General features: G+C 35.9%; 1 non-coding gene and 1 pseudogene across 1 annotated transcript; both read right to left on the reverse strand.

Moving 5' to 3' along the window:
- Positions 1-6271: 6271 nt before the first annotated feature.
- On the reverse strand, positions 6272-45700 carry LOC141674197 (plasma membrane ATPase 2-like; annotated as a pseudogene).
- On the reverse strand, positions 15044-15150 carry LOC141675523 (small nucleolar RNA R71). Its single transcript, XR_012556171.1, has one exon. It is a non-coding gene; the product is annotated as a small nucleolar RNA R71 (small nucleolar RNA).
- Positions 45701-72089: the final 26389 nt, after the last annotated feature.

Here is a 72089-nt window from a genome sequence, read left to right on the forward strand (position 1 = left end):
AAGTTGAATTACGAAATCGTATGGGTAGAATAGGATAGTGATGTGATGTTAAGCGAAGCGATTATCTGAATTAGGTTATTTTAACCCTGTAGGTCCTGGACGGAAAACCCGAGTATCGACATCGGACTAGGAATGATCTAGTGATTAGACGTCGAGATCAATGAAGTTCCAATTAAAGGGTCTGAGTGTTGGGATCGTATCCAAAAGGGATAGTAGTTTGACGGTAAAGCCGAACGTTCAAGTCGAACCAAAGTGAACCAGTAATAACGGTTAAAGCTTATTGAGGCAAGTATTCCTGATTTTTCTTTTAAAATACTACAATTATTTCTTCGTTTCTATTCTAAGTTCAGAATAGTTAAATGTTTTACATTTCGCTGCAATTACTCTTATTATGCATGTTCTTTTCATTATTGTTCCTATAATTCGATTGATCTCTCTTGAGCAAATACCCATTCTTTCGGGTTATTTGCGAACCCTGAATTGGGATGTTTTGAATTAAAAATGATTTGACATCAAAACACTCTACGGGCTGGATGTTTACTGTGAGGGCCAGTGATGAGCTGGATCCTATGGGTCGGGGATGGACCGGACCCTTGGGCAATAGAGCCTAGGTACCTGAATGGATCTATTCGGTTTGGTATATATCTACACTATATCCTGACTGATCAGCAGGATATAAGTGTGAACTAGTGTCCAGTTTAATATGTTGTTGATCGCCATTAACGGCATTCTCTCTCGAAAGGTTTATGATTCCAAAACCGGATAAAACCCTGATTCAGGAGATGAATCGGGGAATCACTTGTCACTTTTGGGTTTATAGTTAAAGGCTAGTCACAGCCAGCGTTTATTCTCTCAACTCATTCAAATAAATAGAATTGTTTAAAATTATTTTAAGATTTTGTCCGAAAGTTTTTCTTTTGATATTAATGCTTGAAACTCAAATTATATACTTGCTGGGCATTTTTGGCTCACTCTTGTTTTGTAAATTCTTATTTCTTCCAGAAACAGATAAGGTTAAGAGTGAGTAGCTTTGATAGACAGCCGAAGTTAGAGAAATCTCCGCTGCGAGAGGTCGAAGATGTTAGAAGAATATGACAAGAGCATTAGTACAAAGGTATTTCAACTTGTATTTTAGTTATGTTAAGTTGTAGAAGTTTAGATTCTTGTTACATACCATAACATGTAAACGATCCGGACTAAAGGGGTTAATTGAATATTCTTTTATTTTATGTAAAGATTGTTTCATGACACCAAAATCTTGACCCCGGATTTGGGTTGTTACAAGTTGGCATCAGAGTTGCAGGTTATTGGTCACTGAAATAAGAATAGGTGAGAGTAAGATAGGAATGATAGGTCGTACAAGATAGGAAAGACCCTAGGCATACTCAGGCTAAGTTGAGTTGAGTGCAAATTAGGGTTAACAGATCCGATACGGAATGGGTAAGCCAGGATTGTTGAGGGAAGTGTAAGGCTAATGTTGCAACACTATAGGTATATTGAGTTTTCAGATTCTACAATATTGAGGAATCAACGGAGACTGGGTATGTTATCCTACTTTTCATGTGGTTTTGAAGAAAATGCGATTGACTCTTGTGAGGATTTGTGAGTATTAGTACGATTTAACTTAGGTATTAGGACGAGTTCCACGTCGAAGGAAACCAGTTGATGGAAGCTGATGAAGAACTAACGTTGCACATTTCGAAGGCACCACCGTTGCGAGAAGATTAACAAGAAGGTGCGACCCTATCCACAGACAGAACATCAAATCGCATGCGTGATTACAAGCATAACGTCGAGGACAACGACAAGAATGTTAAAGACAGTACTCGATGTCAGCGTTAAGGTGGAATTGCGAATAAAATGATATACAACGGTAAATGAAGTTTTGTCGACTAATAAATGTGAACGAAATCCAAGGAAAAGTGGAAAAGGTACCAAAGTGGAGAGACCCTTATATGGGCATTCTTTTAATTAGACATTTCATTGGTAAATCAGGAAAATAGCAAGTAACTCATATAGTAATGATGACCAAATATTTGATTTTCAAAATTTTAAAATGAGTTTTTGAATAGAATTTTCTTAATAAACTTTCAGAAAATTTTTGCACGAAATAAGTTTTACAATTTTGTTGTCGAATTACTATTTATGTTCTTGATATTAAAAACAGAAAATGACCTAAAAAGATAATGGATTTAGACTCAGTGTTGTTATTTCGGAGGACCAAGTAGACCCATTGGCAGGAATAACGTTTAAAGTTTTTTTTGTGAAAAATGAAAGTAAACTTGTTTATTAAAATCAATAATTGAAGTAACATGTTAAAATATTATTTACCCAATTTATAAAATTATTAAAAATTTAACAAGAGATTCAAATAGACGGAGGATGATTGAAGGAAATGAAAGAATCTTCCAGATGATTGGACAAGAATCGTATTTCTATCGACGAAATTGAGGCGTTACGTGATCGATGGTTATTTTACGCGGCATAAATGAAATCTGAAGCAGTGGTTATAAATTTCGCAAGGACGCAATTATGGTCAAATCATTAAAATATTGGATATGGAGGCATTTTCAGACGACATTACGAAGTTATAACGTGACCTAAACGGTGAATCTCTCATTCAAATGGTTTTTGAAGGCATACGTAAGTAAAGCGTGGAAGGTGATCAGCACTGATATTCTTTCCTCTAATATGATAGCATATGTTCTTCTTGAGTCTTGAGTACATATGAGCTCTTCTGTTGATAAATCATAGGAGATGAAAACGAAAGAAAATTTATTGTATTCCTTCTGAATTGTTTCTCTTCTCAAATTATTAATTCCTGATTGAGACAAACAGTGTTGTGGTATGACGCTTTGTCGAAATGACGAAGAGTCGGGTGGGACGCCACCTAATCATGTACTGTATGCCATATAGTATGAAAGACTTGTAGGATTTTATCTATCACGGAAGCATGGTAAAACAATTTTTACGATATAAAATCCATATAATACGCATATAGATCATGAATTAAATCGAGGGATCGTTTTTAACCTTTAAAAGCGATCCAAGAACCACGAGCGGAGATCCTTAGCAGCTGCTCCTTAAGTGTGAAGCACTCCACCGGTATCCACCAAGAAATCGATGTAATGGAGGAGGAGGAGGAGGTGGAGAGAATTAGGGTTTTGGTAAATTTTAGGTTGAGGAAAAAATAGGGTTTATAATAGTATATTTATAGGCAATTTTTTCAGCCGAAAATTTTCTCATAAAATATTATTATTATTAACCCTTTATTATTCTCACTAATAATTAAAACACCTTTTAATTATTAATCCTTTTTCTAAACACTTTAGAAATAATTCTCTCACTTGATTTAATTTCCAAAAATTAAATTCTTAATTAATAATATTAAAAACTTTTTCTTAATTAATTTATAATCAATTAAATCTCATTTAATCAATTATTAAATTTTCTAATTAATTATTTATTTCATAAATAAATAATTATCAGTCATTATTAATTAATTCCTCCGCCATTAAATCATTCTCTTTTATGGTGTGACCCTGTAGGTTCAATATGAAGCCGGTAGTAGAAATAAATAATAATAAAACTATTTTATCATTATTTATATAAATTCTCCAATTCATTAAATATGATTAATTAATTAATCATATTTATTCTACATCGTGAGGGATACTTCTCAGCATATCGCGACTATCCGGATAATACGAATTCACTGCTTAGAATACCAAGAACCTATTCAGTGAGTAGTTACCGTACAATCAATTCCTTCTACCCTACAATGTCAAGATTAAATACAAGGCATGGAACTTGTGTCAAGCCTATCTTATTTAATCACTTGTTTTCCCATTCACTATGCTTAGTTCTATTTAATGTAAATTAGAAACTCCTTTCTAATTTCATTCACTTTGGCCAGAGATTCCTGAACTAGCATAAGTGGATCAGCATTGAACATTCTCTTCCTTCACTGGAAGGGGTAGATCCTTTATTGATCATACACTATCTTCGTGTACAAATTTCTATACCCAGTAGAGCCCTTATAATTATCCCTGGAGACTACACTACTAGAAAAACGTCAATAGACATCGGCTAAAAACCGATGTCTATGAATGCAAAAAGCCGATGTCTTCGTGGGTAATGTTAAAGACCCCCCATTTAACATCGGTTTTAAACTGATGTTAAATACAACATATAACATCAGTTCTTTTTTTAAAACCGATTTCTATATCTTGATATTAAATTTCTCATGCATATCTAATCTTCATATATCATCAGAATATGATATTTTTATCAATTTAAATATATATGAGTTAAGCAAAATCTTTCAATTTAACCAATAAACTGATGTTACTAGTACCAGTAACAACAGTTTTCATCAAAAACCGATGTTAACAATACCTTTGACATCGGTTCTTAATTGGTAACCGATGTCTATTTGTAACAAACTGATGTCTATAATACTTAATAACATCAGTTTTTTGTTTTAATAATTTTTTTTGTTGTAGTATTTAACATCAGTTTTAATTGATGTTAATGGTCCACTAGAACTGATGTATTAAGCTTTGACAGACATCATTTTCCATTGTAATGATGTTTGTACCTGTTTTATTAATGCATATTTTAAAACTATAGATTCCAAAAACCAATAAAGTACCAAAACCAATTGCTACATAATACCAGTCATCTATAAATCTAACAATCAATATTCAAACATCAGGTACAACAGATTCGTCTAATCCAAATATCAAGTACTACACATATCCATTCATATATTCTACTACTGTCTATACAAAGAATTTGACTTGGTACCAATAATAGCATGTAAAATATCATTTGAGGAACGCCCTCGTTCTTCTGCATCTTCCCACTCCTTAGTAAAGCTCATGTAGCCTCGTCCCGTATGATGACAATAACCATATGTACGGGTCCCAAACACTTGAATGCAGAATCAAACTTAAACTGTAAGGTTTCTGGGTTAATAATACCATTAAACAATTAAGAATATCATACATCACATTCCTCATGCAGTAGCCAAAGATTTTATATATATATGCAAAACTCAAAGCTTCCTCCAACATAATTTCTAGATAAAAGACAAAATACAAACTCACTTGTGTGCACGAGTTGATCTACATTTACACTCTCTAACTCTATGTTACATAGGCTGGTGTGGTACGTCCTTCGAGAGTAAACACCAAGATAATTGCTGATATCACTCTTCTGAGTAATCAATCATCGGTACCAAAGTAATGATCTCCAAACTCCCCCATACCCGATATTACACGAAACTCTTCATTTAATGCTACATCAATCTCTGAAGTAACTATTTTAAGTGTTGAGAACCTCTTGCTGACACAATGTATTCCTTCAGGAGCCTATACGAATCAATGACAAATGAATCAGTGATAAGGGAACTCTAAGGCATAACTGTAAATGCAAATAATTTACTTATAACACTTACAGATATAAGATTAAGAAATATAATATGGGATTCCGATACTCCCTTCTGTATGAGTAATTCAATCGCCTGGTGCAGTAGTGAATCCCTTCCCTGCTGGTATAACATAATATTGGAGTTTCATATATGTTTAAAAGAAGGGAATGCTGAAATATGTAATCAACTCCTTCATAGCATGACTAACAAAACAGAAGTCTTAAACAGAATACTCTTTTGTTTTAAAGATTCCTCAGCGCTCACCTTCGAACAATCTAGACTCCACACAATTTCTTGCAGAAATCAACTCCAGCATATACCGATCCTGAAATTATATTACAGAAAACTGAAATATAAATGAAGCAAACAACTTATGAATACAACAGATAAATTGTATCATTTTCAGATCCTAAAAACTGTAGGTAAATGCCTTTTAAAATGTATGCAAGTGAGTAGCGGATATATCTATCCTACATCGGATTAATATGGTGAAAAAAATACCAACTGTCTGATGACACAGGCAATATTTATATTACACAAGTAGAAAGCTCTATATGAAAAGAAAATATCTTGGCACCCTAAAAAAGTGAAAAACTAAATACTTCAAAGTTCAGAGTTCACATCATCTCTCGTGAAACGCCCTGATACTTTATTATAAACAAGTGATGTCCCAAAAGTCTTAGTTTTGACATTTAAAATGACTCCAAATTGCCTTCCCAACAAAATAACCTCGCCACAAATGATTCTTGAATTAGAACAAGTCCAATGTGAAACAAATAATTAAAGAAATTATAACATAAATTTATGGTTTTCAGATATATCGATTTTATATCACTCTTCTGAGTAATCAATCATCGGTACCAAAGTAACGATCTCCAAACTCCCCCATACCCGGTATTACACGAAACTCTTCATTTAATGCTACATCAATCTCTGAAGTAACTATTTTAAGCATTGGGAACCTTTTGCTGACACAATGTATTCCTTCAGGAGCCTATACGAATCAATGACAAATGAATCAGTGACAAGGGAACTCTAAGGCATAACTGTAAATGCAAACAATTTACTTATAACACTTACAGATATAAGATTAAGAAATATAATATGGGATTCCGGTACTCCCTTCTGTATGAGTAATTCAATCGCCTGGTTGGCTGAGTTGCCTTCAATAAAAGAATGAAGTTTGTTATTTTGTAATAACTTCAGAAAACAAGTGAAAGTAAAAGGAATCCCCCTCCCTCACTCTCTTGATATGCAACAAATATTACCAGTTCCAAGAACTAGATCCAAGACCAAGACATGTCATTCTGAGATATCTTTTGGAAGTTTTTCGTATATAAGCTGTAAATATACAAATAAATGTTATTCAGAAACCAAGGAGCAAAAAATTCAACAGCAAAAAGTGTTAAACACACTCAAAGAAATAAATTTAGAAATTAGAACACTATACCTGTTTACCATTATCACCATCACGATGGATTAGAATTTTCCCAATCTTTATTCCTTTGCAACAAGCACGCATAGCGTTCTCCATGCTTTTACCACTGTATAGATAAGCACATAAAATATTTACTTAAACAAATACGATATCATAGTACCTGATTTTTGAAATTGCAACTACTAATGGAGAATATCACTGACACCAAGTTCCAGAGCTCTTCTAATTGTTTCAGCACTATCATGACGCGGTGGATCAAAGAGAGAAAGAAGTGCAATGAACTCCCAAGGCCCGCCAGAACTGTCTTTGTTGCGCTCAGGCACTTCCTGTAGAAAGAAACCGAAAAAAAATTAAGTACACTAACATAAACATTTGCATCAAAAGTACTTAAGCTATTGTCTATGAGATCTTTATCAGTTACCTGATGAGCAACCCCCAGTGATCGAAGTCCATGTTCTGCAAAATTGTCAATTACTGAATGTACCTTCTTTTCAATTTTGGATTTTGTTGTGTGCCAGGTCAAGAATCTACATAATACCAGACCAAACAAACTTATCAAATGCATTCTCTGAAATTTCTCCGATACCTTTAGACTACAAGAACTAGTTTTACCTGCTCTGGTGCACATTTACTAACTCTATGCATTGTACCAGCTTTGTCAATGTATGTCAGTGCTGCTCTTTTGTCAATTGGATTAAATGGCAGAAAATGGATCTCAGTTATTCCAGCTCGTGCCTTCAGTAAAACATGAATTCAAGTATAATTTAGCTGCTTCGCATCACAAGAGGAACATCTCTATTATCTAAAAACATCTAAAAATACCTGTTTAGGGTCTGCCAACATTGTAACGATAGCAGCATCAATTGCATCTTGATTCTCTAACCTCGATGCTCTTGCAGCCATTAGTACTACGTCGTCCTTGTCCACTCCCTTAACAAACACCTGCAATGACAAAGAAGACATCAATAACAGGAAAGGGATAAGTAAGTACATATTACAAGTAGTGAAGCCTTCTAATACAAACTCAAACATATATGTGTTCTCACTATCATTATATATGGATACTAAAAATCAACCAGTTGCCATTTTGTATAAGTAAGAAAATCAGAAGCATCGTTATGCTCCAACAGGAAAGAACTCGATTAATTGGAAATAGAATATGAATGTTCGGATCAACTATATAAATTAAACTAATTTCGTGATTCCTCAGTATTGTATAAAGGGTGACAGAATAATATAAATACTTATAAATCAAAAATCAAAACAAAAACATATACCCACATATACATCAGAATTGATACCCACATACATAATTCAAGCAATTACTCAACTAAAAGCATAAAAGATTAACATGATCAATTCAAACATTTAACCAATCATTTAAAAAATAGGCTTTTAAAATGAAACCTCTAAGTGAAAAATTAGGGTTAATCTTACCCAATTTATGCTCGACCTCCAAGCTTTAATCTCACATCTTTAACCTTTAAACTCAGACTTGACCTTACCCAATTCAAACTCTGTCCAAAAGAGAGAGGTGAGAGAGCACAGAGAGCACACAAAGCACATAAAAATAGTCTGGAGAGATGACTGAGAGCCAGAGGTGATATTTAGGGTTCTTCATAGAGGGGTGAGTTTCAGTGAGTGAGAAAGAGAAACGAGAGGAAGGTGAAATGAGAGCTGATTGAGGGATAAAATGGGAGATGAGAGAGTGATGAACTGAGAGATGAGAGAGTGATGAAATGATGAATACGTTTTTTGTTTTTGTTTGTTTTTATTTTCAGTTTTTGATTTTGATTTTTATTTTTTTTAATAAAAAAGAGGGGGAAGATGTGGGTGAAAAAAGGGGGAAAATTTTACTAAGTCAAAAAACGAGGGGGGAAACACTTGGAGGGAATGAATAATTTGGTTAAGGGGGGAACGGGGAAGGTGCGTTGATTAATTTTTTTAAAACAGACATATAACATCGGTTGGGCTAAAAAACTGATGTTTATAACAACAAAAGACATCGGTTGCCAAAAACCGATGTAGAAAACACCTTTTACATCGATCAAAAAATCAACTGATGTCTAAGAGGTGATGTCTATTCTACTTTTTCTAGTAGTGCTAAGAACTAAACCAAAGCATAGTTCAGTGTACACAAGATGACTATGATGACCTCAAGTCTAAGGATAATTGTACAACTATCACTATGTGAACAACTGCTGACACGTGAGTGAACTCCATTAGTTGTTCAGCTGTGTGAGTCATGTTCAGTGAACTTATTCTATAATAAGCACCTACATACTAGCTATAGTGTAACCACACAAATGTCTATGAGAACAGACATCCTTCATAATAAAGCAAGCATAGTATGTACTGATCTTTGCAGATTATTAATTAGCAGTTAGTAATCCTACGACCAGGAACTATTTAAGTTTAGAGTTATCATCTTTTAGGTCTCATTATTATGATCTCATCACAATCCATAAAAAGCTTTACTCTAAACTGTGGTATATCTTATTTAAACACTTAAAATAGAGCCCGCAATAAAAACAAAACAAGTCTTTTATTAATATCAATGAAATCAAAACAGATTACATAAAAGTTATTCCTAAATCCTCATACATGATTGGACTTAGGACATATCTCTTTCAAGACTTCCATCTTGAGTACGAATATGGTTGTCTCATTCACATCAAAATCTTCACTCATTCTTTTTCTTCAATTTATTGACTTATAGATTCTTCCAACTTTTTGTTGCATTGTTATTCCTTATCCAGTTCTTTTCATTCAAAATCCTATTCTCACACTCTCCTCTTGCGTAGAGTCTGTTCTCTGACAATTTCAAAAGAAATGAAATAGTGTGGTACGTGGAAGCCTAGAACGAACATAGATACGACTGTAATTCGATAAATTGTGGACATCTGCGAGCAAGGAAAAATGAATACACCAACAAATGTGGACAAGGAGAAGATATCAAGTCAGACAGTTGTTCTTGCTACAGGGATCTCATTAGTACGGTAGATTACGTTAACGCGATGCACTTCGAATTGTAAAATTTCGATTAGAAATGAATTGTTAGTGAACCGTAATAATTAGATTAATAACAAAATGGGTTAAATATCAAATTGGCCACTCAATAAACTTCGATATCTCAAATTCACCACTGAAAAATTCGGGGTCTCATTTAAAAACACATTAAAAGACATAAATATCATCTGTACCACTAGGTCCTGAAACTAACGGACAGTTTACTGACGCCGTTTGCCACGTCAGCATAACGGCTAGTTGAGACAAATCAGCACCCAGCTGGCTCCTACACGTGGCAAACAGCATCATAAAACTGTCCGTTAGTTTCAGGACGTAGTGGTACGGATGATATTTATGTCTTTTAATGTGTTTTAAATGAGATCCCGAATTTTTCAGTGGTGAATTTGATATATCGAAGTTTATTGAGTGGCCAATTTGATATTTAACCCATAACAAAATAAGGAAGTAAAGTTGTGTGCGTCAGATAGAGCAAACGAGTATCGGGACGACGATCAAAGATCAAAGAAATTCTGAATGATGCCTCAGACAGGCGATTAAGACGTGAAGCATCCCTTTGTCGTGGGAAGATATTTATCGTGAAGATTCAAGATATGAGAAATTTTAATTGCAACCCAATTTCGGACGTCTTCTTCAAGGAATTGTGAAGTTCCCTAACTTGAGTAAATAAGTTATGGTGATTTTAATACCCATAACCGGACCCATGACGAAAATTCAATACGGGAACATAAGTGGAGATGAAGGAATGGCTATTCGACTATGAAATCTTTTAAGAAATAATGATCCAGCAATTGAGTTTCCACCAAATGAGGGTGATAATCAAGACCCTGCATGGTTATTAAAAGATAAATAGACTCATTAGTGAAATTGAGTGTGTATCGTCAAAGAAGAAGGATTGGTGTGGTTCGTTAAAGGATGCGGCATAATTTTTAAAAGTAATTGTACACACTTAGTAATGACAAGAAATAAGCTAAAATACTTGCAAAATAAAATTTTGAGAAATAACAAGATAAATTTTAAGTTCACCAATAATATTTTGTAATATTCTGAAAGAATTGAGAAATGTATGATTATATTATTCATTGTTGGTGTAAGACCCAATTCGAATTAAAGAGATGCTGATCAAAAAGATAAAAATGTGAATTATGGAAAATTGATGATTTTGGTTGATGGAAGTGGGTGAATATGATGGTGGATGATTTGGTTGATTGATGGTGTCGGCTTGAGTCCGACGGGTAGTCAATGGTGTAGGGGAAGTGCTGCCCAAATTTTCAGGAATTACCCTACATTCAAGAATAAAGAAGTAAATGGTCGTTTTCATTAATACTCCAAATGATTGCGATCTCGGTTCTTGAGATAGAATGTTATGATCAAATCGACTTTGTGAAATTGGTCTTTGGTTCCAGTTAGCTAGTCTTCACTTGGTTTAATTGATCAGTTAAAAGAGTTAATTAATCAATTTTACCAACTAATGGTTAGTTAAATGGAGATCGATTCCAATTAGATTGAGTAAAGTTCTGACATGATTTTCAGAACCGAAATCAAAGCAAATAGCAATTTGGAGAAAGTAATGGCATTAACATAAATTGGAAGTTTAGTACAGTTGGCGAGATGTTACTACAAACAGGTGTGATATTTTATCCAGAAGAATACGCCCTTATCGATAAAGAAGAGGAACAGAAAGTAATTGGTACATGCGAATGAGAAGAATATTTCCAAAAACTGAAGGCGTAAGATGAAACAAAGAGATGTTATCATTCGTTATGACGTTCCAAGAAGGACTGGAATGAAAGTTGCTGTAAAATAACGGAAAACTCGCAAATCTAAGCATCCGATGTAAGATAGAGACTGACGAAGTCTGCATGTGAACTCAGGAAAAAGCAATGTTGATCAATGGGGGAAAAATCAAATACGCGAACCGTAACGATTGAAGCAAGGCTCAGAAAATAGCTATTGATAACTTTTAATAATTCTGTTAGTAAGAATTTAAATATTATAAATAAAAGCCTTTATTCCAGTGTGAACTCCAGAAATAACCTATCCAATAATAAACAGAGTAATATTACTAAGAAAAAGAAATTTGTTACGTTTGAAACAGATAATGAATAATGAGAATGAAGAACTAATCAAGACAAAAAGTGGAATCAAAAGGATGATAAAGAAATTTTATAAAATAATCTAGGGTATATGCAAGGTATGAACGTCAGTGGTGCTAGAACTAATTGAAGAGTGAAGTGAAATATCGATAATTGAAAATGGGAATTTCATTCAAGGAAATGCTTGTAAACATGAATGATTAAACAAAGGTATTAATGGCAAACTACTGGAGAAGAACGTTGCAATGAATCTCATGTCAGATTTTTTTTAAAATTAAAGTGAAGTCCCGGAGGTTCGAACAAATGATTTACCAAGGGTACCTCAAGGAATGAGGTAAGAATTTTTCGTCGGTTACTGCACAGAGTCAAGCTGGTGTCAAAAGCCCTGTATCGTCTAACTCAATAGGGATAAAATAATAAGTGAAGGAAAACTTCAGAAATGTGGAATGAAAGAATAATGAAATAAAAAGTATTTTGCACCGTGCACAAAAGCGGTCATAGAAAAGAAAATGGAGATATGAGGTTACGCGTCGATTATCAGAAATTGTAAGTTTGAAGATTAAGTGACACAATGTACCAGGAGTATTGGGATAGTGTGATTGTATTTATTGATAACATCCTCGTTAATTCAAGGACTAAGGAAGACCAAGTTGGATTTCTGAAGATATGCTTGCGAAGAGTTGAAAATTAACAACTGCAGTTACAGCTCCAAAGATATGAATTCTGGTTATAATGGATCATGAGCTATGATTGCTTGGTTAACTACCAACCAGGAAAGGTCCATTTAGGGACAAATGTTTTGAATAGAAAAAAAAAATGGATACCATTAAAATAGTTGGGAAACGGTTAAAAGAATTGGAAAAGTCAGAAATTGAAGAATAGGTTTTGATCCATCTTCTGGGTTATGCTGATACTTACTTTGTTGTTGGATATCAAAGGTGGTATTGATAAGTGGCATTTTATACCACTTAGAACGTCTTATAATAGCTTAAATTGGTGTTTTAAAATCAAGTATTTTGTGTATTTGATGCGTTTTTCTAGTGTTTATGCATTTCAGGGTATTAGTTACATTTCGGGGGAGAATTCATCAATAATAGGCCTTGGCATGTGTCTAGCACTGTAAGTGGGAAGAGAGGAGCAGATTACAGCGAAGAAACGGAGCAAACAGACCAATTCTCCAGAAGGGGTCTGAGCGCCCGCTCAGCTATGCTCAGCGGCCACGTAGGAAGCTGAGCGCCATAGCTGAGCGGCCGCGCAGGGTCGTAATTTCAGATTTAATATTTTAGACTTCTAACTCTGTTTGGCTTCCAACTTCTGAGTAATCTGGGTTTTATAGGACTCCTATATAAGTAGATTTCAGAGATGTTTCACGTGTGTTGGATCGTTGTATTAATCAAGGAGCGAAGGAGATAAGTAAGAAGACCGTTTTAGCACACCGCAACGAAGAGAAAGCATATTTTCTTGTGATTCTTTATTTCGTTGTAACGTTGGATGGTAGTTTTCTTTGCTTTGAACCTATTTACTCTTGTGACGTACTCTGGTTTAATATAATTAATTTAGTTATTATTCTTTTATGTTTATTTATCATATTTTCATATGAACCCATGATGACGATGAGTGCTAACATGGGCTAATCGTGATCATGGGGTCGTAACGGATTTACTATGTACTTCTTTAGTTAGTTGTTTAATACCTTAGTGTGTGATGATTGTATGATATCTAGTATTGGTTGTGCGTATTCGTCTTATGTGCATCGCGAACATATAAGATAGGGTGTTAATCTCTTGTGAAGCGACGGTGGATCTCGAGATTTAGAACTTGCCATGCTAGCATAGGTTCATGTACGAGTCTGCATGATTAGTGGGTAACTCTAACCGTTTTATTCGCCCGGTGTAATCAAAAGAAATAACTTGTTCTTAAATCATTATGTTGTCAATTTCTGTAGACATATAGGGACTCAACATAATTGATGCCTATTCAACTTCTATCTTAATTGTGGATGTTTGGTAGAATGGTATTAGTACAATAAAAGTTGGCTTTTATCAGTTTCGTGTTATTCGATTAATATCATCGCTGTTACATGCTAAGGGTAATAACAATGACTACTGAAGGAAGTAGTAATGAAGTTGTGATCTCATGAGTGTTTTAATATTGTTAATTCTAAGTGTTAATTAAATGTTTAATTCTAGTAGTTAATTCTAGTTCATAATTAGTTAATCAAATCTAAGTGTTATTGTCTTAACATTGAGAAGTAATCATACATTGGTGAGTGAGTTTAATTGAACATAATTAGTCTGAGTCTCTGTGGGAACGAACTAGAAAGTATTATATATTACTTGTGAACGCGTATACTTGCGTGAATATTAGCGCGTGTTTTCGCCCTAACAAGTTTTTGGCGCCGCTTTCGGGGACTCGGCGTATTTGTTTAGTTTATGTACTTACCATCATTGGTCGTTAGGATCAGTGATTAAGACGTGTTACTTATTGTTTCCGGTTGTGTTTCAGGTACTTTAGCGAGCGTTTATGCAAACTCGTTCTCGTACTCACAAGAGGACTTTAGATACAGCTGAGGAGACAGACGAAGTTCTTGATATTTCGGAGAAGATAGACTTTGAAGATTCGGATTCGGGAAGTGAGCAGAAAGAGCCAGTAATCATGGGTGATCGTATTGTTCCGGCAGATCCAGCTCTTATGGAATTTTCTCGGCCTAAAATTGATGACATTCAGTCAAGCATTCTTCATCCGGCTATCCAAGCTAACACCTTTGAAATCAAGTCGGGCACTATTCAGATGGTGCAGAACTCTGTTTCTTTCGGAGGAGCTGCGACTGAAGACCCCAACATGCACATAAGGAATTTTGTCGAGATCTACAGTACTTTCAAATATAATGGTGTGACTGATGAGGCTATCAAGCTGAGGCTTTTCCCATTCTCACTGAGGGATAAAGCTAAGGACTGGTTACATTCTGAACCAGCTGGGTCCATCACTACTTGGCAAGATCTTACGCAAAAGTTTCTGGTGAAGTTTTATCCAATGGCCAAGACTGCCGCTATGAGGAGTGCTCTTACTCAGTTTACGTAGCAACCTACAGAATCTATGTGCGAAGCTTGGGAGCGCTACAAGGAAATGTTGAGAAAGTGTCCACATCATGGAATGCCCGATTGGATGGTGATCAGTGGTTTCTATAATGGTTTAAGGGCCCAATCTCGGCCCATGCTCGATGCAGCAGCTGGAGGCGCCTTGTGGGCCAAAAGCTATACTGAGGCTTATAATCTTATTGAGACTATGGCTACAAATGAGCATCAAAACCCAACTCAAAGGATGATGCCTGGGAAGGTAGCAGGTATTCTGGAAGTCGATGCAGTCACCGCTATTGCAGTGCAGCTCCAAGCATTGTCTATGAAGGTTGATTCTCTAGCTACCTATGGAGTCAATCAAATAGCTATGGTCTGTGAGCTTTGTGCAGGTTCTCATGCTACAGATTAGTGTTCTCTTGTTAACGAATCTGTTCAGTATGTGAACAATTATCAGTGACAATAGCAGCCTGTGCCAGCTACTTATCATCCTAACAACAGAAATTATCCAAATTTCAGCTGGGGTAATAATCAGAATGCTATTCAGCCACCATATCAGCAAGGTGTAAGTAAACAGTTCAATCCACCTGGATTCCAGCAACCACAGCAGTATGCTCAAAGGCAATCATATCCTCAACAGGGAGGTGCAGCTGCACCCACTAGTGCTGATTTTGAGGAACTTAAGCTGTTACGCAAGAGTCAGGCGGTGTCGATCAAGACCTTGGAAAATCAAATCGGTCAAATAGCCAATGCAGTTCTCAATCGCCAACCTGGCACACTTCCCAGTGACACGGAAGTGCCAGGCAGGAAGGAAGCTAAAGAGCAAGTCAAGGCTATTACCTTAAGGTCTGGGAAAGTTGCTGATGCTGAAAAGGCAAAAGATGGAGAAGCTGAAGTTGGAGATGAAGAAGTTAAGAAAAAGGAGAAAGCGGCGGAACCAAGGAAGACTACTGTTGAACACACTCTGCCTGAGGGTAATACAGGGGAGAAACAGCTCTATCCTCCACCACCTTTCCCTAAGAGATTGCAATAACAAAAGCTGGATAAGCAGTTCGGTAAGTTTCTGGAGGTGTTCAAGAAACTTCACATCAATATACCTTTCGCTGAGGCTCTGGAGCAAATGCCTAGTTATGCGAAGTTTATGAAGAGTATTCTTTCAAGGAAAGTGAAACTGGATGACCTTGAGACCGTTGCTCTAACGGAAGAATGTAGTGCTGTGCTGCAGCAAAAGTTACCTCCAAAGCTTAAAGATCCAGGTAGCTTCACCATTCCTTGCACCATTGGCAAGTTCTCTTTTGACAAATGCCTTTGCCATTTGGGAGAAAGCATCAATCTGATGCCGTTGTCGATCTTTAAAAAGTTGGATTTGCCTGATCCAAAGCCCACCTACATGTCTCTACAATTGGCTGATCGTTCTATTACTTACCCAAGAGGCATAGTGGAGGATGTGCTAGTCAAGGTGGATAAGCTCTTCTTTCCTGCAAACTTTGTTATTCTGGATTTCGAGGAAGATAAGAAGATTTCCATAATCTTGGGAAGACCTTTCTTGGCTACTGGTCGTACCTTGATAGATGTGCAGAAAGGTGAACTTACAATGAGGGTGCAGGATCAGGATGTGACCTTCAATGTATTCAAAGCAATGAAATTCCCTACAGAAGATGAGGAGTGCTTAAAAGTGGATTTGATTGATTCTGCGGTTACTTCAGAACTCGATCATATGCTAATGTCTGATGCATTAGAAAAGGCCTTAGTGGGGGATTTTGACAGTGATGATGAGGATGGCAATGAGCAATTACAATATCTTAATGCTTCTCCCTGGAGGCGAAAGCTGGACATGCCGTTTGAATCTCTTGGTACTTCTGACCTCAAAAATGCTGAAGGAAAGCTCAAACCATCAATTGAGGAAGCACCCACCTTGGAGCTTAAGTCATTGCCTGAACACTTGAGGTATGCTTTTTTAGGTGATGCATCTACATTACCTGTTATTATTGTATCTGACCTTTCAGGTAGTGAGGAGGACAAACTCTTAAGGATTTTGAGAGAATTTAAATCGGCTATTGGATGGACCATAGCAGACATCAAGGGGATCAGCCCCTCATATTGCATGCATAAGATTCTGCTCGAGGAGGGTAGTAAGCCAACTGTTGAGCAACAACGCAGACTTAATCCTATCATGAAAGAGGTGGTGAAGAAAGAAATTCTGAAGTGGCTGGATGCAGGAATCATTTATCGTATTTCTGACAGTTCTTGGGTGAGCCCCGTGCAATGTGTTCCTAAGAAAGGAGGTATTACTGTGGTAGCAAATGAGAAGAACGAGCTCATCCCCACTCAAACAGTCATAGGATGGAGAGTATGTATGGACTACCGAAAGTTGAACAAGGCCACGAGGAAGGATCACTTCCCTCTTCCGTTTATTGATCAGATGCTTGACAGGTTGGCTGGTCATAAGTATTATTGTCTTCTGGATGGCTACTCGGGGTATAATCAGATTTGTATTGCACCAGAGGATCAAGAAAAGACTACCTTCACTTGTCCATTTAGCACGTTTGCTTTTCGCAGAGTTTCGTTTGGGTTATGTGGCGCACCGGCCACTTTTCAGAGATGTATGATGGCTATATTCTCTGACATGATTGGCAATAATGTCGAGGTGTTCATGGACGACTTCTCCGTCTTTGGACATTCGTATGATGAATGTTTGAATAATCTTCGTGTCGTGCTCAAAAGGTGTGTGGAAACTAATTTGGTTCTCAATTGGGAAAAATGTCATTTTATGGTGCGTGAAGGCATTATTCTTGGGCATAAGGTCTCTAGCAAAGGTCTTGAGGTGGACAAAGCCAAGGTGGGAGTCACTGAAAATCTTCCACCACCTATTTCTGTGAAAGGAATCCGTAGTTTTCTTAGTCATGCGGGTTTTTATCGGTGTTTCATCAAGGACTTTTCGAAGATATCTAAGCCGATGTGCAACTTGCTTGAGAAGGATGTGTCTTTCAAATTTGATGATGAATGTTTGACGACATTCGAGACTCTTAAGAAGAGTTTGATCACTGCACCAGTTATTACAGCACCGGATTGGACAGAGCCTTTTGAGATGATGTGTGATGCGAGTGATTATGCGGTAGGCGCAGTTCTTGGGCAACGCAAGAATAATCTTTTTCCTGTGGTCTACTATGCTAGCAAGACCTTAAATGGGGCCCAAATGAACTACACCACTACTGAGAAGGAGCTCTTGGCTATAGTCTTTGGTTTTGAAAAATTTCAATCTTATCTGCTTGGGACAAAAGTGACAGTATTCACTGATCATGCGGCCATTCGCTATTTGGTTTCCAAGAAGGATCGAAGTGGAGACTCATTCGTTGGGTGCTCTTACTACAAGAATTTGAGTTAGAGATCAAGGATCAAAAAGGTACTGAGAATCAAGTAGTTGACCATCTCTCTAGATTGGAGAATCCCGAGTCTACTTCACATGATAAGACATTGATCAACGAATCTTTTCCGGATGAGCAGTTGTTCGCAGTTCAGGAGGAAGAGCCATGGTTTGCAGATATTGTGAATTATCTTGTCAGCAATATAATGCCTCCTAATTTGACCACAGCTCAAAAGAAGAAGTTTCTGCATAAGGTATAGTGGTATATGTGGGATGAACCGTATTTGTTTAGACAGGGAGCTGACCAGATCATCAGGAGATGTATCCCATTCTGTGAGACGGAGGGGATATTACGAGACTGCCACTCCACAGTTTATGGAGGACACTATGGTGGTGAGAAGACGGCAGCTCGTATTCTGCAAGCAGGTTTTTTCTGGCCTACCTTGTTTAAAGATGCTCATCAATTTATTTTAAGGTGTGATTATTGCCAAAGAGTGGGAAATTTGACGAGAAAGGATGAGATGCCGTTAAATGTGATGCTTGAAGTCGAGGTCTTTGATGTTTGGGGAATCGATTTCATGGGGCCTTTTGTCTCGTCCTGCAACAATCAGTACATCTTGCTGGCAGTTGATTATGTCTCAAAATGGGTAAAAGTCAAAGCTCTACCGACAAATGATGCAAAGGCAGTGTTGAATTTTCTTCATAAGCAGATTTTCACAAGGTTTGGAACGCCTCGAGTAATCATAAGTGATGAAAGGTCGCATTTCTGCAACCGTAAGTTCACTTCTATGATGCAGCGTTATAACATGAATCATCGAGTTGCTACTGCCTATCATCCGCAAACAAATGGTCAAGCGGAAGTATCTAACAGAGAGATCAAGCACATTCTAGAGAAGGTTGTTTGTCCGTCAAGGAAGGATTGGTCTTTAAAGCTCGATGAAGCTGTTTGGGCTTACAGAACAGCATACAAAACTCCACTTGGTATGTCCCCATTTCAACTGGTGTATGTTAAGGGATGTCATTTACCTGTGGAGCTTGAGCATAAGGCCTATTGGGCGTTGAAAAAGTTGAACATGGATCTAGATGCAGCTGGAAAGAAGCGAATGCTTCAGCTTAATGAACTTGATGAATTTCGACTCCAAGCGTACGAGAACAACAAAATGTACAAGGAAAAGGTGAAAAGGTGGCATGATTGAAAGCTATATCCTAAGTTATTCGTGTCGGGGCAACAAGTTCTCTTATTCAACTCTCGTCTCCGACTTTTTCCTGGGAAGTTGAAATCAAGGTGGTCTGGACCTTTTATTGTCAAAACTGTGTTTCCACATGGAGCGGTGGAGATTTTTGAGAATGATCCGGACCAAGCATTCAAGGTTAATGGTCAGCATTTGAAGCACTACTATGGGGACACGGCAAACCGAGAAGTGGTTAGTGCCGTTTTATTGTCAACTTGAGGAAGGTACGCAACGTCAAGCTAATGACGAAAAAGAAGCGCTTTGTGGGAGACAACCCATGATTTATTGTTATAGGAACCCTTAGAAGTTAATAACCTATCCAAAACCTTAATTCCAACTTATATGTGGTTTATATGTTACCAGACTCATCCCAGGACTTTTACCACCCCCAGTCGCTCAGGCAAGTTTTCTACCCTTTATACTGTTGTTGTGATGTATATATGTATATGCATTATCTTGTGATAGATGCATGATGGTTAATTAGCGAATCTTGTGATATATTGGAGCATGCTGATATGGTATATATGCATGTTTGTTTCGTAATCTTGATATGTAATTGTTGATTCAATTGCTTATAAGTTGCATAATACCTATGCTAGAGATAAGCAGTAGTTGCGTATACCCTTAGTATAGGGGACCCAAAGGCGAATATTTTCTAAAACCGGGAGTCGATGTTCCCGAGTATATTATATATATTTATAAATATATATAGATATAGTTTTCAAAACTATTAATCGAATAAGGTTTATTCGATAACTTTATTTTATTAATTAATATTACTTTGAATATTCATTCGAGGACATATGACTCTATTTATTCTATTTAATGAATATTATCTTGAATATTCATTCGAGGACTCATGACTCCGCTTAATTAGTAAATAATATTCTTTATTTTATTAAAGAATAATATTTTGATAATCAAACTTATTTTCGATTATTCAAATAAAGATCGTACTTCGTATAAGTATACCTTTGGTTATTTATTATTCATTTCAAGTATGAGTTTTAAAACTTCTACTTCAAATTAGTTATATAGAGATTATCCTTATGGGAATATTATTTAAATAATAATATTCAGATATTTTCTAATATATCGGGACTGATTTATTTCATTAAATCAGCATTACTCCAAACATTCTTAAAAAATTTCGAGTCTTCAAAATGATTTTAAAAGTTAGAGCGGATCCCAAAACTCATTTTTATATTAAAGATCTTCCTTTCAAAGGGGATTTAAATACTCGCTCAAAACCTGAGGGATCCGGCTATGTGGTGTATTTTATATTCGCAACGAGGTTGCTATTTTGATAAATGAATTGATTATTTACCCAATATTTGGGAAGTAAGTCCATCTATTGAGTCGGCATAAGCAACATGGGCTCAGTGGGCATCCATGAAAGTGTAAGTGGCTCAGTGGGAGTCCATCAAATGCATAAGTGGCTGAGTGGCAGTCCAGCATAAGGTCCTATTGCGGCCAGGGTGATGACCAGTGGGGAATTCGTCCATCTACTAGTAGAAAAGGTTACTTATTGGTATCTTTTCCTGATCAGCAAGATATCGGGTTTATGCCAAAATTCTTTTCTTTCCAAATTCATTGGATATTACAACTCTGTTCATACTTTACATGACAGAGGTTTCCAGGAAATGTATAAGAAATATATATATATATATATGTGGATATATATATATATATATCGGGACTAAATAAAGTATCTCGTAACTTCATTTCATTCAATAATATTTCAAAGATTGAATCTATTCAAGTCTTAACTTGTGGTCTCATCTATGGGATGAACTTTTGAAACCTATTATACTTTGAACAGTGGTAGTTCAAGTAGTTTTCTAGAATGGTATAAGTATAGTGAAGTAATTGGTAACTTCATCTTCCTTTAAGCTTATATCCAGTAAGTAATTACCTTACACTTGATAAAGGGTTCTAGTAAGTTATCCATTTAGATACTTGCATTATTGTTTACACTATATATAATCTTGCGAGCTATAATGCTCACTCTTGCTTCATTTCTTCATCACACAACAACAGTTAGGAAAGATGGCCAGACTCAAGCAGACCCAGCGCAAGCGCGTGGGAAGCGTCCCGCGTCTTCCCGTTGATATCGTAGCTGCTATAGCTACAGAGGTAGATCTATTTGTAGATCAGGAATTCTACTTTTGGGAATCAATTATATATAATTATAACTTGTGGCAGATAATGGCAATTAACTGTAAACTTATCAAGTAATCATTTTGGGTTGTAATAACTTTTAAATTGTGGATTCAAGGACTTGTACTTATTTCAATTTCATCTCTGAGACTATAACGTGTTGTGGTGTGTGTTAGTGTGGGGTCACATCATGAGGTTATTTATTATTAATTAAGTTAAGTGATATTATGGAAAGAAAGCCCGTGACGACCCGGATCCCCGACCCCGGATCTGGGGGTGTTACAGAAATGGTATCAGAGCCAAGCGTTATAAACCTGAGAGATGATGTGACGTTAAAATAATAAGTTCACTAAGATAATAAGAACTCTTACCAAGTTCATAGTCGGACTACCTAACGTAGTACTGACAGTTAAAACCCTTATGGGAACCCTTATCAATATCGTGATAGAAGCGTAGTTCGTTATCGTATATGGTAGCGGGACTCCGAACCCTGAAGTTGAGGAGCAACAACGCGATGATAATTTACTACATATTGGGGATCAGATTGTGGATCCGATAGAGCGTCCTAACGAGGGACCGTATATAACACCCTCCAAATATGGGGTATAGATTTGGGGCATTATTAACAACAACTACAAACTAAACCTGCACAAGCGGAATATAAAAATAATAATTACCCCGAACTATTACTACTTAGGATCTTTTAAGGTTTGAGTTAAAAACAAGAACCACATACTAAACTTTATTACAAACCCAAATAAAATAATCTGTCTTAAGAACTCTCTTTGTTACAAAACTTTATTCTATCTACATTCTCACCACACAACTTTTATTCAAACTACACAAAACTTTTATTCAACCCAACATTACTACTTATCCTGCTACACCTGATCTGGTAATTTAAAGCTCTCTTCGGGAATAGGAAGGAACACTCTTGGTATAAGAGGGTCCCAATGCTTGATTCGCTTCTTCACTACGCGGGTCCTGATGGGTTTCATTCTCTACCTTAACTATAAAATAATAGGAATAACAATAAAAAGGGAAGAGCCAAAATTGCTCAACAAGCCTGCAACAATATATATATATAGTATAAAGAGAGAGAAATAAGTGAACCGATAAGCTGCTGGTTTGAACAACCATATGAATCTGTATAGGATAATAATTTGCCAACACTGGCGAGTGCCAAATGAACAAGACTGGAAACAAGAACCAACATATGCACTATAACCCGCTGATCAGTCATGATACAGTGCGGATCTATACCCAACTGCATAGACCCAACCAACATAAAGAGTACTCAGGCAACTATGGCCTATTAAATAATGGTCTGGGTAAAACCCAACCCGTATAGTAACCATCCAGTCCAAGGTATAGCATCCGGAATAATCGGAATACTTTTGATATATCCCAACACCAGGATATACCAGAGTATATGTAACAAGGGTAAAAGTATTGGAATATGAATAGAGAATTCAATAAATTGGGAGAAATTAAGAATCGAAATGAAATTGAAACAAGCATTAATAAATGGGTAACAGTGTATATGAACAATGATTATCAAAGGTAACTGATATGATAAAAGGAAATATAATTCACCATTCTGAATTTAGAATAGGGGAAAAACTTGCCTTGCGCATACTTAACCTGGTTCAACTCACCGCCTTCTGTCCCTAGCTTGCTCTGCCTTGCTAACACTGAACCAATCATAGAAAGATAGTCGTTTAGATAACTTACTATATACGTGTATCTCGAATTGATATCACGTAACCTTATCAGTCTACCCATGTGTTTCTATCTGACTCGCATATACACACATATAATGATATAGCACGTAAGTTTCACATAATCACGTAAAGCACATAGCGCATAAAGCACATAATTAATTTTTAGACTTATAATCATTTTTAGAATCGATTCTAGACTCATATTTATAATAATTAACTCTATCTAATTTTATTACAATTTTTCGGAATTTATTCGACTCGATTCTACCCCTAATAGAGCCTATGAATAGTTAATTATTACAAAACCACTCTCTTCCGGAATAAATTATAACTTACAACTATTTTTATTGGATTCGTTTCATTTTTCTGAGTCTAGGGGTCTTCGTTTTGCTCAAATCGGACTAATGGTTTAATTATTATGAATTAAACAAGATTTAATTAATTAATAATTAATTATAATTAAATAATCCTTAATTACATTTTTAAGTAATTTCTTAATAATTATTGTATTTTAAAATAATTAATCCCTAATTATTAGGATTTATTACTATTTATAACACTTATTTATAAATTAATAATACTTACTCGATTAAATCAATTATTTACAAATAATCACTCGATACTATTAACGGATACGCTATTTATCGAATAACTACTAACTGCTCGAATTATAATCTACTCAACGATTAACTACTCGTATAAATACGAGCTACTCGCAATCCTCACATAATTATCGAACCATTACATTATTATTATTATACTTATACGATTCGTTAATCAATTAATTATCGGTATTTAATTATATGATACAAATAATTACTGCAATATTATTCAAATAACAATCGCTCGAACGATAACTCTAATTATCGAATCACTACTCGTATGACTACGAGTTACTCGTAATATTAACTAATTATTAGATTATTAATCATATTATTTAATTATTTTTAATCCTTATTTATTAATTAATTACTTAATTATTAATTAATTACCTAATTATTAATTAATTAGATAACTAATAAATAATTAGATAAATAATTAATTAAATAATTAAATTTGAATTTATAATTTAATAAAATAATTCATAAATTAATAATACTATTTTTTCCAGAATTTAAAACTAATTTTTATTTAATTATTAGAATTATTGAAACTAATTTCTGATTTTTAGAAAATAAAATAAATATATAAAAATACAGAAACACAAAGCAGAGTTCAGGGTTTGGGTTTTTAGGATCAAACCCAGAATCCGGCGCCGGCGTCTTTTCCGGTGAGTCCAAAAACGAGCCTCCTGATCATCGTTTCTTCTCCTTTTTGACTCCGTTCGATTCCCTAGAGTTTCAGCCGTCGCCCCACAGCATCACCACCATCAGAACATCCCCCCTCCGCCATCTCCGACCACAAGTCGAAGTTCTCCGATGAACTTCGTCGGAAAATCGATTTCCTCCAAAACGTTAACCAAATTTGATGAAACCGGTGCCGTTCGACTCTAAAATCGACGATCTATACGCTCGTAATCATCAAAACATCAAACAACAACTAGATATTCAAACCCGAATTCAAGAATTAAACCCGAAAATATAAAGTTAAAATCAAGTAATCCAACAACAAAAATATTTACATAATCAGAAACTACAGATCATAAGCTTCAAAACGAGTACTCACACGTTCGATTTGGACTCCGGAATCACGATCAAACTTAGCTTTGATTCTGCTGCCCTGTTCTTCACTCAAACCCTAATCCCCTTTTCTTTTTATTTTTTTCTGATTTTTAATATTAATTAACTGAAATATTAATGACAAATCTGATATTTATATTTATGCAAATAATACCCCTAAATAAAATTAAGGGTCTAATTACACTCCTAATAAAAATATTTGGCCCCAATTTTTATAATTTTTGGGTATTAATATTGAATTTTTAAATATCCAATAAATACAAAATTAATGTCAAAAATTCCCAAAAATTGTGAATATTACAAAAATACAAAGAAAAATGATATATGATAATTTCATGATCATATAAAAATAAAAATGTGATTTTTGTGGGGTTTTTGGTACCCGAAGGGGTCCGGAAAAGTCATTTTTCGCGAAAAAGGTAAATTTGTAAAACGTCTAGGGGTTCAGAATAGCGATATGGTATAGGGCATTTTTAACAAAATAGGGCCAATGATTTTGTTTGAAATACGGGCTTTTAAAACATAGTTTTGAGCTGTACGGGTTTTGATATAAAATATATATCTTACGATAAAACACTCAATAAATATCCAAAACACGTTTGGATCAAAACAGACAACACGTAACACATAGCAGTTGGGGTTTAATGACTCAACACATTTAATCACATAATAATACACATAATTTATCTTTATTATGATATAATACAAGCGTAATTTCTCGGTCGTTACATTCTCCCCCCCTTATAAGGATTCTGTCCTCAGAATCATACTATGCAAATAACTGAGGATACTTTTATAACAATTCACTATCGAGCTCCCAGGTTGATTCTTCAACCACTGGGTTTCTCCACAAGACTTTCACTAATGACATAGACTTATTTCTTAATACCCTCTGAAGTTCTACTGGTTCATACTCTATTACATGCCTTGTATCAGTATTGTACTTCTTAAGCATAGATACATGAAATACGTTGTGAATATGCTGCATATGGGGTGGTAAAGCTAACTCGTACGCAACCTTCCCAATTTTCTTCAAAATTTCAAATGGTCCGACGTAGCGAGGTTTCAATTTGCCTTTATTTCCAAACCTAGTTAATCATTTCCATGGTGATACCTTTAGCAATACATGCTCTCCTTCCTGGTAGTCCATATCCTTTCTAGATAGATCTGCATATTTACGATGTCGATTCTGCGCCGCTTCAAGTCGCTTGCGAATCAGTTCTACTTTTTCCTTGGTCTGCTGAATCAGTTCTGGACCTAGAATTTTACGTAATCCCACTTCATCCCAACATGTAAGATCTGCATTTTCTTCCATATAGAGCTTCATAAGGTGGCATCCCAATGCTTGCTTGATAACTGTTATTGTAAGAAAATTCCACTAGTGGTAAGTGTTCGTCCCAATTGCCTTCAAAATCTATTGCACATACACGTAGCATATCTTCGATTGTTTGAATTGTCCTTTCGCTTTGACCGTCCGTTTTTGAATGATACGCTGTACTCATGTTTAACTTCGTTCCTAGAAATTCTTGGAATTATCTCCAAAATCTGGAATTGAAACGAGGATTTCGATCCGATACAATCGATACTGGTACTCCATGACGCATCACAATTTCCTTGAGATATAAGTGCACTAACTTGTCCAGTGTAAATCTTTCGTTAATCAGAAGAAAATGTGCTGATTTCGTCAATCGATCAATAATAACCCAAATTGCATCGTGATTTGCTTTCGTCCTTGGAAGTCCCACTACGAAATCCATAGCTAAGTGCTCCCATTTCCATTCGGGAATGTCTAGTGGCTGTAGTAGTCCGCTCGGGCGTTGATGTTCAGCTTTCACTCTTTGGCACGTATAACATTTGCTGACCCATTCCGCTATTTCTTTCTTAATATTCGGCCACCAAAAATTTTCCTTCAGGTCTCTGTACATCTTTGTGCTTCCGGGATGGATTGAATATCTTGAACTATGAGCATCTTGCAAAATTTTCGCTTTCAGTTCCGGTACGTTAGGTATCCAAATCCTTGAAGCAACACGGAAAATTCCTTTAGCATCCTTTTGACTGGTAATCTCTTCCCCTGATAAATTGTCAATATCCTGGTCCATTACTTCTTCCAGACATCTTCTTATTTTCTCCAATAGTTCTGGCTGAAAAGTTATAGCGTAAATCATTTCGGTAGAATTTTCTGGTACACGAACTTCAATCTCCAATTTATCGAATTCCTTGATTAAGTCCTCTGAAGACGTTAATAGGTTCAATCGTTCCTTTCGACTTAACGCATCTGCTACTACATTTGCCTTGCCTGGATGATAATTGATTGAAACGTCGTAATCCTTGATTAATTCTAGCCAACATTGCTGTCGCATGTTAAGTTCCTTCTGGGTAAACATATACTTCAAGCTTTTATGGTCTGTGTAAATCTCACATCTTTCACCGTACAGATAATGTCTCCAAAGCTTCAGTGCGAACATAATTGTTGCTAGTTCAAGATCGTGCGTCGGATATTTTTGTTCATGTGGCTTTAGCTGTCTAGAAGCATATGCGATCATATTTCCATGTTGCATCAAAACGCATCCTAGCCCTCGATACGAAGCATCGCTGTATATGACAAAGTCTCTTTGATCATCAGGTAACACAAGCACAGGTGCAGTTATGAGTCGATTCTTCAATTCTTGGAAACTGGATTCACATTTTTCATTCCATTCAAACTTTTCATTCTTTCGCGTCAACTTCGTCAATGGTGTGGCTATCTTTGCAAAATCTTTAACGAATCTTCTGTAATAACCAGTTAATCCCAAGAAACTTCTGACTTCTGTCGGCGTCTTTGGTCTTTCCCAATTTAACACAGCTTCAATCTTTGCTGGATCGACTTGGATGCCTTGTCTACTAATGATATGCCCTAGAAACTACAATTCCTTCAACCAAAATTCACATTTTGAAAATTTTGCATAAAGCTGCTCTTTTCATAATATCTCCAATGTCGTTCTTAAGTGCGCTGCATGTTCTTCTTCTTTCTTTGAATAAATCAAGATATCATCAATAAATACAATGATAAACTTATCCAGATACTTCTTGAATACTCGATTCATCAAGTCCATAAACGCTGCAGGTGCATTCGTCAATCCAAAAGCCATTACAAGAAATTCATAGTGTCCGTACCTCGTTCTGAACGCCGTCTTTGGAATATCTTCTTTCTTGATCTTTAACTGATGATAGCCTGATCGTAAGTCGATTTTCGAAAACCATGCTGCTCCTTTTAGTTGATCAAATAAGTCATCGATGCGAGGTAAATGATATTTATTCTTGATAGTTAAATTGTTCAGCTCACGATAATCAATACACAGTCGCATACTACCGTCCTTCTTTTTCACGAACAATACTGGTGCGCCCCATGGGGATACACTTGGCCTTATGATTCCTTTGTCAAGAAGTTCTTGCAATTGCTTTGCTAATTCCTTCATTTCAACAGGTGCCATTCGATATGGAGCTTTCGAAATTGGTTCAGTCCCTGGCGTCAAGTCAATAGTGAACTCGATTTCTCGATCCGGTGGAAGTCCTGGAAGTTCATCTGGAAAAATATCAAGAAACTCACAAACTACAGGAATGTCTTCAATTTTTGGATTATCCTTATCAGTATCCAATATATATGCTAAGTAAGCTTGACATCCTTGGCGTAGCAATCTTCTCGTCTGCATCATTGTCAGGAATTTCTGCTTTTGCTTCTCACCTTTAAATATTACCGTTTTATTTTCTTCAGTTTGCAATTTCACTTTCTTATTCGCACAATCAATCTGAGCATTATTACTAGCTAGCCAATCCATTCCTAAAATAACATCAAACTCTCCTAGCCTGAAAGGTATCAAATTAACTGAGAAATGACATCTCCCTATCTCAATATCACAACTTGGGCATACTCGATCTACCGTAACCTGATCATCATTTGCTAATTTTATGACTAACACTTCATCTAACCACTGAACCTCACAGTCTATCTTAGAGATAAAATCTTCAGAAATAAAAGATCTAGTAGCTCCTGAATCAATCAATACTAGAGCATTTACGCAATTTAGAGGAAGTGTACCTGTAACCACATTCGGACTTTGTACTGCTTCCTTCATTGACATGTTGAAAGTCCTTGCCTTGGGCTGATTTTGTAGTGGTAGTGGAGGTGGAGGTAATGCTAAAACTCTTGGAATACTAGCGGCCATTGCAACTCCTCTACAGTCTTTGGCAATATGTCATTTTCTTCCACACTGGAAACAAGTGACTTCTGCTCTTCCCATCAGACATTCTCCAGAGTAGTGTCCCCTTTGTTTGCACTTGAAACACCTGACATTTGGCTTGTTGCAAATTCCTGTATGCTTTTTACCACACGTTCTGCAATTAGGTATAGGCGGTCGAATAAGTCTTTACTGAGTTGGGGCAGGAAGTCGATTACCCATCCTCTGGTTGTTTTGTTCTGGTCTCCTGAAGTTTGCTTTTCCCCGAGCTTGAAATCCCTGCCTTTTGTTGAAATGATTCTGAAAATTTCCTGGTCCTTTCTCTTTCTGAGCTGCTTCACTTTCACCTTCAATAATCATGGCCTTCTGAACAAAAGCCGTATAAGTCGTCAGTTCAAACACAGCTACTCTGCTACGAATCCATGGTTCCAGTCCCTGCTGGAATCTCTTGGCCCGCTTCTCCTCAGTATCCACTTGCTTAGGAACAAATCTGGCAAATTCAGTGAACTTGGTCTCGTAATCCGCAACTGATAAGTTATCTTGCTTCAGCTCCAGGAACTTGATCCCCATCTGGTTCTTCATAAAGCGAGGAAAATATTTCTCCAAGAAAAGATCAGTGAATCTATCCCAGTTCACCACACCTTCTTCTTCCAAAGCTTTCTTCGATTCCCACCAGTAATTGGCTTCGCCTTTTAGAAAGTACCTTGCAAAATCCGTCTTATGTTCTTCCTCAACTTTCACCAACGAAAAAGCTTTTTCTATCTCTTTCAGCCAAGCTCTCTCCTTTGTAGGATCTGTTGTAACACCCCCAGATCCGGGGTCGGGGATCCGGGTTGTCACGAGTTCCATTTCCCTTAGTAACACCCAACCTTAATAATTAATCAACTACTCTGTACTGTGACCCCACAATAAACACACACACCACACGTTATAGTCTCAGAGATGAACATCCAAAAATAATCACAAGTCATTTTATTCCACAATTATCTACACCTTAGAAGGTTTTCTGAATAAATTTACATTTTCTTTGCCATTATTACAATTCGTAAATATACATAATCTGGTACATCAAAAGTTGAAGCCTAGTCTATTGGTATTTCCCTACCTCAGCTACAGTGACTTCAACACCTATAGGAAACTGCGGAATGCTTCCTATCCGCTCGCGAATTGGGAGCTTGGTCCTGTTCATCTTGTCTATCTGATGTTGTGTGATGAAAGAAGAAAGCAAGGGTGAGCAGGAAGCCCACCAAAATAATATGTATAATGATTAACAATATATGAGCCTTCTCATAGTACTCATGAAAGTCTTGGTCAAAAGAAATGAACCAAGTTTGATATTTTAATGCGATGAAGTCGCAAAATATTCAGTATATATATATACATATATACTTTTCAAAATATTGGAAGTCCTCTTCCATGCATAATATACACAAAGTCCCAGTGTATAACTGTATAAAAAAATATCGTTGCAAGGTGATCTCATATATCTAACCTTGTCTCAACGTTTTTCTGAAAATCTTTGTCATACATAAGATAATCATTTACTAGATATAAGTTTAAAAGATGAAGTTACAAGATACTCCAATATACTTATATCTTTTTCCAAATACTACTTGAACTACCACCATTCAAGTTATAACTAATTTCAAAAGTTCATCCCACTGATGAGACCACAAGATAAGACTTGAATAGATTCAATCTTTGAAATATTATTAAAGGAAATGAAGTTAGGATATACTTCATTAACTTCTGATATATATATATCCACATATACATCTTCTTTATACATTTCCTGAAAACCTCTGTCATGTAAAGTATGAACAGAGTTGCAATATCCAATAAATTTGGAAAGGAAAAGAATTTTTGGCATAAACCAGGTATCTTGCTGATCAGGCAAAGATACCCATAAGTAACCTTTTCTACTAGTAGATGGACGAATTCCCCACTGGTCATCACCCTGGTCGTAATAGGACCTTATGCTGGACTGCCACTCAGCCACTTATGCATTTGATGGACTCCCACTGAGCCACTTACACTATCATGGACGCCCACTGAGCCCATGTTGCTTATGCCGACTCAATAGATGGACTTACTTCCCGAACGTTGGGTAAGTAATCAATTCATTTACCAAAACTGCAACCTTGTTGCGAATAGAAAATACACCACAGAGCCGGATCCCTCAGGTTTTGAGCGGGTATTTAAATCCCCTTAAAAAGGAAGATCTTAAATATAAAAATGAGTTTTGGGATCCGCTCTAACTTTTAAAAATCATTTTGAAGACTCGAAAACACTTTAAAGAGTGTTTGGAGTAAAGCTGATTTAATGAAGTAAATCAGTCCCCAGAAGATTTAGAAAATGTCTGAATATTATTATTTAAATAATATTCCCATAAAGAATAATCTTTATAAAAATAATTGAAGTAGAAGTATTAAAACTTATACTTGAAACGAGTATTAAATAACCAAAGATATACTTATATGAAAGTACTATCTTTATTTGAATAATCGAAAATAAGTTTGATTATTGACACCTTATTCTTTAATAAAATAAAGAATATATCTCAGCAAATAATCGGAGTCATAGATCCTCAAATGAATATTCAAATAATATTCATTAAATAATATAAACTGAGTCATAAGCCCTCGAATGAATATTCAAATAATATTCAAATAATAAAATAAAAGGAGTCATAAGTCCTCGAATGAATATTCAAAATAATATTCATTTAATAAAATAAAGTTAAAGTTATCGAATAAACCTTATTCGATTAATAGTTTTGAAAACTATGACCATATATATATATATAAGTATATATATATATTTATATCCATATATACAAAATCTACTCGGGATCCTCGACTCCCGGTTTTAGAAAATATTTTCACCTTTGGGTCCCTATACTAAGGGTATATGCAAATTATCGCTATCCTCTAGCATAGGTATTATCAACTGAATCAACATATATATATGGAAAGAATATGAAACAGGCATGCATATATATATACCATAGCAGCATGCTTCAATATATTGCAACATTTGCTAATTAACCAACATGCATCTATCGCAAGATAATGCAAATACATATATACATCACAACAACAGTTATAACTGGTAGAAAACTTGCCTGAGCAACTTGGGGTGAAAAAGGCTCGGGACGAGTCTGGTAACCTATAAACAACAAGTAAGTTGGAATTAAACCAAAGTCACTTGTAAATCTATACTCTAACCAACTCAGACTCTAACGCTCATTTTGTGCTTACTGATTCTCTTAAGTCACTCGAGTACCCTCAACTCCACCATTTTTTAATAATTTAACCTTTACGAGTTTTAAGGCGATTCCTTCGCGAGTGTCTTACCAACTGCCTAACACACTTACCATAAATGTTTCATACATTAATTAACCCTTTTTGGACTTTAACCTATGTTTCAAAGTAAGGCGAGGGGAAATGTTTCGTTCGCGAAACGTCGTTACTTAAAACGGTCGTTTCTCCTAAACCGTGCATCGGAATCGAACGAACCACATATCAAAATGAAGCTCGTAACACGAGCTATCTAGACATGGCAATGGTCATAATCTAGCAGGGGGTTCTCGGGTCCTAATGTTATGCACAAAAACAGTCTAAAGAAAATCGGACGTTACGACGGCTATGTTTACGTGATTTCCCAAATTTAAACCATTCAAAACCAACCACAATTCAACCCCAAATCAATCATACAACCAACATCCATCCAAAACACACTCCAACAGCCCCATCAAATCAATGTTACCAATTCATACTTATTTCTCAATTATGAACTAAGAGTTTTACTTAAGTTCATTGACTAATTAACCAAGATTTCCAACTCCAAAAATATCACAAAATCAACCAATCTCTAAACACACAATAATCATGCCTCTCACCAACTAAAATACTCATAAAAAGCTTTAACATGATTACACACCCATTACCCTAACTCTTCATCTAAACATTAGGAAATCTAAATAACAAAACTTAAAGCTAAGATCATGAAGAGTTATACCTTCCTTGAAGCTTTTAATCCATGAAAGATCCTTGGAATGCCCATGGAAGCCTTAATCTAACCTCCTACAAGCTTGTTCTTTCAAAGAAATCAAGAACACAAAAATTAATTTCAAGAAAGTACTATTCACCATCTTCTTTCTTGATTTATAGAAAAAGTTTGGCTTGGAATTAGAAGCTTAAACTTATAGGAAGTATGTAACTTAACTAGGAGAAGCTAGGATAATTACCTTGCTAAATAGTAAGTGGAGGAGCTTGGACTTTCATTTTTTAAGAAAAGAGGCCGAGATCTTGAAGAAGAAAATGGGGTTTTGTGTTTTTTTGATGAAAATGAAATGTTTTGGCTTGGTTGGTTGCTTTTTGTCTTGTTTTTGGTTAATTACTTTTCTAGCCTTGACTTTGTGTGGTTTTAAATCAACCACATCTCCTTCCCCTTATGTCATGCTTATGTCACATTGCTATGTCATCATCCCTTCTAATCTCTTTGATTAGCTTCTAATTGTTTGCCTAATGACCGCTGATCTGTTATACGGTTCGCTTAACTTTCGTTTTCGTTTATCGTTTGAGGGATCATACCCGGGATCTTATTACTTAGGTTCCCTTAACCTTTCTCAATACATTATATTCCTTTTTATGATCCTCTATTATAATCCTTTAATTTAAATCCTTTTTATCTTGTTACCTTATACTCAATTCTCTCCGTATCTAGTGTATTTCCGGGAAAAATCAAAGTGTTCGGAATTGGATTCTGACGATCTTTGCATACACTTATATACCATATAGAGTACTAATAAAATCTCAGAATATCCATATCAGAATCCCTACATAGTGTGGCATGAAAAGTTTTCTCATTCAGCAAAAGCACTATTCATAAGGGTTTCAAAAATTTCCAAAAATTGGGGTTATTAGAGTCTCCCCTCCTTAAAAGGATTCCGTCCCGGAATCAGATAGAAATGAATAGGGATACTTTCTTAACATTGCACTTTCTAGCTCTCGAGTAAATTTTCCCACATTGTGGTCCTACCACCAAACTCTGCCTAGTTGATAATCCTTCTCCTAAGCACTTGTTCCTTTTCACTCTATAACCCTTCTTGGTTGCTCCATATAGGTTACGTCTGGTTGCATGTCTATGCGCTCATATGCCCCTATTTGTCTGGCATCCGAATTACACTTCCTTAACATTGATACGTGGAACACGTTATGAACTTGCTACAGGTTCGGGGGTAGGGCTAGCTCATATGCTAACTTCCCAAACGTCTTAATATATCCAAGGGTCCAACAATTTGTAGACTTAGCTTTCCTTTCTTCCCGAACCTCATTAATTCTTTTCAAGGGAATACTTTTAACAATACAAGGTTCCCTCCTTCCTATTCTTTGTCCTTTCGTGTCAAATCGACATACTTCTTATGTCCTTCCTGGCTACTACCAGTCGTTCTCTGATTAGATCTATTATATCCCTGGTCCTTTGGACTACTGCGGGTCCGAGCATCTTGTGCTCTACAACTTCATCCTAACATAAGGGAGATCGACATTGTCTTCCCTCAAGGATCTCCTAAGGCGATATCTCAATACTGACATATGATCTATTATCGTAAGATAACTCAATCCGCATTAAGTGATCATTCCAAATTCTTTCAAGTCTATTGTACAGACTCTCATCATAGCTTCTAACATTATAGCTTTTGCTTCTCAATACCCATTCGTTTCCAGTTCGTAATCGCTATCACCTTCCGTTCCTAATATTATACTAGTTATACTTTTGCTCGTTAGCGTTCTATAACCTTTTAATAACCACGTCAACCTTAGTATCACGAATGTGTTTCCATTCCGAATACTACCACAACTTTATTACTCCTTTTTCAGCTGTTTCTATTTCCCAAAGTTTGATCAATCATATAGAAGTAAAGGAATTTGTTGAGAGATCACTATGATCATGAACACTTGTTATATCGCATAGTTAGTACAGAAGGTGGCCAACCTTTAGTACTTGACAAGCAATTAAACAATAGATGGTATCCTACTAGGCTTCTATCACACAGATAGATAGTCATTCGGCAATACCTCCCCTTCTGGAAGGGTTGTTCTTCTCAGCTTACATGAAATGAAAAGAAGAGAAAAGAACGAATTGAAGAGAATTGTATATATGAAAAAAAAATATACTGCCACAAAATACCTGGCTTGGAACCTACCTCTGAACTATAGAGGTTTGTCATAGGAGAACAAAACATATGTATTTATATCAACATCAAGTATTATAGCATCGTATTTCACATGCCTAAATATTTGCTAATCCGTCCATCATTCTCTGGACCCATGCTCTTCCTCGAGCTTATATACAATCACCTTTGAAACTCCCTCGATTTCGAAAATCGAACCTGGGATCTCATTCTAGACATCATCGTTACTAGAGTTCTATGCTTGCACCGCAACCTTCCTTGTATAATAATACGACTCTCTATTGATAAGAAAGAATAAATATTCACTAGGTAGACACTCTACTTAATTAGTCTATCAATGATAACTTATACACTACCACGACCCGATTAGTGGTACTCAATCTCAACAACCATTCCAATACAACTCTCACGGTTGTAATCAGCTCATTACTCGCAGAATCATTGCTGCCTTACTATGGTCCACCACTGACCTACTGTAGTCATTCATTTTCCTTGAAGTCTTAATAGCTAACCATACGGAGTCCATACATATCGTATCGAATTCTTCTAAGGAGGTAACATAATCACCATTCATGATTCATGAAGAACACTCCTGATCCTGACATACATACATGACATGAAGCAAATAAAATTGCAGAAGAGTTTCCATCAAAGCAACGATAGCAGGTTAATACCATTCTTAATCATATGCCTTAAATAGAAGACTTAACTCAAAGGTTCGTCTAGTCCTTTTTGAAACATGGTCCTGGCTTATCTCAAGATAGTATCTTCTGAGATAGATAGCCTGCCATGGCGATTACACGAATTAAACCTTTACCAACTACTATTAGGGTTGGGTATTTGCACAGTCATCAGAAGGAATGTCAATCTCTCCAACCATAAAACAACCTTTACGGCTTCAACCATTATTATTGTATTCCTCTGGCACGAGCGCCTGTAATTGTCCTCATACATTTAAAGTGTCGGCCACCTCTTTGGCCTTTCCTGATAGTAATATTACCTTACAATCAATGTCGTCTTAACCACTTTCACTAATTTTCTACCCTATTTCCGATCACTGCTTGAGTGAAGATGTTTTCCTTAAAATCAGATGAGTAAAAAAAATCACCATTTTTCCATAAGTTATTGCCTCAGTCTTTAGAGGCTAATCACTGTCAAGACCGACTCTCAATCATACTTAGAACATCTTTTATACAGGGCCCTAATTGCCCTGAACAATTTCGACCTTTACTGGTTCGATTCATACGTTCTCGTGGTTTAACACGTGCCCCACTTGGCATCATTATAATTACGTCATATTTCCTTTATCCACATTTCTATTCTTGAGAATTTTGAATATTACCTTTTTCCTTGTAAAACCTCTAAGATTATCCTTCAATCGTTCCTCCTGTATTCCCTAGATACAGGGCATATCAAAATACCATTTACTAATACTAGAACCATTGTCTATATATTTCTGAAAAATTTCTCCACTGATTCTTAAAGGTTGTTGTTACCTTAACCCTTTCCCAATCATACTGTCAAAACTCATACTGTCCCTATTAAGGGTGAAATGCCAACCTTTATGCATTCCCCTATGATTCATTTTAAGTTACCGATGTTCTATCCTTAATTCCACCTTTAAAAGGTACCTGCATCCTTCTATGGATAAATCAAGTCATATATCCCTGATAAGGGTGTCTTATTCAATCATTCCCACCTCGATAGTACATGTCTAATTTCACAATAACATTTGTATTCAAAATGGGGTCAATCAATATGGCCTCCAAAAGATAACAACGGTTATCCGCTTGTCTTGCCTAATTTGGTAACGATAACAAGGATGTTCTGGAAGATATTGGTCATGTTCAACGTGAACTTCTTCTTAATAATTCCTCATTTACTTTTGTTATTTATCTCAACAGTCACCTCAATGCTGGGATATCTTTCATACCTGGCGTTTCCCTTTCTGGGTAACAAGCCACCGGTCTTACACTTCACATTCTTGAAGGTCACTTCCTTCATCCAATTTTCTTAATTTCTTACTTCCTTGTCTCCTTAGTCTATCCGCGTCTCATTATTTACCCTTCGAATTATCTCAAGGTTTCATTGAATTCTCCCAACTTACAGGGGATAATTATATATGTATCTCTTATGCCTTCCACCATCAATTTAACTCATGGTGAATCACCCTCATCCTGACGATTACATACTTTTCTATTTCTATTGCTACGAGTCTTTAGGGTTTCCTCATACCCAACTCCCTTATCATTCCTCAAACTCTATTGCCATTATATTCCTTTCCACTTCAATTTCTTTTAATTTTCCTTTCTCTTATCATTATTTCATGAACCAACACAACATAAGCATTGATTTCAAACATCCCGTCATTCTGGATTCGTGTCCTTAGAACGAATCTTGACAACTTTTTACAACTTAGATTCACAATTCATCATACTCGTCCACCTTTGTTCTGGCTCTAAAGCTTTTGCACTCTCTCCATAACCTTGGGAAGTACTTTCCTGAAAACAATTGACTGAACTTAAATCAGTTTATTATAATCTCTTGCTCCGTGCCTTCCTTGGCCTTTCACCGGCGGGTGGCCTCTCTCTTAGGAGGGTAAGTGACAAAAACAGTCTTTTGTGATTCGTCAATCATTTAGAATCTCAATTGATTCCTCTATTTCCTTTAGCCAGGCTCTTTCCTCGACTAGGTCAACCTGTTCCTTGGAACTCTGAGAGCTTAGAGACTTAAAGGTCCTAAAAGAATTTCCTACTACATTGTTTCCTCAAGGTGGTGGTTGGGGATAATAGTCTAAGTTCTTTTTAGACAGGTCCATGAATTGCCGTATAGGAGTACCGTCTTGGGTCTCCTTTCCTTACTCGACTTTCTGTTTCCTTAGTATGAAATATTTCATCCTTCTCCCATACTTGGGGTTATCTTATACGTTAAAATCCTCATTTTCCACTTCATTATGTTATGGGTTCCTTCTATCTTGATGGCGTCCTCCCTGACTATCACATTCAGGGTTTGCCCTTAATCTTATTCCTTGAACTATGACTTTCATCTAAGATCTCATCTTTAAGCTCTTGAACATTTGGAACCCAAATTCTATAGGAATACCTCATTATTCCCTTATCATTTTTCTCGGTATTAATTTCATATCTATTTGTTGGCTCTCTGCCTTCATTCTTCACTTTTTCTCGCACAATATGTTCTTTTCCGATAATTCGGACTGTATTGCAATCTCAAATAGCTTTTCGGTACCGGCTCCGGTTACCTTTACTACTATTTCCAAAATCTCTTATAAACTCTCCTAAAGACATTATCATCTTGAGTCTCTCCTTTTTACTAAGGGCATCAGCCACCACATTGGCTTTCCCCGAATGATAAAGAATCTCCCAATCATTATTCTTGATTAGCTCTAACTGCCTCCTCTGGCATATGTTGAGCTCTTTCTACGTGAAAATGTACTAGAGCACTTATGGATTAGGTAATTCTCGCACTTCTCTCCATACAAGTAGTGCCTCCAATCTTTAGGGTAAAACTATTGCCACGAGCCTAAGCTCATGGGCGGGGATATCGAATTTTATATTCCCTTAATTGTCTTAACGCGTACGCGATTACCTTACCGTACTGCATAAGCACGCACCCTAAGCCCTTGTGCGAAGCGTCACTATACTTCACAAAATCTCCTTTTCCATCCGGCAACGCCAGCATAGGGGTCGTCACCAACCTTTGCTTCAGTTCTTGAAAGCTGTTCTCACATTTCTCTGTCCATTCAAACTTCTCAGTCTTACGAGTAAGCCGCGTTAAAGGGGGCTACTATCTTTATAAACTTGAACGAACCTCCGGTAGTGATCGACCAATCCTACCTCTGGTAGTCGACCTAACCATGGTCATCAATTCATCAGTGGTCCTTTATTCATTCTTGTCAGGATCCTCCATGGGATCCTCCTCAGCAACTATCCCTTCTAGGACAACATCCTCAATATCAACATCATCCGGTCCTGCGTTAGGACGCTCTATCGGATCCACAATCCGATCTCCAATTAGTAATAAAACATCATCGCGCTGTTGCTCCTCAACCTCAGGGTTCGGATTCCCGCTACCATATACGATAACGAACTACGCTTCTATCACGATATTTATAAGGGTTCCCATAAGGGTTTTAACTATCAGTACTACGTTAGGTAGCCTGACTATGAACTTGTCAAGAGTTCTTATCATCTTAGTGAACTTATTATCTTAATGTCACATCATCTCTGAGGTTTATAACGAAGTGCTCTGATACCACTTCTGTAACACCCCCAGATCCGGGGTCGGAGATCCGGGTTGTCACGAGTTCCATTTCCCTTAGTAACACCCAACCTTAATAATTAATCAACTACTCTGTACTGTGACCCCACAATAAACGCACACACCACACGTTATAGTCTCAGAGATGAACATCCAAAAATAATCACAAGTCATTTTATTCCACAATTATCTGCCAATACACCTTAGAAGGTTTTCTGAATAAATTTACATTTTCTTTGCCATTATTACAATTCGTAAATATACATAATCTGGTACATCAAAAGTTGAAGCCTAGTCTATTGGTATTTCTCTACCTCAGCTACAGTGACTTCAACACCTATAGGAAACTGCGGAATGCTTCCTATCCGCTCGCGAATCGGGAGCTTGGTCCTGTTCATCTTGTCTATCTGATGTTGTGTGATGAAAGAAGAAAGCAAGGGTGAGCAGCAAGCCCACCAAAATAATATGTATAATGATTAACAATATATGAGCCTTCTCATAGTACTCATGAAAGTCTTGGTCAAAAGAAATGAACCAAGTTTGATATTTTAATGCGATGAAGTCGCAAAATATTCAGTATATATATATATATATATATACATATATACTTTTCAAAATATTGGAAGTCCTCTTCCATGCATAATATACACAAAGTCCCAGTGTATAACTGTATAAAAAAATATCGTTGCAAGGTGATCTCATATATCTAACCTTGTCTCAACGTTTTTCTGAAAATCTTTGTCATACATAAGATAATCATTTACTAGATATAAGTTTAAAAGATGAAGTTACAAGATACTCCAATATACTTATATCTTTTTCCAAATACTACTTGAACTACCACCATTCAAGTTATAATTAATTTCAAAAGTTCATCCCACTGATGAGACCACAAGATAAGACTTGAATAGATTCAATCTTTGAAATATTATTAAAGGAAATGAAGTTAGGATATACTTCATTAAGTTCTGATATATATATATATATATATATATATATATATATATATATATATATATATCCACATATACATCTTCTTTATACATTTCCTGAAAACCTCTGTCATGTAAAGTATGAACAGAGTTGCAATATCCAATAAATTTGGAAAGGAAAAGAATTTTTGGCATAAACCAGGTATCTTGCTGATCAGGCAAAGATACCCATAAGTAACCTTTTCTACTAGTAGATGGACGAATTCCCCACTAGTCATCACCCTGGTCGTAATAGGACCTTATGCTGGACTGCCACTCAGCCACTTATGCATTTGATGGACTCCCACTGAGCCACTTACACTATCATGGACGCCCACTGAGCCCATGTTGCTTATGCCGACTCAATAGATGGACTTACTTCCCGAACGTTGGGTAAGTAATCAATTCATTTACCAAAACTGCAACCTTGTTGCGAATATAAAATACACCACAGAGCCGGATCCCTCAGGTTTTGAACGAGTATTTAAATCCCCTTAAAAAGGAAGATCTTAAATATAAAAATGAGTTTTGGGATCCGCTCTAACTTTTAAAAATCATTTTGAAGACTCCAAAACACTTTAAAGAGTGTTTGGAGTAAAGCTGATTTAATGAAGTAAATCAGTCCCCAGAAGATTTAGAAAATGTCTGAATATTATTATTTAAATAATATTCTCATAAAGAATAATCTTTATAAAAATAATTGAAGTAGAAGTATTAAAACTTATACTTGAAACGAGTATTAAATAACCAAAGATATACTTATATGAAAGTACTATCTTTATTTGAATAATCGAAAATAAGTTTGATTATTGACACCTTATTCTTTAATAAAATAAAGAATATATCTCAGCAAATAATCGGAGTCATAGATCCTCAAATGAATATTCAAATAATATTCATTAAATAATATAAACTGAGTCATAAGCCCTCGAATGAATATTCAAATAATATTCAAATAATAAAATAAAAGGAGTCATAAGTCTTCGACTGAATATTCAAAATAATATTCATTTAATAAAATAAAGTTAAAGTTATCGAATAAACCTTATTCGATTAATAGTTTTGAAAACTATGACCATATATATATAAGTATATATATATATATATTTATATCCATATATACAAAATCTACTCGGGATCCTCGACTCCCGGTTTTAGAAAATATTTTCACCTTTGGGTCCCTATACTAAGGGTATATGCAAAATACCGCTATCCTCTAGCATAGGTATTATCAACTGAATCAACATATATATATGGAAAGAATACGAAACAGGCATGCATATATATATACCATAGCAGCATGCTTCAATATATTGCAACATTTGCTAATTAACCAACATGCATCTATCGCAAGATAATGCAAATACATATATACATCACAACAACAGTTATAACTGGTAGAAAACTTGCATGAGCAACTTGGGGTAAAAAAGGCTCGGGACGAGTCTGGTAACCTATAAACAACAAGTAAGTTGGAATTAAACCAAAGTCACTTGTAAATCTATACTCTAACCAACTCAGACTCTAACGCTCATTTTGTGCTTACTGATTCTCTTAAGTCACTCGAGTACCCTCGGCTCCACCATTTTTTAATAATTTAACCTTTACGAGTTTTAAGGCGATTCCTTCGTGAGTGTCTTACCAACTGCCTAACACACTTACCATAAATGTTTCATACATTAATTAACCCTTTTTGGACTTTAACCTATGTTTCAAAGTAAGGCGAGGGGAAATGTTTCGTTCACAAAACGCCGTTCCTTAAAACGGTCGTTTCTCCTAAACCGTGCATCGGAATCGAACGAACTACATATCAAAACGAAGCTCGTAACACGAGCTATCTAGACATGGCAATGGTAATAATCTAGCAGGAGGTTCTCGGGTCCTAATGTTATGCACAAAAACAGTCTAAAGAAAATCGGACGTTACGATGGCTATGTTTACGTGATTTCCCAAATTTAAACCATTCAAAACCAACCACAATTCAACCCCAAATCAATCATACAACCAACATCCATCCAAAACACACTCCAACAGCCCCATCAAATCAATGTTACCAATTCATACTTATTTCTCAATTATGAACTAAGAGTTTTACTTAAGTTCATTAACTAATTAACCAAGATTTCCAACTCCAAAAATATCACAAAATCAACCAATCTCTAAACACACAATAATCATGCCTCTCACCAACTAAAATACTCATAACAAGCTTTAACATGATTACACACCCATTACCCTAACCCTTCATCTAAACATTAGGAAATCTAAACAACAAAACTTAAAGCTAAGATCATGAAGAGTTATACCTTCCTTGAAGCTTTTAATCCATGAAAGATCCTTGGAATGCCCATGGAAGCCTTAATCTAACCTCCTACAAGCTTGTTCTTTCAAAGAAATCAAGAACACAAAAATTAATTTCAAGAAAGTACTATTCACCATCTTCTTTCTTGATTTATAGAAAAAGATTGGCTTGGAATTAGAAGCTTAAACTTATAGGAAGTATGTAACTTAACTAGGAGAAGCTAGGATAATTACCTTGCTAAATAGTAAGTGGAGGAGCTTGGACTTTCATTTTTTAAGAAAAGAGGCCGAGAGCTTGAAGAAGAAAATGGGGTTTTGTGTTTTTTTGATGAAAATGAAATGTTTTGGCTTGGTTGGTTGCTTTTTGTGTTGTTTTTGGTTAATTACTTTTCTAGCCTTGACTTTGTGTGGTTTTAAATCAACCACATCTCCTTCCCCTTATGTCATGCTTATGTCACATTGCTATGTCATCATCTCTTCTAATCTCTTTGATTAGCTTCTAATTGTTTGCCTAATGACCGCTGATCTGTTATACGGTTCGCTTAACTTTCGTTTTCGTTTATCGTTTGAGGGATCATACCCGGGATCTTATTACTTAGGTTCCCTTAACCTTTCTCAATACATTATATTCCTTTTTATGATCCTCTATTATAATCTTTTAATTTAAATCCTTTTTATCCTGTTACCTTATACTCAATTCTCTCCGTATCTAGTGTATTTCCGGGAAAAATCAAAGTGTTCGGAATTGGATTCTGACTAATCTTTGCATACACTTATATACCATATAGAGTACTAATAAAATCTCAGAATATCCATATCAGAACCCCTACATAGTGTGGCATGAAAAGTTTTCTCATTCAGCAAAAGCACTATTCATAAGGGTTTCAAAAATTTCCAAAAATTGGGGTTATTACATCTGTGGAACCAGTAAATTCTGAAGGCTTTACCGACTGAAATTGCTTGAAAGTGACCGTAGGTGTTGCTGCTAGTACTTGATGTCCTGGATGAGCGGTTTGCTGTAACATCTGTTGTTGGAACTGCTGCTGTTGCTGCTGCATTTGTTGTTGCATCATCAACATCTGCTGTTGCATGAGATTAAACATCTGATCCATCTGGTTATTATTATTTTGGCCCTCGGTATTTCCATTTGATGAGTCGGGTCGTGCTTTTGTTTTAGGTGCCATCTTTCTGGTAATAAAACAATGGGTTCTTTTTAATAACAGTATATTAAACAAGTGTTATGGAATGAAAATAATCTTTATAATATTAAAACAGTGTTAAAACAGTTGATATGGGAAAATAAAACAATTTAGTAAATATTCAAATAAATAAAACACTATAATATGTAAATAAATCCCTTTTTAAAATGCTTTAAAAATCTTTTTGAAAACATAAAGGGTACAACATGATCGTAAATAAAACAACATTTGTAAATATGCAACGGTAAAATAATGAAGTTAAATGTAAATGCTTAAATGACTGGAAATAAAATATAGAAAACGTGCAAAAGACCATCTCTTATATATATAGGTAGAACACCAGCTGCAGGTGTCAGTGCTTGATATAAAAAAAACCTATGATATATCAGTCGTATTGCTACTACTATCAGTCAAAGTTAGTAGTTACACTCATACAAACTAGTCATACAATACTATGCTGCCTCTATCTACAAAAATGTAAATGATACAACACTCCTCTATCTGCTAGTCTCAGAATCCTGGTGGCACGTGACTCAACTCCTCCTGCAACGCCTCTAGCACTGCCTCGGTAAGTCTCAATGCTCTATGATATGCTGTCTCTGCACTAATATCCTGTTGTCTCAGATCCATAAGCTGCTGAGAACTAACTCGGTAAATCTGACGTAACCTCTCCCTTAATATGTAATCTGATCGTAATGCTCGGACGGGACCATCTGCCTGCGTCTCAAACAATCCAAGGATCTCTCTGCACTGGTTCTGCCATCGAATCCTCTCCTCTCTCTCTCCGCCTGAAAATGCTGGTAAGTCACTGTATGATGCTCACGAAGATCTGTGCTAGACCCTCGAGAAGGTAACGACCCATCTACTACTATCTCATTCATGAACTCCGGCGGTGGAAACTGATATACTCCGGGAACAGGGGCATAAATAGCTAATGGGGCAGGAAATAAGACAGGCTGCTCCATAGGTGCATACACTGGTGGCTCTGCCTCTGGCTCCATTTATGGAATATCTGGAATCTCAGGCTGCGGTACTGGAATCTGCGGCTCTAGGTCATCCCATTATGGAAGATCAATCATATCAGGAACATCAAACATCGGTAACTCCAAAGGTGGAAAGTCAGGCATCTCCGGCTCAAAATAAGGAAAATAATCAACAAAGTCTGGTACCTCTGGTGGAGGTGGTATCTCTGGCACTGGTCCAGGTGGTAATGGTGGAGGTGGTGGCAATGGAGGAAAAATCCGCACTGATGCTGGGGCTAGAACTGGTGCTGCCACTGGGTCTGACTCAGTCCGCTCCGACGAAGAAGCCATATAATATACATAACAATAATAATACAAAAACAAATCGAACCACATTCCTAAAACTCATAACTTCTAATCACATAAACAGACAATCCTAACACTCTTACTTCTACCCTATCTAATTTTCCTATCTTATCTTAATCCTAACGTTCTTGTTTTCAAGGGTCAATCCTAAGCTCTGATGCCAACTATAACACCCTCCAAATCCGGGGTATAGATTTGGGGCATTATTAACAACAACTACAAACTAAACCTGCACAAGCGGAATATAAAAATAATAATTACCCCGAACTATTACTACTCAAGATCTTTTAAGGTTTGAGTTGAAAACAAGAACCACATACTACACTTTATTACAAACCCAAATAAAATAATATGTCTTAAGAACTCTCTTTGTTACAAAACTTTATTCTACCTACATTCTCACCACATAACTTTTATTCAAACTACACAAAACTTTTATTCAACCCAACATTACTACTTATCCTGCTACACCTGATCTGGTAATTCAAAGCTCTCTTTGGGAATAGGAAGAAATACTCTTGGTATAAGAGGGTCCCGCTGTTTGACTCGCTTCTTGACTACGCGGGTCCTGATGGGTTTCATTCTCTACCTTAACTGTAAAACAATAGGAATAACAATAAAAAGGGATGAGCCAAAATTGCTCAACAAGCCTGCAACAATATATATAGTATAAAGAGAGAGAAATAAGTGAACCGATAAGCTGCTGGTTTGAACAACCATCTGAATATGTATAGGATAATAATTTTCCAACACTGGCGAGTGCCAAATGAACAAGACTGGAAACAAGAACCAACATATGCACTATAACCCGCTGATCAGTCAGGATACAGTGCGGATCTATACCCAACTGCATAGACCCAACCAACATAAAGAGTACTCAGGCAACTATGGCCTATTAAATAATGGTCTGGGTAAAACCCAGCCCGTATAGTAACCATCCAGTCCAAGGTATAGCACCCGGAACAATCAGAATGCTTTTGATATATCCCAACACCAGGATATACCAGAGTATATGTAACAAGGGTAAAAGTATTGGAATATGAATAGAGAATTCAATAAATTAGGAGAAATCAAGAATCGAAATAAAATTGAAACAAGCATTAATAAATGGGTAACAGTGTATATGAACAATGATTATCAAAGGTAACTGATATGATAAAGGAAATATAATTCACTATTCTGAATTTAGAATAGGGGAAAAACTTGCCTTGCGCGTACTTATCCTGGTTCAACTCACCGCCTTCTGTCCCTAGCTTGTTCTGCCTTGCTAACACTGAACCAATCATAGAAAGATAGTCGTTTAGATAACTTACTATATACGTGTATCTCGAATTGATATCATGTAACCTTATCAGTCTACCCATACGTTTCTATCTGACTCGCATATACACACATATAATGATATAGCACATAAGGTTCACATAATCACGTAAAGCACATAGCACATAAAGCACATAATTAATTTTTAGACTTATAATCATTTTTAGAATCGATTCTAGACTCATATTTATAAAAATTAACCCTATCTGATTTTATTACAACTTTTCGAAATTTATTCGACTCGATTCTACCCCTAATAGAGCCTATGAATAGTTAATTATCACAAAACCACTCTCTTCCGGAATAAATTATAACTTACAACTATTTTTATTGGATTCGTTTAATTTTTCTGAGTCTAGGGGTCTTCGTTTTGCTCAAATCGGACTAACGGTTTAATTATTATGAATTAAACAAGATTTAATTAATTAATAATTAATTATAAGTAATTAATTATAATTAAATAATCCTTAATTACATTTTTAAGTAATTTCTTAATAATTATTGAATTTTAAAATAATTAATCCCTAATTATTAGGATTTATTACTATTTATTACACTTATTTATAAATTAATAATACTTACTCGATTAAATCAATTATTTACAAATAATCACTCGATACTATTAACGGATACGCTATTTATCGAATAACTACTAACTGCTCGAATTATAATCTACTCAACGATTAACTACTCGTATAAATACGAGCTACTCGCAATCCTCACATAATTATCGAACCATTACATTATTATTATTGTACTTATACGATTCGTTAATCAATTAATTATCGGTATTTAATTATACGATACAAATAATTACTGCAATATTATTCGAATAACTATCGCTTGAACGATAACTCTAATTATCGAATCACTACTCGTATGACTACGAGTTACTCGTAATATTAACTAATTATTAGATTATTAATCATATTATTTAATTATTTTTAATCCTTATTTATTAATTAATTACCTAATTATTAATTAATTAACTAATTATTAATTAATTAGATAACTAATAAATAATTAGATAAATAATTAAATAATTAATTAAATAATTTAATTCGAATTTATAATTTAATAAAATAATTCAGAAATTAATAATACTATTTTTTTTCAGAATTTAAAACTAATTTTTATTTAATTATTAGAATTATTAAAACTAATTTCTGATTTTTAGAAAATAAAATAAATATATAAAAATACAGAAACACAAAACAGAGTTCAGGGTTTGGGTTTTTAGGATCAAACTCGGCTCTGAAATAAAACAAACGGGTCGGGTCCGGGTCGCTCAAGAACACCAGCGGCCAAACCCAGAATCCGGCGCCGGCGTCTTTTCCGGTGAGTCCAAAAACGAGCCTACTGATCATCGTTTCTTCTCCTTTTTGACTCCGTTCGATTCACTAGAGTTTCAGCCGTCGCCCCACAGCGTCACCACCATCAGAACATCCCCTCTCCGCCATCTCAGACCACAAGTCGAAGTTCTCCAATGAACTTCATCGGAAAATCGATTTCCTCCAAAACGTTAACCAAATTTGACGAAACCGGTGTCGTTCGACTCCAAAATCGACGATCTATACGCTCGTAATCATCAAAACATCAAACAACAACTAAAAATTCAAACCTGAATTCAAGAATTAAACCCGAAAATATAAAGTTAAAATCAAGTAATCCAACAACAAAAATATTTACATAATCAGAAACTACAGATCATAAGCTTCAAAACAAGTACTCACACGTTCGATTTGGACTCCGGAATCACGATCAAACTTAGCTTTTATTCTGCTGCCCTGTTCTTCACTCAAATCCTAATCCCCTTTTCTTTTTATTTTTTTCTGATTTTTAATATTAATTAACTGAAAAATTAATGACAAATCTGATATTTATATTTATGCAAATAATACCCCTAAATAAAATTAAGGGTCTAATTACACTCCTAATAAAAATATTTGACCCCAATTTTTATAATTTTTGGGTATTAATATTAAATTTTTAAATATCCAATAAATACAAAATTAATGTCAAAAATTTCCAAAAATTGTGAATATTACAAAAATATAAAGAAAAATAATATATGATAATTTCATGATCATATAAAAATAAAAATGTGATTTTTGTGGGGTTTTTGGTACCCGGAGGGGTCCGGAAAAGTCGTTTTTCGCGAAAAAGGTAAATTTGTAAAACGTCTAGGGGTTCAGAATAGCGATATGGTATAGGGCATTTTTAACAAAATAGGGCCAATGATTTTGTTTGAAATACGGGCTTTTAAAACATGGTTTTGAGTTGTACGGGTTTTGATATAAAATATATATCTTACGATAAAACACTCAATAAATATCCAAAACACGTTTGGATCAAAACAGACAACACGTAACACATAGCAGTTAGGGTTTAATGACTCAACACATTTAATCACATAATAATACACATAATTTATCTTTATTATGATATAGTACAAGCGTAATTTCTCGGTCGTTACATTCTCCTCCTTATAAGGATTCTGTCCTCAGAATCATACTATGCAAATAACTGAGGAGACTTTTATAACATTTCACTCTCGAGCTCCCAGGTTGATTCTTCAACCACTGGGTTTCTCCACAAGACTTTCACTAATGACACAGACTTATTTCTTAATACCCTCTCTTGTCGATCTAGAATTCTTATCGGCTGTTCTACATATGACAAATCTGCCTGAAGTTCTACTGGTTTATACTCTATTACATGCCTTGTATCAGTATTGTACTTCTTAAGCATAGATACATGAAGTACATTGTGAATATGCTGCATATGGAGTGGTAAAGCTAACTCGTACGCAACCTTCCCAATTTTCTTCAAAATTTCAAATGGTCCGACGTAGCGAGGTTTCAATTTGCCTCTATTTCCAAACCTAGTTAATCCTTTCCATGGTGATACCTTTAGCAATACATGCTCTCCTTCCTAGTAGTCCATATCCTTTCTAGATAGATCTGCATATTTACGCTATCGATTCTGCGCCGCTTTAAGTCGCTTGCGAATCAGTTCTACTTTTTCCTTGGTCTGCTGAATCAGTTCTGGACCTAGAATTTTACGTTCTCCTACTTCATCCCAACAGGTAGGTGATCTGCATTTTCTTCCATATAGAGCTTCATAAGGTGGCATCCAAATGCTTGCTTGATAACTGTTATTGTAAGAAAATTCCACTAGCGGTAAGTGTTCGTCCCAATTGCATTCAAAATCTATTGCACATACACGTAGCATATCTTCGATTGTTTGAATTTTCCTTTCACTTTGACCGTCCGTTTGTGGATGATAGGTTGTACTCATGTTTAACTTCGTTCATAGACATTCTTGGAATTATCTCCAAAATCTGGAATTGAAACGAGGATCTCGATCCGATACAATCGATACTGGTACTCCATGACGCATCACAATTTTCTTGAGATATAAGTGCACTAACTTGTCTAGTGTAAATCTTTCGTTAATCGGAAGAAAATGTGCTGATTTCGTCAATCGATCAACAATAACCCAAATTGCATCGTGATTTGTTTTCGTCCTTGGAAGTCCCACTACGAAATCCATAGCTAAGTGCTCCCATTTCCATTCGGGAATGTCTAGTGGCTGTAGTAGTCCGCTCGGGCGTTGATGTTCAACTTTCACTCTTTGGCACGTATAACATTTGCTGACCCATTCCGCTATTTCTTTCTTCATATTCGGCCACCAAAAATTTTCCTTCAGGTCTCTGTACATCTTTGTGCTTCCGGGATGGATTGAATATCTTGAAATATGAGCATCTTGCAAAATTTCCGCTTTCAGTTCCGGTACGTTAGGTATCCAAATCCTTGAAGCAACACGAAAAATTCCTTTAGCATCCTTCTGACTGGTAATCTCTTCCCCTGATAAATTGTCAATATCCTGGTCCATTACTTCTTCCTGACACCTTCTTATTTTCTCCAATAGTTCTGGCTGAAAAGTCATAGCGTAAATCATTTCGGTAGAATTTTCTGGTACACGAACTTCAATCTCCAATTTATCGAATTCCTTGATTAAGTCCTCTGAAGACGTTAACAGGTTTAATCGTTCCTTTCGACTTAACGCATCTGTTACTACATTGTCCTTGCCTGGATGATAATTGATTGAATCGTCGTAATCCTTGAATAACTCTAGCCAACGTCGCTGTCGCATGTTAAGTTCCTTCTGGGTAAAAATATACTTCAAGCTTTTATGGTCCGTGTAAATCTCACATCTTTCACCGTACAGATAATGTATCCAAAGCTTCAGTGCGAACACAATTGCTGCTAGTTCAAGATCGTGCGTCGGATATTTTTGTTCATGTGGCTTTAGCTGTCTAGAAGCATATGCGATCATATTTCCATGTTGCATCAAAACGCATCCTAGCCCTCGATACGAAGCGTCGCTGTATATGACAAAGTCTCTTTGATCATCAAGTAACACAAGCACAGGTGCAGTTACGAGTCGATTCTTCAATTCTTGGAAACTGGCTTCACATTTTTCATTTCATTCAAACTTTTCATTCTTTCGCGTCAACTTCGTCAATGGTGTGGCTATCTTTGCAAAATCTTTAACGAATCTTCTGTAATAACTAGCTAATCCCAAGAAACTTCTGACTTCTGTCGGCGTCTTTGGTCTTTCCCAATTTAACACAGCTTCAACCTTTGCTGGATCGACTTGGATGCCTTCTCTACTGATGATATGCCCTAGAAACTGCACTTCCTTCAACCAAAATTCACATTTTGAAAATTTTGCATAAAGCTGCTCTTTTCGTAATATCTCCAGTGTCGTTCTTAAGTGCGCTTCATGTTCTTCTTCCGTCTTTGAATAAATCAAGATGTCATCAATAAATACAATGATAAACTTATGCAGATACTTCTTGAATACTCGATTCATCAAGTCCATAAACGCTGTAGGTGCATTCGTCAATCCAAAAGCCATTACAAGAAATTCATAGTGTCCATACCTCGTTCTGAACGCCGTCTTTGGAATATCTTCTGCCTTGATCTTTAACTGATGATAGCCTGATCGTAAGTCGATTTTCGAAAACCATGCTGCTCCTTTTAGTTGATCAAATAAGTCATCGATGCGAGGTAAAGGATATTTATTCTTGATAGTTAACTTGTTCAGCTCACGATAATCAATACACAGTCGCATACTACCGTCCTTCTTTTTCACGAACAATACTGGTGCGCCCCGTAGGGATACACTAGGCCTTATGATTCCTTTGTCGAGAAGTTCTTGCAACTGCTTTGCTAATTCCTTCATTTCAACAGGTGCCATTCGATATGGAGCTTTCGAAATTGGTTCAGTCCCTGGCGTCAAGTCAATAGTGAACTCGATTTCTCGATCCGGTGGAAGTCCTGGAAGTTCATCTGGAAAAATATCAAGAAACTCAAAAACTACAGGAATGTCTTCAATTTTTGGATTATCCTTGTCAGTATCCAATATATATGCTAAGTAAGCTTGACATCCTTGGCGTAGCAATCTTCTCGTCTGCATCATTTTTAGGAATTTCTGCTTTTGCTTCTCACCTTTAAATATTACCGTTTTATTTTCTTCAGTTTGCAATTTCACTTTCTTATTCGCACAATCAATCTGAGCATTATTACTAGCTAGCCAATCCATTCCTAAAATAACATCAAACTCTCCTAGCCTGAAAGGTATCAAATCAACTGAGAAATGACATCTCCCTATCTCAATATTACAACTTGGGCATACTCGATCTACCGTAACCTGATCATCATTTGCTAATTTTATGACTAACACTTCATCTAACCACTGAACCTCACAGTCTATCTTAGAGATAAAATCTTCAGAAATAAAAGATCTAGTAGCTCCTGAATCAATCAATACTAGAGCATTTACGGAATTTAGAGGAAGTGTACCTGCAACCACATTCGGACTCTGTACTGCTTCCTTCATTGACATGTTGAAAGTCCTTGCCCTGGGCTAATTTTGTAGTGGTAGTGGAGGTGGAGGTAATGCTAAAACTCTTGGAATACTAGCGGCCATTGCAACTCCTCTGCAGTCTTTGGCAATATGTCATTTTCTTCCACACTGCAAACAAGTGACTTCTGCTCTTCCCATCGGACATTCTCCAGAGTAGTGTCCCCTTTGCTTGCACTTGAAACACGTGACATTTGGCTTGTTGCAAATTCCCGTATACTTTTTACCACACGTTCTGTAATTAGGTAGAGGCAGTCGAATAAGTCTTTGCTGAGTTGGGGCAGGAAGTCGATTACCCATCCTCTGGTTGTTTTGTTCTGGTCTCCTGAAGTTTGCTTTTCCCCGAGCTTGAAATCCCGGCCTTTTGTTGTAACAATTCTGAAAATTTCCTGGTCCTTTCTCTTTCTGAGCTGCTTCACTTTCACCTTCAATAATCATGGCCTTCTGAACAACAGCCGTATAAGTCGTCAGTTCAAACACAGCTACTCTGCTACGAATCCATGGTTCCAGTCCCTGCTGGAATCTCTTGGCCCGCTTCTCCTCAGTATCCACTTGCTCAGGAACAAATCTGGCCAATTCAGTGAACTTGGTCTCGTAATCCGCAACTGATAAGTTATCTTGCTTCAGCTCCAGGAACTTGATCCCCATCTGGTTCTTCATAAAGCGAGGAAAATATTTCTCCAAGAAAAGATCAGTGAATCTATCCCAGTTCACCACACCTTCTTCTTCCAAAGCTTTCTTCGATTCCCACCAGTAATTGGCTTCGCCTTTTAGAAAGTACCTTGCAAAATCCGTCTTCTGTTCTTCCTCAACTTTCACCAACGAAAAAGCTTTTTCTATCTCTTTCAGCCAAGCTCTCGCCTTTGTAGGATCTGTGGAACCAGTAAATTCCGAAGGCTTTACCGACTGAAATTGCTTGAAAGTGACCGTAGGTGCTGCTGCTGGTACTTGATGTCCTGGATGAGCGGCTTGCTGTAACATCTGTTGTTGGAACTGCTGCTGTTGCTGTTGCATTTGTTGTTGCATCATCAACATCTGCTGTTGCATGAGATTAAACATCTGATCCATCTGGTTATTATTATTTTACCCCTCGGTATTTCCATTTGATGAGTCGGGTCGTGCTTTTCTTTTAGGTGCCATCTTTCTGGTAATAAAACAATGGGTTCTCTTTAATAACAGTATATTAAACAGGGTATATGGAATGAAAATAATCTTTATAATATTAAAACAGTGTTAAAACAGTGTTAAAACAGTTGATATGGGAAAATAAAACAATTTAGTAAATATTCAAATAAATAAAATAGTATAATGTGTAAATAAATCCCTTTTTAAAATTCTTTAAAAATCTTTTTGAAAACATAAAGGGTACAACATGATCGTAAATAAAACAACATTTGTAAATATGCAACGGTAAAATAATGAAGATAAATGTAAATGCTTAAATTACTGGAAATAAAATAAAGAAAATGTGCAAAAGACCATCTCATATATATATAGGTAGAACACCAGTTGCAGGTGTCAGTGCTTGATACAAGAAAACCTATGATATATCAGTCGTACTGCTACTACTATCAGTCAAAGTTAGTAGCTACACTCATACAAACTAGTCATACAATACTATGCTGCCTCTATCTACAAAAATGTACATGATACAACACCCCCTATCTGCTAGTCTCAGAATCTTGGTGGCACGTGACTCAACTCCTCCTGCAACGCCTCTAGCACTGCCTCGGTAAGTCTCAATGCTCTACGATATGTTGTCTCTACACTAATATCATGCTGTCTCAGATCCATAAGCTGCTGAGAACTAACTCGGTAAATCTGTCGTAACCTCTCCCTCGATATGTAATCTGATCGTAATGCTCGGACGGGACCATCTGCCTGCGTCTCAAACAATCCAAGGATCTCTCTGCACTGGTTCTGCCATCGAATCATATCCTCTATCTCTCCGCCTGAAAACGCTGGTAAGTCACTGTATGATGCTCACGAAAATCCGTGCTAGACCCTCGAGAAGGTAACGGCCCATCTACTACTATCTCATCCATGAACTCCGGCTGTGGAAACTGATATACTCCGGGAACAGGGGCATAAATAGCTAATGGGGCAGGAAATAAGACAGGCTGCTCCATAGATGCATACACTGGTGGCTCTGCCTCTGGCTCCATTTATGGAATATCTGGAATCTCAGGCTGCGGTACTGGAATCTGCGGCTATAAGTCATCCCACTGTAGAAGATCAATCATATCAGGAACATCAAACATCGGTAACTCCAAAGGTGGAAAGTCAGGCATCTCCGGCTCAAAATAAGGAAAATAATCAACAAAGTCTGGTACCTCTGGTGGAGGTGGTATCTCTGGCACTAGTCCAGGTGGTAATGGTGGAGGTGGTGGCAATGGAGGAAAAATCTGCACTGATGCTGGGGCTAGAACTGGTGCTGCCACTAGGTCTGACTCAGTCTGCTCCGACGAAGAAGCCATCTAATATACATAACAATAATAATACAAAAACAAATCAAACCACATTCCCAAAACTCATAACTTCTAATCACATAAACAGACAATCCTAACACTCTTACTTCTATCCTATCTAATTTTCCTATCTTATCTTAATCCTAACGTTCTTGTTTTCAAGGGTCAATCCTAAGCTCTGATGCCAACTATAACATCCTCCAAATCCGGGGTATAGATTTGGGGCATTATTAACAACAACTACAAATTAAACCTGCACAAGCGGAATATAAAAATAATAATTACCCCGGACTATTACTACTCAGGATCTTTTAAGGTTTGAGTTGAAAACAAGAACCACATACTACACTTTATTACAAACCCAAATAAAATAATATGTCTTAAGAACTCTATTTGTTACAAAACTTTATTCTATCTATATTCTCACCACACAACTTTTATTCAAACTACACAAAACTTTTATTCAACCCAACATTACTACTTATCCTGCTACACCTGATCTGGTAATTCAAAGCTCTCTTCGGGAATAGGAAGGAACACTCTTGGTATAAGAGGGTCCCGCTGCTTGACTCGCTTCTTGACTACGCGGGTCCTGATGGGTTTCATTCTCTACCTTAACTGTAAAACAATAGGAATAACAATAAAAAGGGATGAGCCAAAATTGCTCAACAAGCCTGCAACAATATATATATATATATAGTATAAAGTAAGAGAAATAAGTGAACCGATAAGCTGCTGGTTTGAACAACCATCTGAATCTGTATTGGATAATAATTTGCCAACACTGGCGAGTGCCAAATGAAAAAGACTGGAAACAAGAACCAACATATGCACTATAACCCGCATTTTCGAATCACTACTCGTATGACTACGAGTTATTCATAATATTAACTAATTATTAGATTATTAATCATATTATTTAATTATTTTTAATCCTTATTTATTAATTAATTACCTAATTATTAATTAATTAGATAACTAATAAATAATTAGATAAATAATTAAATAATTAAATTCAAATTTATAATTTAATAAAATAATTCAGAAATTAATAGTACTATTTTTTTAGAATTTAAAACTAATTTTTATTTAATTATTAGAATTATTAAAACTAATTTCTGATTTTTAGAAAATAAAATAAATATATAAAAATACAGAAACACAAAACAGAGTTTAGGGTTTGGGTTTTTAGGATCAAACTCGGGTCTGAAATAAAACAAACGGGTCGGGTCCGGGTCGCTCAAGAACACCGGTGGCCAAACCTAGAATCCGGCGCCGACGTCTTTTCCGGTGAGTCCAAAAACGAGCCTCCTGATCATCGTTTCTTCTCCTTTTTGACTCCGTTCGATTCACTAGAGTTTCAGCCGTCGCCCCACAGCGTCACCACCATCAGAACATCCCCCCTCCGCCATCTCAGACCACAAGTTGAAGTTCTCCGATGAACTTCATCGGAAAATCGATTTCCTCCAAAACGTTAACCAAATTTGACGAAACCGGTGCTGTTCGACTCCAAAATCGACGATCTATACCCTCGTAATCATCAAAAAATCAAACAACAACTAGAATTCGAACCCGAATTCAAGAATTAAACCCGAAAATATAAAGTTAAAATCAAGTAATCCAACAACAACAATATTTACATAATCAAAAACTACAGATCATAAGCTTCAAAACGAGTACTCACACGTTCGATTTGGACTCCGGAATCACGATCAAACTTAGCTTTGATTCTGCTGCCATGTTCTTCACTCAAACCCTAATCCCCTTTTCTTTTTATTTTTTTTCTGATTTTTAAAAGTAATTAACTGAAAATTTAATGACAAATCTGATATTTATATTTATGCAAATAATACCCCTAAATAAAATTAAGGGTCTAATTATACTCCTAATAAAAATATTTGGCCCCAATTTTTATAATTTTTGGGTATTAATATTGAATTTTTAAATATCCAATAAATACAAAATTAATGTCAAAAATTCCCAAAAATTGTGAATATTACAAAAATACAAAGAAAAATGATATATGATAATTTCGTGATCATATAAAAATAAAAATGTGATTTTTGTGGGGTTTTTGGTACCCGAAGGGATCCGAAAAAGTCGTTTTTCGCGAAAAAGTTAAATTTGTAAAACGTCTAGTGGTTCAGAATAGCAATATGGTATAGGGCATTTTTTACAAAATAGGGCCAATGATTTTGTTTGAAATATGGGCTTTCAAAACATGGTTTTGAGTTGTACAGGTTTGGATATAAAATATATATCTTACGATAAACACTCAATAAATATCCAAAACACGTTTGGATCAAAACAGACAACATGTAACACATAGCAGTTAGGGTTTAATGACTCAACACATTTAATCACATAATAATACACATAATTTATATTTATTATGATATAATACAAGCGTAATTTCTCGGTCGTTACACCGGATGATGTTCATATTGACCATGTAGCGATTGAGGATGTTTTCCTAGAAGGGATTGTTGCTGTGGAGGATCCTGACAAGAATGAATAAAGGACCACTGAGGAACTGATAACCATGGTTAGAGCGACTACCAGTGGTAGGATTGGCCGGTCACTACCGGAGGTTCGTTCAAGTTGTAAAGGTATTAGCCCCTTTAACGTGGCTTACTCGTAAGACTGAGAAGTTCGAATGGACAGAGAAATGCGAGAACAGCTTTTAAGAACTGAAGCGAAGGTTGGTGACGACCCCTATGTTGGCGTTGCCGGATGGAAAAAGGAGATTTTGTGATTTGTAGTGACGCTTCGTATAAGGAATTAGGGTGCTTCTTATACAGCACACCAAGGTAATCGCATACGCGTCAAAATAATTAAGGGAATATAAAATTCGATATCCCCACCCATGAGCTTGGGCTCGTGGCAATAGTTTTACCCTAAAGATTAGAGGCACTACTTTTATGGAGAGAAGTGTGAGATTTACATAAGCCATAAGTGCTCTAGTGCATTTTCACGCAGAAAGAGCTCAACATGCGCCAGAGGAGGTGGTTAGAGCTAATTAAGGATTACGATTATGAGATTCTTTATCATTCAGGGAAAGCCAATATGGTGGCTAATTCCTTAGTAGAAAGGAGAGACTCAAGATGATAATGTCTTTGGGAGAGTTGATAAGAGATTTCGATAAAATGGAAATAGATGTGAAGGTAACCGGAGCCGGTACTGAAAAGCTGTTTGAGATTGTAATGCAGCCCGAGTTATTGGAAAAGATTAGATTGTGCCAAGAAAAAGTAATGAATGAAGGCCGAGAGTCAATGACTGGAGAAGAGATCCATACCGAGAAAAATGATAAGGGAATAATGAGGTGTTCTTACAGAATTTTGGTTTCAAACGTTCAAGAGCTTAAGGACGGGATCTTAGATGAAAGTCATAGTTCGAGGAATAAGATTTAGGGCAAACCCTGAATGTGATAGTCAGGGAGGTCGCCATCAAGATAGAAGGAACCCATAACATAATGAAGTTGAAAATGAGGATTTAAAATATGTAGGATGATCCCGATTATGGGGAGGAGGAGGAAACATTTCATACTGAGAAAATAGAAGTCGAGCAAGATAGGGAGAACCAGGACGGTACTCCTATGGGGTAATTCATGGGCCTGCCTAAACAAAACTTATACTTTTATTCCCAACCATCACCTTGAGGAAACAATGCGGTAGGAAATTCTTTCATCACCTTTAAGTCGCTAAGCTCTCAGAGTTCCAAGGAACAAGCTGACCTAGCCGAGGCAAGAGCCTGGCTAAAGGAAATAGAGGAATGATTTTATATTCTAAATGATTGATGAAGCGCAAAAGACTGTTTTTGTCACTTACCTTCCTAAGAGAGAGGCCACCCGCTGGTGAAAGGCGAAGAAAGACATGGGGCCAGAGGTTATAATAAAATGATTACAGTTCAGTCAATTGTTTTCGGGAAAGTACTTCCCAAGGTTATAGAGATAGTGTAAAAGCTTTAGATCCAGAACAAAGGTGGACAAGTATGATGAATCATGAATCTAGGTTGTGAAAGTCGTCAAGGTTCGTCTGAAGGACACGAATCCAGAATGACGGGATGTTTGAAATCAATGCTTATGTGGTGTTGGTTCATGAAATAGTTGTAATAGAAATGAAAATAAAAGAAACTGAAGTGGAAAGGAAAATAAAGACAATAAAGTTTGAGGAATGATTAGGGAGTTGGGTATGAGGAAACCCTAAAGACTCGTAGCAATAGAAATAGAAAAGTATCTAATCATCAGGATAAGGGTGATTCACCATGAGTTAAAGTTGCTGGTTGAAGGCATAATAGATATATATATTGTACCCCCTTTAAGTTGGGAGGATTCGAGGAAACCTTGAGATAGTTCGAAGGATAAACAATGAGACGCGGATAGACTGAGGAGACAAGAAAGTAAGAAATTAGGAAAATTGGATGAAGGAAGTGACCTTCAAGAATGTGAAGTGTAAGACCGGGGGCATGATACCCAGAATGGGAGACACCAGGTATGAAAGATATCCCAACATTGAGATGACTGTTGAGATAAACAACAAAAGTAAATAAGGATTTATTAAGAAGTTCACGTTGAACACGACCAATATCTTCCAGAACATCCCTTTTATCATTACCAAATCAGGCAAGAAAAGTGGATAACCGTTGTTATCTTTTGGAGGCCATATGGATTGACCTCATTTTAGATAAGGATATTATTATGAAATTAGGCATACACTATCGAGGTGAGAATGATTTAATAAGATAATCTAATAAGGATATATGACTTGATTTATCAATGAAAGAGTGTAAGTATCTTTTAAAGGTGAAATTAAGGATAAAACCCCGATAACTTGAGATGAACCCTAGGGGAATGTATAAAGGTTGGCATTTCACCCTTAGTAGGGACATTATGAGTTGGGTAGTACGGAATGAAGGACTAAGGAAACAACAACCTTTAAAGATCAGTGGAGAAAGTTTTCAGAACTATATAGACAATGATTCTGGTATTGGTAAATGGTATCTTGATATGCCCTGTACCTAGGGTGTACCTGATGAAGGATTTAAGGATAACCTAAGAGGTTTTACAAGGAGAAAGGTAGTATTCAAAGTTCTCAAGCATAGAAATTTTGATAAAGGATATATGACGTAATTATAATAATGCCAAGTGGGGCACGTGTTAAACCATAAAAAATTATAGATCGATCCAATGAGGGTCGAGATTGGTTAAAACAAGTAGGACCCAAGATAAGAGACGTCTGAAGTATGATCGAGAGTCAGTCGTGACAATGTTAACCTCTAAAAGACCGAGGCAATAACTTATGGAAAAATGGTGATATATTTTTTTTACCAAACCGTAAGGAAGAGCATTTTCACACAAGCAGTGATTGGAAATGAGGTAGAAAATTTAGTTGAAGGTCATTTAAAAGACATTGATTGTAAGGAAATTTTATTATCAGGAAAGGCCAAAGAGGTGGCCGACACTTTAAATGTAAAAGGATAATTATAGGCGCTCGTGCCAGAGGAATACAGTGATGATGGTTGAAGCTGTGAAGGTTGTATTATGGTTTGGAAGATTGACATTCCTTCTGATGATTGTGCGATACTCAACCGTGATAGTAGTTTGGTATAGATTTAATTTATGTAATCGCCGTGAGCGGGCTATCTATCTTATAAGGTCATATCTTGAGATAAGCCAGGACCATGTTACAAAAGGTCTAAATGAACCTTTGAGATTTATGTCTCCTAATAAAGACATATGATTAAGAATGGTATTAACCTTCTATCATTGCTTTGATTGAAACTCTTCTGCAATTTTATCCGCTTCATGTCATGAACGTACGTCAAGATCTGGATTGTTCTTCATGAGTTATGAATGGTGATTATGTTAACTCCTTAAAAGATTTTGATACAGCAGATATAGACTCCGTATGATTAGATATTAAGATTCCGAGGAAAGCGAATGACTACAGTAGGTCAGCGATGGACCATAGTAATGCAGCAATGATTTTGTGAGTAATGAGTTGATTACAACCGTAAGAGTTGTATTAGAATGGATGTTGAGATTGAGTACCACTGATCGAGTCGTGGTGATGTATAAGTTATCACTAATAGACTAATTTAGTCAATTATTTACCTATGAATATTTATTCCTTCATATCGATAAAGAGTAGTATTACTATACGAAGAAGGTTGCGGTGTAGCAATGGATTCCAGTAACGATGATATATAGAACGAAATCCCTTATTCGAGTTTCGATGTCGAGGGAGTTTAAAAAGTGAGTGTTTATGAGCTCAAGAAACAGCATGGGTCCATGGAATGATGGACGGAATAGTAAATATTCAGGCACGTGAAATGCGATGTTATAATACCTGATGTTGATATATATATACGTATATGTTTTGTTCTCCTATGACAAACCTCTATAGTTCAGAGGTAGATTCCAAGCCAGATATTTTGTGGCAGTATATTATATATATACAATTCTCTTCAATTCATTCTTTTCTCTCCTTTTCATTTTGTATAAGCTGAGAAGAACAACCATTCCAGAAGGGGAGGTATTGCCGAATGACTATCTATCTGTGTGATAGAAGCCTAGTAGGATACCACATGTTGTTTAATTGCTCTTCAAGTACTAAAGGCTGGCCACCTTCTGTACTAACTATGCAATAGAACAAGTGTTCATGATCATAGTGATCTCTCAACAAATTCCTTTACCTCTATATGATGGATCAAGCTTTCGAAGATAGAAATAGTTAGAAAAGGAGTAGTATGAGTATGGTGGTATTCGGAATGGAAAAACATTCGTGATACTAAGGTTGACGCGTGTATTAAAAGATTATAGAATGCTAACGAGCAAAGGTGTAACCAGTATAGTATTATGTGTGAAAGATAGTAACCATTACGAACTGGAAAAGAGTGGGTATTGAGAAGCAAAAGCTATAACGCTAGAAGCTATGATGAGAGTTTGTGCGATAGACTTGAAAGAATTTGGAATGATCACTTAGCACGTATCGAGTTTTCTTACAACGATAGATGGTATGTCAATATCGAGATGTCGCTTTATGAGATCCTTGAGGGAAGACAATGTCGATCTCCCTTATGTTAGGATGAAGTTGTAGAGCGCAAGATGCTCGGACCCACAGTAGTCCAAGGGACCAGGGATATAATATATCTAATCAGAGGACGGCTGGTAGTAGCCCAAGATGGACATAAGAAGTATGTTGAATTGACACGAAAGGACAAAGAATAGGAAGTAGGGGACCTAGTGCTGTTATGGGTATTCCCTTGGAAAGGATTGATGAGGTTCAGAAAGAAAGGAAAGCTAAGTCCATGATTTGTTGGACCCTTGGATATATTAAGACGTATTGGGAAGTTAGCATATGAGTTAGCCCTACCCCCGAAACTGTAGCAAGTTCATAATGTGTTCCATGTGTCAATGCTAAGGAAGTATCATCGGGATGCCAGACACATAGTGGAGTATGAGCAAGTGGATATGCAACCAGATCTGACTTATGTGGAGAAATTAGTAAAGATTATGGATAAGAAGGAGCAGGTGCTTCGGAACAAAGTGATCAAGCTAGTCAGAGTTCTATGGCAGAATCATAATGTCGAAGAATCAACTTGGGAACTAGAGAGCGCAATGCTAGAAAAGTACCCCCATTTGTTTTCTATTTGATCCCGGGATGAAATCCTTTTAAGGAGGGGAGACTGTAATAACCCCAAAATTTTAGACTTTTTGTAACCCTTATGAATAGTGATTTTGCTGATTATGCTGAATAAGAAAACTTTGCGTGCCACACTTTGTAGAGGTTCTTTTATTGTTATTCTGGGATCTTATTAGTACTCTATATGGTATATAAGTGTATGTTAAGATCGTCAGAATCCAAATTCGAAACACTTTGATTTTTCCCGAAAATCCACCAGATATCGAAAGAATTGAGTATAAGGTAACAGGATAAAAAGGATTTAAATTCAAGGAGTATAAGAGAGGATCATAAAAGGAATATAATGTATTGAGAAAGGTTAAGGGAACCCAAGTAATAAGATCCCGGGTATGATCCCTCAAACGATAAACGGAAACGAAAGTTAAGCGAACCGTATAACAGATCAGCGATCATTAGCCAAGTAATTAGGAGTTAATCAAAGAGGTTAGTGATGATGATGTCATCACACCAATAAGAAGAAGACAAGTGTGGGAAGATGACATAGGAGGATGACATAAGCATGACCCAAAGGGAAGGAATTGTTGGTTGATTATAAGCCACACAAATTTTACCATGGTTAAAAGGTTAATTAACAAAACAAAAGGGGAGCAACCAAGCCAAGGCAAAACAAATCACAAAACACAAAGTTGACTTCACCTTTCCAACAAGAAGCTCTCGGCTTCATCTCTTTTTCAAAGAAGAAAAAATTCAAGTTCCAAGCCTTGTTAATTAGTGAGGTAATAATCTAAAGTTCCTTGTACATAGATATAGATATCCTATGAATCTAAGCTTCAAATTCCTTCACAATGTCTTCCAATAATTCATGGAAGAAGAGAGTGAATAGTGTTTTTCAAGAACTTGAAATTTTGATCTTGTGTTTTTGTTTAAATAAAGCTTTAGTAAGGATTTTCCAAGGTTGTTTCAAGCTCATTAGTTACTCCTACTCTCAAGGAAGGTATAATCTCTTGACCTAGAATTATTATTGAATGTTAAGAGCTTGTTATGATTAGAATAGTTCATGAGAAGCATGGTTATTGAATATTTAGAGATTGGTTGGTTTTGTAATGTTTTTGGAGTTGTAAATCTTGATTATTAGTTAATGAACTTAAGTATAAGCTTTTAGTTCATGATTGAGAGTAGTATAAATTGGAAATCTTGTGATGTTGGGGCTGTTGTAGTAGAATATGGATGGAGTTTGGTTGTAGTAATGATTGTGGGTTGATTGTGGATAGATTTGGAGTAGTATAAATTTGGTAATCGCGTAAACATAGCCGTCGTAATGCCCGATTTACCTTAGACTGCTTTTGTTCTTAACATCAGGACCCGTGAACTCACTGTTAGGTTTTGTCCATTGCCATGATTAGATAGTTCATGTTATGAGCTTCGTTTTGATATGTGGTTCGCTTGAATCCGATGTACGGTTTAGGAGAAACGACCGTTTTAAGTAACGGCATTTCGCGAACGAACCATTACCCCTCGCCTTAATTTAAAACCTTGGTTAAGGACCTTAAATGACTAATTGGGGTATGAAACAATTATGTAAAGTGGATTAGGCAGTTGGTAGGGTACTCGCGAAAGAATCGCCTTAAAATTCCTAATGGTTAATTTATTAAAAATGGTGGAGCCGAGGGTACTCGAGCGACTTAAGTGAATCATTAAGCGCGAAAGCGAACGTTAGTGTCTAATTGGTTAAAGTATAGATTCTTAAGCGACTTTGGTTTAATTCCAACTTATATGTGGTTTATAGGTTACCAGACTCATCCCAGGACTTTTACCACCCCCAGTCGCTCAGGCAAGTTTTCTACCCGTTATACTGTTGTTGTGATGTATATATGTATATGCATTATCTTGTGATAGATGCATGATGGTTAATTAGCGAATCTTGCGATATATTGGAGCATGCTGATATGGTATATATGCATGTCTGTTGCGTAATCTTGATATGTAATTGTTGATTCAATTGCTTATAATTTGCATAATACCTATGCTAGAGATAAGCAGTAGTTGCGTATACCCTTAGTATAGGGGACCCAAAGGCGAACATTTTCTAAAACCGGGAGTCGATGTTCCCGAGTATATTATATATATTTATAAATATATATAGATATAGTTTTCAAAACTATTAATCGAATAAGGTTTATTCAATAACTTTATTTTATTAATGAATATTACTTTGAATATTCATTCGAGGACTTATGACTCTATTTATTCTATTTAATGAATATTATCTTGAATATTCATTCGAGGACTTATGACTCCGCTTAATTACTAAATAATATTCTTTATTTTATTAAATAATAATGTTTCGATAATCAAACTTATTTTCGATTATTCAAATAAAGATCGTACTTCGTATAAGTATACCTTTGGTTATTTATTATTCATTTCAAGTATGAGTTTTAAAACTTCTACTTCAAATTAGTTATATAGAGATTATCCTTATGGGAATATTATTTAAATAATAATATTCAGATATTTTCTAATATATCGGGACTGATTTATTTCATTAAATCAGCAATACTCCAAACATTCTTAAAAATGTTTTCGAGTCTTCAAAATGATTTTAAAAGTTAGAGCGGATCTCAAAACCTGAGGGATCCGGCTCTGTGTTGTATTTTATATTCGCAACGAGGTTACTGTTTTGATAAATGAATTGATTACTTACCCAATGTTCGGGAAGTAAGTCCATCTATTGAGTCGGCATAAGCAACATGGGCTCAGTGGGCGTCCATGAAAGTGTAAGTGGCTCAGTGGGAGTCCATCAAATGTGTAAGTGTCTGAGTGGCAGTCCAGCATAAGGTCCTATTACGGCCAGGGTGATTACCAGTGGGGAATTCGTCCATCTACTAGTAGAAAAGGTTACTTATTGTATCTTTGCCTGATCAACAAGATATCGGGTTTATGCCAAAATTCTTTTCTTTCCAAATTCATTGGATATTACAACTCTGTTCATACTTTACATGACAGAGGTTTCCAGGAAATGTATAAGAGATATATATGTAGATATATATATATATATATATATATATCGGGACTAAATAAAGTATCTCGTAACTTCATTTCATTCAATAATATTTCAAAGATTAAATCTATTTGTCTTAACTTGTGGTCTCATCTATGGGATGAACTTTTGAAACCTATTATACTTTGAACAGTGGGAGTTCAAGTAGTTTTCTAAAATGGTATAAGTATAGTGAAGTAATTGGTAACAATACAATCACCCATGATTACTGGTTCTTTCTGCTCAGTTCCTGAATCCGAATCTTCAAAATCTATCTTCTCCGGAATATCACGAACTTCGTCTGTCTCTTCAGTTGTATCTAAAGTCCTCTTGCGAGTACGAGAACGAGTTTGCATAAACGCTTGCTAAAGTACCTGAAACACAACTGAAAACAGTAAGTAACAACTACGTCCTAATCATCGAGTCCTAATGACCAATGATGGTAAGTACATAAACTAAACAAATACGCCGAGTCCCCGCCAGCGGCGCCAAAAACTTGTTAGGGCGAAAACACGCGCTAATATTCACGCAAGTATACGCGTCCGCAAGTAATATAGAATACTTTCTAGTTCGTTCCCACAGAGACTCAGACAAATTATTGTTTAATTAAACTCACGCACCAATGTATAATTACTTCTCACTGTTAAGACACTAACACTTAGAATTGTTGACTAAATATTAACTATAATTAACTACTTAATTAATCACTTCAAATTAACAATATTAAAACACTCATGAGATCACAACTTCATTACTACTTCCTTCAATAGTTATTATTATTACCTTTAGCAAGTGACAGTGATGATATTAATCGAATAACACGAAACTGATAAAAGCCAACTTTCATTGTACTAATACCATTCTACCAAGCATCCACAATTAAGATGGAAGTTGAATAGTCATCAATTATGTTGAGTTCCTATATGTCTACAGAAATTGACAACACAACGATTTAAGCACAAGTTATTCCCTTTTGATTACACAGGGCGAATAAAACTGTTAGAGTTACCCACTAATCATGCACATCGTACATGAACCTATGCTAGCATGGCAAGTTCTAAATCTCAAGATCCATTATCGCTTCACAAGAGATTAACACCCTATCTTATATGTTCGCGACGCACATAAGACGAATACGCACAACCAATACTAGATATCATACAATCATCACACACTAAAATATTAAACAATTAACTAAAGAATTCCATAGTAAATCTGTTGCAACCCCATGATCACGATTAGCCCATAATAGCACTTATCGTCATCATGGGTTCATATGAAATCATGATAAACAAATACAAGAAAATAATAACTAAACTAATTATATTAAATCAGAGTATGCCACAAGAGTAAATAGGTTCAAAGTAAGAAAACTAGCATCCAACGTTACAACGAAACAAGAATCACAAGAAAATATGTTTCCTCTTCGTTGCTGTGTGCTAAAACGGTCTTCTCCCTTATCTCCTTTTCTCCTTACTTAATACCACGATCCTCTCTCTTGAAAACGTCTCCAAATCTACTTATATACTAGTCCCATAAAACTCAGATTACATAGAAGTTGGAAGCCAAACAGAAGTAGAAGTCAAAAACAATTTATTATTTTTCCCGACCCTGCGCGGCCGCTCAGCATAGCTGAGCGGGCGCTCAGCTTTCTGCGCGGCCGCTCAGCATTGCTGAGCGGGCGCTCAGGACCCTACTGGAAAATTCCTGAGTTTGCTCCGTTTCTTCACCGTAATATGCCCCTTTCTTTCCTCTCACAATGGTGAACACATGCCAAGGCTTATTCTTGATGATTACTCCTCTGAAATGCAACTAATACCCTGAAATGCATAAACACTAGAAAAACGCATCAAATACACAAAATACTTGACTTCAAGGCACCAATTTAAGCCATTTTAAGATGTTCTAAGTGGTATAAAATGCCACTTATCAGTTCTTCCTTTGTACCACTCCATAATGAAACGGAGCTCCCAGTGCTGAATATGTCTCAGAATATTCCTGATGTTACAGATATTAATCAGAATTGCTTCCTGAATTCAGTCCCATTATCTGTCCATAAGATCATTTCTTTTACAGTAGCTTCCAGCTTGATTTTCTTTGATGTGATCAATCACCATCTGTGATGTCTTGTCTTGAGAACGTACGAACAACACCTTAGTTTAATAAGAGTAGTCAGGTATATCTTTTCTTTGATGTGATGTTGTCTTTGACTCCTCTTTTTAACATGCCTCACATTTATCATCTTCTGAATTCCAGATGAGGTAGTCCTCTCACTAACCCCTTTTTCATAAAAGAGTTCCTTGTGTTAATGTTCAAGGGTGAGAGCTTCTAACTTACTCTTAATCAGAGCAAGCTTCTCAATCTTCCTGCTTCAGATGAGACACTAATCCTTCATTGAATTGACATTTTGTCCTTTGATACAGAACTGTCTGATAAGAGGATTTGTGCCTTAATTCTCCAGCAAGGAAGTTGCTTCAACTGTTATCAGTGACACCAATGATCAGTTGTTATCAGTGATACCAATTGTTCAATTCATGATGACATCCCTTTATCTGTATAGCTTGTCCCGTAATGAAAACCTTTGTTGTCATCTTCAAAGATTATTGACGGAATAGCTTATGTTAATCACATTTGATTATGAGGCTCTTTCTTTGACCATATGCCTTGAGTATGAATTACCAAGAATACATATGAATCAATTAACCTGTTATGTCCTGCACTCACAAATGGATTAACAGTTCTTGGTACCCAACTCATCAGTTTGGGTCCAGATGGATTAAAGATTTTACTTATAAACAGAGATAACAACAGCTGCAACCTTATCATGCTAATTCTTATCTTTGACTAACCATTTTCTCCATTTTAATATCCTTGACAAATTTGTCTCTAGGTTAGGGGAAAATGGTTCCAAACTTACATAAGGAGGACCAGTAGTCTTTGCCCTATTGTAATTCTAAACATGCTTTTTTCTACAATTAATGCAAGTACTAAGAGATGCATTCATGACATTGAAATAGGCAAGTATTGTATTAAGAATACATGGCATTCATTCAGAAACATTACACATAAGAGTTAAGCAAGACATGCATGATATGGAACAAACAGAATTAATAATTAAATCACTAATTCTATTTAGTCCCATCCTGTTGATTTGTCTCATCTAGCTATCTCAATCCATATATAAAGTAATACATCTTAACAAACAATTCATATCAAATGAATAAATCACAATGTAATAGGATACAAAGAGTACGCATAAACAAAGGTCTTATATGCTGAAAAAACATATACCTCACTAAAGCAATTAATCATGTTCAACAAATATTCAAACACATAGTTAAGATCATCTAAAGTAACATGCACAAGTTAAACATCAATCCTAGTTATCAGAAAAATAATCTAGTGAACTAGTTCAACATTATCTATGTGTGATGCTATCATGCTTGTGCGAGTGTTAAACATTTAAACACTAAGATCTTTATCATGCATTGAATATTGAAAATAAAATATTGCAATGGTTCAAGAATTTGAAACCTGAGATATATGATTTGGACCATCTTCAGAGATTCCTATATAAGCAAGATATTCATGATTCTCGTCATCTGATTCATCCCAACTCTTTCCCATGCACTATAAGTTTTGACTGGCTGCTTCCCTAAGAAAACATTCCACCTTTGTCTCAACTCTTCAATTGAATCCCTACTTATCCTTGTTTGTCAAGCTTCTTGTTCTGTTGTAGCAAAACCCCTGATAGTTACTTGACCCATATTGCTTGTCAAACCTGTAGCTATCAAATCTTGTTTATGTCCCAACCTCAGTCTGTAACCACCTCTTGAACTGAATTTGTAAGAATCTCTGCTTCAGAATAGATAGGCTTGATCCTTGGATATAGCTTAAGTATTCCTTGTGAATCTGATACGACCAAACTTGCCTGACATGTGAAACACTGCCCTGACGTCCAGTCCCTCAAGTACTTCTACCTGAGCTTCTTCTGATTCAGCTATCAGTAACTCTTACATTCTGTCCCGAGGTTCCAACTATACTGAATGTAACTGAGATGTTTGTTTGTCCCTACTATTCTCTCTGACCTCCACAATTCATATTCTCTCTGACCTCCACAACTCCTGTTCGTATGATCTTATTGATTCCCGGATAAATATAGCATTGGTACAAACCACTGTGTGACTGTATAATCTGGAATCATAGAGTTGTCTTAAAATCTCCGAGAAAAACTGTACCCGTAGAAATTTCATTCATTTTCTGTGTCTGAAAATCCAGTGGTATCCTATGGAGTAAACCTTTGAGAAAGTTCCACAATTTTCGTCTATAGGTCTTGAAATTAGTTCCATCGGAGTAAGAAAACCATTATCTACAATTTTCGTGTTCGAGAATTTTCCGTCTGAATAGCACATGGTCTTCGTTTTCTTCGAAAGATTAAAATCCACTTTAAAAACTCGGAGGAATCCTGAGTCTACCAACACTTAAGTACCCTTAATTTAATATTTAAGAGAAATTTAAATTTCCAATATATTTAATTTTCTTAGAAAATAAATTAATCAAAAATAAATATTTACATAAAATCTAATTTTCAAGAATTTCGAGTTTTCTTAAAAATTAAATAAAATGTAAATTATTATTTAAGAAAAATTTAAATTTCTTAAATTTAAATATTACAGAAAAATAAATAAATCAGAAATAATTTAAATTAAGAGATTACAAAATTTTTGCAAACTGTGACTACTAGTAGACTGTGGCGACAAGTACGGTCGCAACACACAAAAACCTTTGTGCCGAAATTTTCTGTTGCGACCTCCCTGTATGGCGATGTACAGAAGGTGACCATTTGCCTTGAGAAAAAAAATTGAACTCGTCTCTGGCGACATATTGCTTTACTGTGAGCTGCAATCCAACTGTGTATGTCGATGTCCCGCGCGTGCACTGCAAAGTGGAGGTGGTCTGTTGTTTCTATAACATGCGGCTCCTCCTGTTGTTCAGGCGCGTGTTTCTCCGCGTGTGGCTGCACCGGACGAAGCCAACCAACTGTTTGTTGCATGTGATATTTGTTGCCCAAAGATATTTTTGATGTTTGACTGTGGAGGTCCCAAAACAATATAAAACCAATTCTGTACATCCTGAAGCTACCAAATGTTAACCCCGAAATGAAATGAACCTAATTTGGCAGCTAACAAAATTAAATTGAAAGAAGGAAAGAAAAAACTAAATTCAAATTAAAAATTCTATTTACTAAAATTTAAAAAATAAATTTATTTAAGTCAAATTTATAAATATATTTATTTAAATTGAGTTCATAAATAAACTTATCTAAGTTTAAATAATAATCTCATTTAAATTAAATTTATAAAATAAATTTACTAAATCAAATTTATAAGATAAATTTATGTAAAATCAAATTAATAAAATAAATTTATTTTAAGGATCCAGATTTGTGCATCAATCAGTCAGCTCTGATACCAATTGTTAGGTCCCGAATTATCGTAGAAGGGGGGTTGAATACGATAATCACTAAATTAAAAATTCTTTCGAATCTTTAGCAGATATAATATTTAGTGCTCGGTTAGAGTTTTCGTGTTCTTGAGAGGAATAGTGTTTGGAACGATAAAAACAAGGAACACAAGATATTCGGGGAAATATATATTCGTATATAAATTCTCGAGGGTGTTGCTACACTCCGGTAAATAAATTAACCGGCTACAATATAAATACAACAAAATTCCTAGCTATTACAAAGATTTACAAATCAAATCCTATACAATAATCTAGCTTTGTTTTGTACTAGGATTTAATTACCGGATAACGATTATAATTCCCCTAAGAATATACAAGAGATAAATCGGGTATTATAACGTTACTCCGATGAGAAGTTAAACGGATATTCAATGTAATAACCCCAAAAATTTTGGACTTTTTGTAACCCTTATGGATAGTGATTTTGCTGATTAAGGAAATTT

This window comes from Apium graveolens, chromosome 7 (genome assembly GCF_009905375.1).
Source record: "Apium graveolens cultivar Ventura chromosome 7, ASM990537v1, whole genome shotgun sequence".
Lineage (NCBI taxonomy): Eukaryota > Viridiplantae > Streptophyta > Magnoliopsida > Apiales > Apiaceae > Apium > Apium graveolens.